The 70,509-nt window shown below is 42.6% G+C and overlaps 3 protein-coding genes across 9 annotated transcripts; all 3 read right to left on the reverse strand.

The window, feature by feature from the left end:
• Window positions 1-474: 474 nt before the first annotated feature.
• Window positions 475-5,248, reverse strand: LOC112230452 (sialic acid-binding Ig-like lectin 5). The gene is made up of 8 exons (XM_042304536.1): window positions 5,097-5,248; window positions 4,553-4,948; window positions 3,849-4,169; window positions 3,487-3,744; window positions 3,105-3,386; window positions 2,788-2,914; window positions 2,507-2,588; window positions 475-2,378 (listed from the first exon to the last, which is right to left on the reverse strand). The coding sequence occupies exons 1-8, from the start codon at window positions 5,155-5,157 to the stop codon at window positions 1,998-2,000; spliced, it is 1,908 nt and encodes a 635-aa protein (XP_042160470.1). The 5' UTR covers window positions 5,158-5,248; the 3' UTR covers window positions 475-1,997.
• A 14,347-nt stretch (window positions 5,249-19,595) lies between these two features.
• Window positions 19,596-45,448, reverse strand: LOC112230421 (myelin-associated glycoprotein). Of its 6 annotated transcripts, none has more exons than XM_024396737.2 (13): window positions 45,364-45,448; window positions 32,361-32,496; window positions 31,155-31,294; window positions 30,800-30,875; window positions 28,266-28,634; window positions 27,689-27,985; window positions 26,973-27,230; window positions 24,969-25,229; window positions 24,535-24,837; window positions 24,141-24,240; window positions 23,367-23,469; window positions 22,920-22,973; window positions 19,596-22,209 (listed from the first exon to the last, which is right to left on the reverse strand). In XM_024396737.2, the coding sequence occupies exons 4-13, from the start codon at window positions 30,843-30,845 to the stop codon at window positions 22,048-22,050; spliced, it is 1,953 nt and encodes a 650-aa protein (XP_024252505.1). In that variant the 5' UTR covers window positions 30,846-30,875; window positions 31,155-31,294; window positions 32,361-32,496; window positions 45,364-45,448; the 3' UTR covers window positions 19,596-22,047. The 6 variants fall into 6 exon arrangements, with proteins under 6 accessions (XP_024252505.1, XP_024252499.1, XP_024252510.1 ...); XM_024396731.2 differs by lacking the exon at window positions 45,364-45,448 and adding an exon at window positions 40,033-40,195; XM_024396742.2 differs by lacking the exons at window positions 32,361-32,496; window positions 45,364-45,448 and adding an exon at window positions 40,033-40,195.
• Window positions 45,449-46,422: 974 nt separating this feature from the next.
• lsr (lipolysis stimulated lipoprotein receptor) lies at window positions 46,423-56,004 on the reverse strand. 2 transcript variants are annotated; one of them, XM_024396707.2, is made up of 11 exons: window positions 55,792-56,004; window positions 54,229-54,558; window positions 53,918-54,037; window positions 53,324-53,380; window positions 51,615-51,761; window positions 50,742-50,945; window positions 50,469-50,528; window positions 50,024-50,152; window positions 49,285-49,624; window positions 48,701-49,166; window positions 46,423-47,454 (listed from the first exon to the last, which is right to left on the reverse strand). In XM_024396707.2, the coding sequence occupies exons 1-11, from the start codon at window positions 55,829-55,831 to the stop codon at window positions 47,419-47,421; spliced, it is 1,929 nt and encodes a 642-aa protein (XP_024252475.1). In that variant the 5' UTR covers window positions 55,832-56,004; the 3' UTR covers window positions 46,423-47,418. The 2 variants fall into 2 exon arrangements, with proteins under 2 accessions (XP_024252475.1, XP_024252485.1); XM_024396717.2 differs by lacking the exon at window positions 53,324-53,380 and having other exon boundaries at window positions 55,792-56,003.
• Between the last annotated feature and the right edge of the window lie 14,505 nt (window positions 56,005-70,509).

The following is a 70,509-nucleotide window of genomic DNA, read 5'->3' on the forward strand; positions in this document are numbered from 1 at the left end:
GAGAGATAGTCTGAGGGCAGGTTCATGTCTCTTTATTCTGTACACAAAAACTATTTAAAACTGTATAACACAATAGTGTCTTTTGAAAACTGGTTCATATATCCCGAAGTCATTCGCGAATGTGACTATGTATATATTTATTTAGCCGTTAATGTATTTAAAGCCTATTTCGGCCAATTAATCAAGTTAGATTTGGGTAAATCATTTTAGGCGAAAATTGAAATGGATCCTTAAGAGGTTTTAAAGAGGGATTACATGATTCAATTCGAATAATCAGGAGAGATCAGCCAATGAATTATACTTGTGAGCGAATAATCAGGAGAGATCAGCCAATGAATTATACTTGTGAGCGAATAATCAGGAGAGATCAGCCAATGAATTATACTTGTGAGCGAATAATCAGGAGAGATCAGCCAATGAATTATACTTGTGAGCAAATATTTCTGCAGGTGGCAGTAAATCACCAACCTTAGCTTTATTCCTGTTCATATAACACACTCTAGGTGGCAGAATGCACCACTGCACCACAAAAATAAAATCATCACAGGGGGCCGCAGTGGCTCACAGGGCTGCATACCCACATGTAGTCAGAGCCCTGACTCTGGCTCTGACTACATCTGACTACATGTGTGGGTATAGATGTGGGTATGCAGACCTGATTTTTTTGGGGGGGGCCTCCACCCCCATCAAAGTTGCCCATTCCTGATTTATTCAATTGGTAGCTTATAATTACTATTGAATGAAATTTGTGGAGATGGTAAGTTAGAAAATGTACCATTTATACATTATTTTAACAGATTTCAGAGAACAAACAAATGAAAATACAAAAAAAGATTGAGGTAGTGCCTCAATATAAAACAATACTGCAATAATGCACACTTATGAATAGAAAAATATGCTCATAAATGGGTTAGCTGACAATGTCATGAAAACGATAGGCATGCTTCAATGGGGCAGAAGACCGCATGTTGTGGTGATTCTGGATGGCCAGATATCTAGCAACAATGACACAAAGCTGCCATCTGGCGAATAGTAGGTGGCTTGTTTCAGCTAGTTTTATGTTCTTGAAATGTCATATTTTTGGGGGGGGTGTTATTTGCTAATATGGCACAAAAAAAATGCTACCTAGCAAACCAAACAACTGTAACACCGTATTTGAGAGACAACAAGTGCTCATTTTGGAAATGTATTTATATTTTCAAACATTGGAGACGAAATATGTGACATGTTGTCAACAATCTAAGCCAACCCATCTGTTTTACCACATAGTTGTGCTCACATCTGTTTTGTTGCTAAACAAACAATCTGTCTAAAGCAAACAACATTTAAAATCATAATGTACTTTTTTTCTTGATTCTTTAATTTGAGCTCTCTGGCTAGCCCAAAATGAGAATTCTGATTTACATTTTGCCAACATTTCCAACAGTGTATCAGTATTCTATTTACAGAAATATATTGATTACATCCACACATACTACCTAATATCCCCACCCACTTGTCAAATCAAAATGCAAAAATGAAAGGAAAGAGGAGAAGAAAAAATAAATGTCTTGACCTCTTTTCCCAACCGCGTATGTGTCAGTCCTTCCCCTTGGTGACAAAACACTGTCATTACAAAAGTAAAATGACTCTTCCTTGAAAGACTTTATAAAAACTTGACCAAAACTTGCTTCTATGTACAACTAGAAAATATTCTTATTGAAAATGTACAACCACCAGATACATACAGTACCATCTGACACAGAGCTGTAAAATAAATCATTTACCAAAACTATTAACTACAGTAGTTTCAGTTATTAAACAACGTCTCTTATCATAAAACATTCAATCTGCATTAAGCACATGAGGAAACAACACCAAAACTACAGTAGTTTCAGTTGAGCAAAAGTCCCAGTATCAACATAAAACATTCAATCTGGATTCAGAAAATGATAAAGGAACACATGGCTATATAATACTGCATGCTATCCCCCATGTTTCTAGTGAAAATTGCTGTGTCACTCACCACCCATAATAGCCTTGACGTTGGAGTAAAGCTCTGTATTCTCATATGTCTCTGCTGCTGGCTTACCATTCTCGTTCTCCTCCTCGTCCATCACTCCACTCCCCTCTCCTCCATCTTCATACCCTTCTTTCTTATTCTCTCGTTTGATTTTGGCGTACTCTGACTCCGAGGTGGTGGTCTTCTTCTCTGCCTCCTCAGGAGTCTTCTTCAGTTGGGAGTAGTTGATAGTGGCATAGTGCACATCTTGAGGTTCTTCCCCTTTGGCAGAGTTTCCTGCAGCTCCACTGGTCTGGGGTCCTGTGTTTTCAGCTCCCTCCATCAGCACCACCTGCAGAGGGGTCTGTTCGCCCCGCACAGCCTGTCCTGCATTCGTCTATGGAGTAGATTACAGAAAGCACTGTGTGAGGAGTCTTGTTAGCTTGGTGGTCCCAGATCTGTTTATGCTGTCAATGCTAACAGAATGTTGGTAAAGCTGAAAAAAGAAGGAAACTGGTACGGCACCTGTTGGTCTTCACATGCCACCATCTCCAGTTTCGTTAAAGGGCTTTTGGAGTCTGAGTCCTTTGGGATCCTCTCTTTGCATCTAGGGAAAATATTATACATAAAATGTCTCAATAACTATATGTTAGAGAGGTTAGCAAGCACCTCCATTACAACTTAGTGGAAAGCATTGCAACTTTTGACAATATATCTGATACTCTTGATAGGAAATGTGAATTTCTAAAGACAATCACCAACACTCATATAACATTAACTGTACTTCAGTAACAGAATGCATGTACCTTTTACATTTCCCTGTCAAACACAGGATGATACAACAGATGGTGGATGAGAAGGCTGCACCAATCACAAATGCAGCAATCGGTGGTGGGTTCAACAGCAGAGCCAAGATGTCTTTATATACTTCCTCTATAAAGAGAACAAAGCATGTATGATTTTAGAAGTTGCTCACCATACTTTGTATCCTGATTTTCTTTTTAAATGAAATAATAACATTATATTTTCTCACTCAAAGCATATAAATCCTCTATGCTGCAGACATATTGGGTGGGATAGGGAAGCTGTTGCTCTCTAACAAAGTAACAACTTATATCTTTACCTCCTTGCTTTCCTTGGCTCTCTTTTAGGCTGACTTGCAGCTTCTCTCTCACTCTGCCCACTTCATTTGTGCTGACACACTCCACAGTAGTGTTGGTGTGGTTTCCGACATGCATCCTGATGGTGGTGTTCACTGAGGACCTCAACACTGATTTAGTGAGGGAGTACTCCTCAGTGTTAAGCCAGCCTATGAGAGGTAAGGGAACCCCCTGGCTGACACACACACAGGTCATGACCTTTGCCTGGATGACACACCCAGAAGCATTGAGAATCACAGGAGGGTCTAACGAGAGACAGAGGGGGAAGATATATCATGGACAATTTAAAGTAAACATGTTTCAAGCTATTTTTAATCAGGTTTGTACAGTGTTGTTTGTACTCACATATCACAGTGACAACAATGGAAGCTGTCCTGTTGAGGTGTTGAGCTTTACACACATACTCCCCAGCATGTTCTCTTGTCATGTTGGAGATGGTGAGAGAGGCCAGTCCAGAGATATTCTGTTCCAAAGCTCTTGTCCCATTCTTACTCCAGGTGATTGCTGGTGGTGGTGGTGGGTAGCTGTCAACAAAGCAAGACAGATTCAGGGTATCACCCTCTCTCACTGTGTTACTACCAGAGATCTTGGGTTCCTTCACATCTAGAAAATAAAGTAAATAATCAGTTAATCATGGAATATAACTGTTGAAGCACAACAAAAGGTTGGGTTGTTCAAAGTAAGGTCAGATTATGTAGGCTACTTACGAGTCACATTCAAAGTCACTGTCTCCTCAGTTGTGATGTTCCCTATGAATGTCACTTGGCACGTGACCTTGGTGGTGTGGTGCTCAGCTGAAGGTGTAAAGTTCAAAGTTGAGAAGTGGGTTGTTGTGACGCGGGTCAGATCCTCTCTCCTTTGTGTAGTGGTGTTGTCTCTGAGCTCAGTGATGTTGTCTCCTGTCCCTCTCCATGTCCATGTGATGTTAGGAGGAGTTCCAGAGCAGATCCCCGGGGCGGTGCAGGTCAGGGTCGCTGGTTCTCCCTCTGTCAGAGGAGGAGTCAACACTGAGGGCTTCTGGGTCAGAGCTGGAGGTAGGAAATAGAAACACAGACTGAGGCCTAAATTCAATCAGGATCGTGGAAGATTCGCACAATAGCATGATTTACATTTAGAGGCAATGCTCATGTATTCATGGTAAATGCACACGTCGGCTCAAAAGGAATTTACCTTTACATTTAAGTCACGCTATAACTTGGATTTTGTATCCGTATAGAAAACAGCAGAAACATATATTCATATAAAGTATGAAATCATAGTACCGGTTTAGAAAAATAAACACTGAAATGGGAGACTTGGGGAAATCTTGGGCTTTGTAAATTGGAGGTACTTATGTTAGTCAGTGTACATGATAAATTACACCAAAGTAATACTCTTGTCACTGTAACTAACGGTAATAGTCATGCTGTACCTTTCACTGCCATTTTCAGTTTCTTCTGGTATGTAAATTGACTTATATTTCCACTGTTCAATGTTCCGGACAGTCTTAATTGATAGTCTCCGTCATCAGTCTTAGTGATGTCGTTGATGATCATACTGCAGTTCTTCTTTGTCAGGTCTGTCTCCAGTAGTGCTACTCGCCTTCTATAACCCTCCTGAGCTATAGAGGAATTCATTGAGTGGAAAATAGAGTCTGTTTCGACTTTAACAGAACATCGTTCATCAGGGCATTTAAGCCACATTGCTATGCTAGCAAGGAAGTCATCAGGGTGAGTGAACGAACATGGAATAACAGCACATAGTCCAGTCTGTGGTGTTATCTCTGCTGGACTGAAGGTGATGTTGTATGCTGCTGGAGGGGCCTTCACTGACAGAGGGAAATTAATAAAGTCATGAGTAATACAAGAAGCACTGATACTACTTCACTTGTTTGTAAAAATAATAATATGACATAGTATCTGTTGGGATGTGTGTCATATTTATATTAACAATAGTAGTGATAAAAGGAACCTTACTTGGGCATGTGGTTCTCTCTGTCAGAGAGAAAAGTAGAGCTGCCCAGATGAGGACCCACATCCTGCTTCTACTGCCTCGATGAATCAACCACAACACTGGGGTCTCTCTCCTCTTTCTCCTCTTTGTCTAATGGTCACTATCTCTGTCTGTGTCTACTGGTATGGAGCAGGAGACAAGTGTGAAATACAATATTAAATGGTGTTGTGATGATAACAACATATAGCATTACACATCGGATATTAATATTTCATTACACCTTTATGAGTGCTACAGTTGCATTCATAACAACCTTCTTAGCACTTTTATTGAACTAAGATGTATTTTTCTGTAATGCCTAGAGGATGTCAAAGAAACATTTATGTTCAAGGTTCATATGAATGCCTTCACAATTGCTCATAAATATATTTAACTGCATTCATAAATATTTATTCCTATGCTATTTGAAGCCTTATGAAGGAATGTGTTGTAATGCCCTAAATGAATAATATTACCATTACATTACATAGTCCTAATTAAGTTTTAACAGTCATTCAATGTAACGAGACAAAAATATATAATGGTTCAATAGCTTGTCTTTTGATCCATGCAGAGAATAAGACTGAATCAGCACATTACCTCTCTCTGTGTGCTCTCTCTTCCTATTGACTGTGAGCCCTGTGTGAGTCTCTGATGGGTGTGAACTGTCACTTCATGTCCCCAGTCTGTTACTTCTCCCTCTAACCTGGTGCTGCAATCCAGGAAGTCCCTCTGTACTGCATACCGCCCAGCCATACTGTACTGCATCTAGACCATAATCAACCCAAACACATCAACCAACCCATCAAACCCCACCAATCCACACATGCCACCCAGCTATACTGTACTGCATCTAGACCATAATCAACCCAAACACATCAACCAACCCATCAAACCCCACCAATCCACACATGCCACCCAGCTATACTGTACTGTATCTAGACCATAATCAACCCAAGCACATCAACCAACTCATCAAACCCCACCAATCCACACATACCACCCAGCTATACTGTACTGTATCTAGACCATAATCAACCCAAGCACATCAACCAACCCATCAAACCCCACCAATCCACACATACCACCCAGCTATACTGTACTGTATCTAGACCATAATCAACCCAAGCACATCAACCAACTCATCAAACCCCACCAATCCACACATACCACCCAGCTATACTGTACTGTATCTAGACCATAATCAACCCAAACACATCAACCAACTCATCAAACCCCACCAATCCACACATACCACCCAGCTATACTGTACTGTATCTAGACCATAATCAACACAAACACATCAACCAACCCATCAAACCCCACCAATCCACACATACCACCCAGCTATACTGTACTGTATCTAGACCATAATCAACCCAAACACATCAACCAACTCATCAAACCCCACCAATCCACACATACCACCCAGCTATACTGTACTGCATCTAGACCATAATCAACCCAAACACATCAACCAACTCATCAAACCCCACCAATCCACACATACCACCCAGCTATACTGTACTGTATCTAGACCATAATCAACACAAACACATCAACCAACTCATCAAACCCCACCAATCCACACATACCACCCAGCTATACTGTACTGTATCTAGACCATAATCAACCCAAGCACATCAACCAACCCATCAAACCCCACCAATCCACACATACCACCCAGCTATACTGTACTGTATCTAGACCATAATCAACCCAAGCACATCAACCAACCCATCAAAACCCACCAATCCACACCTATCAACCAGCCTTGATCAACACTGCAATCCCCTTGCCTTGTATATTCAGATGCAGCTTTATTTCATAAGAAAGTTTCAATAAGATTTCTATCAGAAAATGTGTACATATTTCAAGATTGGCTGTTTGAAACATGTGCATGTGAATTACATGGAGAATGCCTTGCATTGGATAGAGAGAAGCTGGCAATAGTCTCACTGTTATTGATGCCCTCTGTGGTCTGAGAAATGAAGCCCTGTACCCAATATGATAGATCTGCTGCAAAAAGGGTACTGCCATATTCTGTAGTAACTGACATAGTAACTATAGTAAGTATAGTTGCTAAATGCACTTATTATGGGCTGTCACGCCCTGATCTTAGGTATCTTTGTTTTCTTTATTATTTTGGTAAGGTCAGGGTGTGACTAGGGTGGGTATGTTAGTTTTTGTATTGTCTAGGGGTTTTTGTATATCGAGGGTTTTTTGTAAGTCTAGGTATATGTAGGTCTATGGTGGCCTGAATTGGTTCCCAATCAGAGGCAGCTGTTTATTGTTGTCTCTGATTGGGGACCATATTTAGGTAGCCATATTCATTGAGTATTTTGTGGGTTCTTATTCTACGTTTAGTTGCCTGTCTGCACTTTTCATATTACCTTCACGGTTTGTTTTGTTACTTTGTTAGTTTGTTCAGTGTTCTTTCTTCATTAAAAGAAGAATGTATGCTTATCACGCTGCGCCTTGGTCTCCTAATTACAACGACCTTGACATGAGCGGAAGGTAGCCTAGCAGTTAAGAGTGTTGGGCCAGTAACTGAAAGTTTGCTGGTTTGAATCTAAGGGGCCGGCAAAGGGTAAGAATATGCAGGGTAGGGTTAAATGCAGAAGACACATTTCGGTTGAATGCGTTCAGCTGTGCAACTGACTAGGTTATCCCTTTATTATCAACGTTAGAGGCTACTGGGTTGTATTCAAAATATTTTTGTGATGGTTTCAGACCACAATCTTTCAAGTATACAGACATATAAGACCCACGTTTGAAGAGTGATGATTCTTTCACCGTTACATTATGTTGACTTAATAGCAAGAGGACATGGTAATAATGCAACTGATCACAGCGTGAAATGGAAGGAATTTGTTGCAACAATGCCTGATAAAGTATCAGTAATGTGTAAACTGTCAGATGAATTTCAGTTTCAATTTGTGTAGTTGTAATGGAAGTGCATGTAGTCATAAATAGTTTACTTCATTTTCACACTTTGTGACTGTGATATTTGTTAGGTCGGGTGTTACTTCCCCCGAAAACTTACACTTAAACTCTACACCATGTTCCTTGAAATATACAGTGCCTTTGGAAAGTATTCAGACCCCTTAGACTTTTCCACATTTTGTTACATTACAGCCTTATTCTAAAAAAGGATTAAATAAATAAAAAATCTCATACATCTACACACAATACCCCACAATGAGAAAGGCAAAATAAATGTTTTTATCAATGTTTGCTCATGTATTATAAACAAAACAGAAGTACCTTATTTACATAAGTATTCAGACCCTTTGCTATGAGACTTGAAATTGAGATCCGGTGCATCCTGTTTCCATTGATGATCCTTGAGATGTTTCTACAACTTGATTGGAGTCCACCTGTGGTAAATTAAATTGATTGGACATGATTTGGTGGTAAATTAAATTGATTGGACATGATTTGGAAAGGCACACACCTGTCTATATAAGGTCCCACAGTTGATTGCGCATGTCAGAGCAAAACTAAGCCATGAGGTCGAAGGAATTGATTGTAGAGCTCCGAGACAGGATTGTTTCAAGGCACAGATCTGGGGAAGGGTACCAAAAGATGTATGCAGCATTGAAGGTCCCAAAGAACACAGTGGACTAGATCATTCTTAAATGGAAGAAGTTTGGAAACACCATGACTACCTAGAGCTGACCACCCGGCCAAACTGAGCAATCTGGGGAGAAGGGCCTTGGCCAAGATTTAACGTCTGGAGGAAAGCATGGTGGTAAGAGCATCATGCTGTGGGGATGTATTTTAGCGGCAGGGACTGTGAGACTAGTCAGGATGGAGGGAAAGATGAATGGATCAAACTACAGAGAGATCCTTGATGAAAACCTACTTCAGGGCGCTCAGGATGTCAGACTGGGGGGATGGTTCACCTTCAACAGTACAATGACTGGGCACACAGCCAAGACAACGCAGGAGTGGCTTCGTGACAAGTTTCTGAATGTCCCTGAGTGACCCAGCCAGAGCCCTGACTTGAACCTGATCTAACATCTCTGGAGAAACCCTAAAATAGCTGTGCAGCGACGCTCCCCATCCAACCTGACAGAGCTTGTGAGGCTCTACAGAGAAGAACGGGAGAATCTCCCCATTTACAGATGTGTCAACCTTGTAGCTGTAACGGTTTTCTTCTTCCTCTGACGAGGAGTATGAAATATCGGACCGATATGGAGCGTGGTAAGTGTTCGTCATATTTATTACACTGAACACAGAAAACAAACGAACAAGAGAATAAAGGAAAACCGAAACAGTCCCGTATGGTGAAAACACTGAAATGGAAAATAACCACCCACAAACTAAAGTGGGAAAACAGGCTACCTAAGAATGGTTTTCAATCAGAGACAACGATTGACAGCTGCCTCTGATTGGGAACCATACCAGGCCAAACACATAGAAATATAAACACAAGAACAAAACATAGAATGCCCACCCCAACTCACGCCCTGACCAACCTAAAATAGAGACATGAAAAAGGAACTAAGGTCAGGACGTGACAGTAGCTTCATACCCAAGAAGACTAGGCTGTAATCGTTGTAAAAGGTGCTCATCAGATGGCGTCGGAGGGGATGGCTGCCGTTTTATGGGCTCTTAACCAACCATGCTATTTTGTTTGTTTTTTCACATTGTTTGTAACTTATTTTGTACATTATGTTGCTGCTACCATCTCTTATGACCGAAAAGAGCTTCTGGACATCAGAACAGTGATTACTCACCTTGAACTGGACAAATGATTTTTCTTTAATGAGGCGGACGAGATTGATTTACTCCAGACACCCGACAAGGCCCTCATCCCGTCAAGAGACGGAGATATTGCAGAAGGAGGTCGGGGTGCCTTGTAAGTTTCCGGCGATGAGTGGCTAACCTGCCTTTACCATCGGTACTATTGGCCAATGTACAATTGTTGGATAATAAAGTGGACGAACTATAAGCACATATATCCTACCAACAGGACATTAAAAAGCGTAATCTCGTATGTTCCACCGATTTGTGGCTGAACGACGACATGAATAACATACAGCTGGTGGGTTATACACTGTATCGGCAGGAAAGAACAGCAGCTTCTGGTAAGACAAGGGGTGGCGGTCTATGTATATTTGTAAACAACAGCTGGTGCACGATATCTAAGGAAGTTTCAAGGCTTTGCTCGCCCAAGACCACCTTTAGACTGTAGACCACCTTTACTCCTCACACAGAGACGCAAACAAAGCTCTCCCTCGCCCTCCATTTGGTGAATCTGACAATAATTCTATCTTCCTGATTCCTGCTTACAAGTAAAAACTAAAGCACGAAGCACCGGTGACCCAGTCAATAAAAAAGTGGTCAGAATAAGCAGATGCTAAGCTACAGGACTGTTTTGATAGCACAGACTGGAATATGTTGTGGGATTCTTCTGATGGCATTGAGGTGTACACCACATAAGTCACTGGCTTCATCAATAAGTGCATAGATGACATCGTCCCCACAGGACTAAGATCGAATCGTACTACACTGGCTCCAACGCTCTTCAGATGTGGCAGGGCTTGCAAACTATTACAGACTACAAAGGGAAGCAACATCAGCTGTTCCAGACGACTGTGTGATCACGCTCTCCCTAGCCGATGTGAGTAGGACCTTTAAACAGGTCAACATTCACAAGGCCGCAGGGCCAGACGGATTACCAGGACGTGTTGTCTGAGCATGCGCTGACCAACTGGCAAGTGTCTTCTCTGACATTTTCAACCTCTCCCTGTCTGAGTCTGTAATACCAACATGTTTCAAGCAGACCACCATAGTCCCTGTGTCCAATAACACTAAGGTAACCTGCCTAAATGACTACCCACCCGTAGCACTCACGTCTGTAGCCATGAAGTGCTGTGAAAGGCTGGTCATGGCTCACATTAACACCATTATCCCAGAAACCCTAGACCCACTCTAATTTGCATACCGCCCCAACAGATCCACGGATGATGCAATCTCTATTGCACTCCACACTGCCCTTTCACACATTGACAAAAGGAACACCTATGTGAGAATGCTATTCATTGACGACAGCTCAGCGTTTCACACCATAGTGCGCTCAAAGCTCATCACTAAGCTAAGGACCCTGGGACTAAACACCTCCCTCTGCAACTGGATCCTGGACTTCCTGACAGGCTGCCTCCAGGTAGTTAGGGTAGGTAACAACACATCCGCCATACTGATCCTCAACACGGGAGCCCCTCAGGGTGCGTGCTCAGTCCCCTCCTGTACTCCCGTCCACTCATATTTGCATGGCCAGGCACAACTCCAACACCATCATTAAGTTTGCTGATGACACAACAGTGGCAGGCCTCATCACCGACAATGATGTGACAGATTAGAGGCAGGAGGTCAGAGACCTGGCCGTGTGGTGCCAGGACAACAACCTCTCCCTCAACGTGATCAAGACAAAGCAAATCAAATCAAATTTTATTTGTCACATACACATGGTTAGCAGATGTTAATGCGAGTGTAGCGAAATGCTTGTGCTTCTAGTTCCGACAATGCAGATGATTATGGACCACAGGAAAAGGAGGGCCGGCCACGCCCCCATTATGGTTGACGGGGCTGTAGTGGAGCAGGTTTAAATCTTCAAGTTCCTTGGTGTCCACATCACCAACAAACTAACATGGTCCAAGCACACCAAGTCAGTCGTGAAGAGGGCACGACAAAACCTATTTCCCCTCAGGGGACTGAAAAGATTTGGCATGGGTCCTCAGATCCTCAAAATGATATACAGCTGCACCACCAAGAGCATCTTAACTGTTTGCATCACTGCCTGGTATCAAATCAAATCAAATGAGCTCTACAGCAGAGTCTCACAACTCAATCGCTGGTTGAAAACTGTTTTCTGCCCCTCCCAAAAGATAGAATTTGTAGATAATTGGCCCTCTTTCTGGGACTCACCCACAAACAGGACCAAGCCTGACCTGCTGAGGAGTGACGGACTCCATCCTAGCTGGAGGGGTGCTCTCATCTTATCTACCAACATAGACAGGGCTCTAACTCCTCTAGCTCCACAATGAAATAGGGTGCAGGCCAGGCAGCAGGCTGTTAGCCAGCCTGCCAGCATAGTGGAGTCTGCCACTAGCACAGTCAGTGTAGTCAGCTCAGCTATCACCATTGAGACCGTGTCTGTGCCTCGACCTAGGTTGGGCAAAACTAAACATGGCGGTGTTCGCCTTAGCAATCTCACTAGGATAAAGACCACCTCCATTCCTGTCATTACTGAAAGAGATCATGATACCTCACATCTCAAAATAGGGCTACTTAATGTTAGATCCCTTACTTCAAAGGCAATTATAGTCAATGAACTAATCACTGATCATAATCTTGATGTGATTGGCCTGACTGAAACATGGCTTAAGCCTGATGAATTTACTGTTTTAAATGAGGCCTCACCTCCTGGCTACACTAGTGACCATATCCCCGTGCATCCCGCAAAGGCGGAGGGGTTGCTAACATTTACGATAGCAAATTTCAATTTACAAAAAAAAAAAAAAAAAAATTACGTTTTCGTCTTTTGAGCTTCTAGTCATGAAATCTATGCAGCCTACTCATTCACTTTTTATAACTACTGTTTACAGGCCTCCTGGGCCATATACAGCGTTTCTCACTGAGTTCCCTGAATTCCTATCGGACCTTGTAGTCATAGCAGATAATATTCTAATCTTTGGTGACTTTAATATTCACATGGAAAAGTCCACAGACCCACTCCAAAAGGCTTTCGGAGCCATCATCGACTCAGTGGGTTTTGTCCAACATGTCTCTGGACCCACTCACTGTCACAGTCATACGCTGGACCTAGTTTTGTCCCATGGAATAAATGTGGTGGATCTTAATGTTTTTCCTCATAATCCTGGACTATCGGACCACCATTTTATTACGTTTGCAATTGCAACAAATAATCTGCTCAGACCCCAACCAAGGAACATCAAAAGTCGTGCTATAAATTCACAGACAACACAAAGATTCCTTGATGCACTTCCAGACTCCCTCTGCCTACCCAAGGACGCCAGAGGACAAAAATCAGTTAACCACCTAACGGAGGATCTCAATTTAACCTTGCGCAATACCCTAGATGCAGTTGCACCCCTAAAAACTAAAACAAATTCTCATAAGAAACTAGCTCCCTGGTACACAGAAAATACCCGAGCTCTGAAGCAAGCTTCCAGAAAATTGGAACGGAAATGGCGCCACACCAAACTGGAAGTCTTCCGACTAGCTTGGAAGGACGGTACCGTGCAGTACCGAAGAGCCCTTACTGCTGCTCGATCATCCTATTTTTCTAACTTAATTGAGGAAAATAAGAACAATCCGAAATTCCTTTTTGATACTGTCGCAAAGCTAACTAAAAAGCAGCATTCCCCAAGAGAGGATGACTTTCACTTTAGCAGTGATAAATTCATGAACTTCTTTGAGGAAAAGATTATGATTATTAGAAAGCAAATTACGGACTCCTCTTTAAACCTGCGTATTCCTCCAAACCTCAGTTGTCCTGAGTCTGCACAACTCTGCCAGGACCTAGGATCAAGAGAGACGCTCAAGTGTTTTAGTACTATATCTCTTGACACAATGATGAAAATAATCATGGCCTCTAAACCTTCAAGCTGCATACTGGACCCTATTCCAACTAAACTACTGAAAGAGCTGCTTCCTGTGCTTGGCCCTCCTATGTTGAACATAATAAACGGCTCTCTATCCACTGGATGTGTCCCAAACTCACTAAAAGTGGCAGTAATAAAGCCTCTCTTGAAAAAGCCAAACCTTGACCCAGAAAATATAAAAAACTATCGGCCTATATCGAATCTTCCATTCCTCTCAAAAATCTTAGAGAAGGCTGTTGCTCAGCAACTCACTGCCTTCCTGAAGACAAACAATGTATACGAAATGCTTCAGTCTGGTTTTAGACCCCATCATAGCACTGAGATGGCACTTGTGAAGGTGGTAAATGACATTTTAATTGCATCGGACCGAGGCTCTGCATCTGTCCTCGTGCTCCTAGACCTTAGTGCTGCTTTTGATACCATCGATCACCACATTCTTTTGGAGAGATTGGAAACCCAAATTGGTCTACAAGGACATGTTCTGGCCTGGTTTAGATCTTATCTGTCGGAAAGATATCAGTTTGTCTCTGTGAATGGTTTGTCCTCTGACAAATCAACTGTACATTTCGGTGTTCCTCAAGGTTCCGTTTTAGGACCACTATTGTTTTCACTATATATTTTACCTCTTGGGGATGTTATTCGAAAACATAATGTAAACTTTCACTGCTATGCGGATGACACACAGCTGTACATTTCAATGAAACATGGTGAAGCCCCAAAATTGCCCTCGCTAGAAGCATGTGTTTCAGACATAAGGAAGTGGATGGCTGCAAACTTTCTACTATTAAACTCGGACAAAACAGAGATGCTTGTTCTAGGTCCCAAGAAACAAAGAGATCTTCTGTTGAATCTGACAATTAATCTTAATGGTTGTACAGTCGTCTCAAATAAAACTGTGAAGGACCTCGGCGTTACTCTGGACCCTGATCTCTCTTTTGAAGAACATATCAAGACCATTTCAAGGACAGCTTTTTTCCATCTACGTAACATTGCAAAAATCAGAAACTTTCTGTCCAAAAATGATGCAGAAAAATTAATCCATGCTTTTGTCACTTCTAGGTTAGACTACTGCAATGCTCTATTTTCCGGCTACCCGGATAAAGCACTAAATAAACTTCAGTTAGTGCTAAATACGGCTGCTAGAATCCTGACTAGAACCAAAAAATTTGATCATATTACTCCAGTGCTAGCCTCTCTACACTGGCTTCCTGTCAAAGCAAGGGCTGATTTCAAGGTTTTACTGCTAACCTACAAAGCATTACATGGGCTTGCTCCTACCTATCTCTCTGATTTGGTCCTGCCGTACATACCTACACGTACGCTACGGTCACAAGACGCAGGCCTTCTAATTGTCCCTAGAATTTCTAAGCAAACAGCTGGAGGCAGGGCTTTCTCCTATAGAGCTCCATTTTTATGGAACGGTCTGCCTACCCATGTCAGAGACGCAAACTTGGTCTCAACCTTTAAGTCTTTACTGAAGACTCATCTCTTCAGTGGGTCATATGATTGAGTGTAGTCTGGCCGAGGAGTGGGAAGGTGAACGGAAAGGCTCTGGAGCAACGAACCGCCCTTGCTGTCTCTGCCTGGCCGGTTCCCCTCTTTCCACTGGGATTCTCTGCCTCTAACCCTATTACAGGGGCTGAGTCACTGGCTTGCTGGGGCTCTCTCATGCCGTCCCTGGGGGGTGCGTCACCTGAGTGAGTTGATTCACTGTTGTGGTCATCCTGTCTGGGTTGGCGCCCCCCTTGGCTTGTGCCGTGGCGGAGATCTTTGTGGGCTATACTCAGCCTTGTCTCAGGATGGTAAGTTGGTGGTTGAAGATATCCCTCTAGTGGTGTGGGGGCTGTGCTTTGGCAAAGTGGGTGGGGTTATATCCTTCCTGTTTGGCCCTGTCCGGGGTGTCCTCGGATGGGGCCACAGTGTCTCCTGACCCCTCCTGTCTCAGCCTCCAGTATTTATGCTGCAGTAGTTTATGTGTCGGGGGGCTGGGGTCAGTTTGTTATATCTGGAGTACTTCTCCTGTCCTATTCGGTGTCCTGTGTGAATCTAAGTGTGCGTTCTCTAATTCTCTCCTTCTCTCTTTCTTTCTCTCTCTCGGAGGACCTGAGCCCTAGGACCATGCCCCAGGACTACCTGACATGATGACTCCTTGCTGTCCCCAGTCCACCTGGCCATGCTGCTGTTCCAGTTTCAACTGACCTGAGCCCTAGGACCATGCCCCAGGACTACCTGACATGATGACTCCTTGCTGTCCCCAGTCCACCTGGCCATGCTGCTGCTCCAGTTTCAACTTCCACCTGACTGCTGCTGCTCCAGTTTCAACTGTTCTGCATTATTATTATTCGACCATGCTGGTCATTTATGAACATTTGAACATCTTGGCCATGTTCTGTTATAATCTCCACCCGACACAGCCAGAAGAGGACTGGCCACCCCACATAGCCTGGTTCCTCTCTAGGTTTCTTCCTAGGTTTTGGCCTTTCTAGGGAGTTTTTCCTAGCCACCGTGCTTCTACACCTGCATTGCTTGCTGTTTGGGGTTTTAGGCTGGGTTTCTGTACAGCACTTTGAGATATCAGCTGATGTACGAAGGGCTATATAAATAAATTTGATTTGATTTGATAGACTGTTCTCTCTGCTACCGGAGTGCCAAGTCTAGGTCCAAGAGGCTTTTAAACAGCTACTACTCTCTGCTTATTATCTATGCATAGTCACTTTAATAACTCTACCTACATGTACATATTACCTCGACTAACCGGTGCCCCCGCACATTGTCTCTGTACCGGTACCCCCTGTATATAGCCTCGCTATTGTTATTTTACTGCTGCTCTTTAATTATTTTATACATTTATTTCTTATTTTTGTAGGTATTTTTCTTACAACTGCGTTTTTGGTTAAGGGCTTGGAAGCATTTCACTGTAAGGTCGCATGTGACAACTAACATTTGATTTGAACAAAGTACTGAGTAAAGGGTCTGAATGTACATTTAATATTTGTTTTCTTTTTTTTATACATTTCCCAAAATGTCTAAACACCTGTTTTTGTTTTGTCAGTATGGGGTATAGTGTGTAGACTGATGAAAAAAACTATTTTATACATTTTAGAATAAGGCTGTAATGTACAACATGTGGAAAAAGTCAAGGGGTCTGAATACTTTCCGAATGCACTGTATATGTTGTTTATACTCAGTTTATGCAGAGTTGAATAAACTATAGTTTTATAAAAGCACTTCTTTATAAAACACATTGTTTCATGATTCGGACTAGGCACCTTAGTTCCAGTGAAGGGAAATCGTGAGGCTACAGCATACAATGACATTCTAGACGATTCTGTGCTTCCATCTTTGTGGCAACAGTTTGGGGAAGGCCCTTTCCTGTTTCAGCTTGATAATGCCCCCGTGCACAAAGCGAGGTCCAAATAGAAATGATTTGTCGAGATCGGTGTGGAAGAACTTAACAGGCCTGCACAGAGCCCTGACCCTCAACCCCATCAAACACCTTTGGGATGAATTGGAACGCCGACTGTGAAACAGGCCGAATCGCCCAACATCAGTGCCCGTGGCTGAATTGAAGCAATCCCCTTAGCAATGTTCCAACATCTAGTAAAAAGCCTTCCCAGAGGTGGAGGCTGTTGTGGAGGCTGTTACAGCAGCAAAAGGGGGACCAACTCCATAATAATGCCCATGATTTTGGAATGAGACTTTCGATGAGCAGGCGTCCACTTACTTTTGGTCACTTATCCATCCACAATGTTTATGCTGGTAAAGTCATAATAATAATGACAACTGTGATGGAAGCAGGAAGTTTCGATGATACAATTTTCTAAATGCAGAAAGATCATTTGTTCGTTCAACATGGTGGGATATTTTTGTGTCGGTAAAAATGTATTATGCGAGAAATAGCAGTGGAAAATCACACACTGATTATTTCTGCAGCAAGTCAGTTTGGTGGAAACATGCACATTTTATTCTGCATGAAAATCTGTCGCCAATTGGATGGAAACCTGGCTGGTGGGGTAAAGAGTAGAGCTAAAGTAGAATAGTGTTGGACCAATTAAACAAAGTGTTTTCATACCAATTCATTTTTATCACTTCCCATAGAAATCCCTGGGCCAGAGAATAGTGACGTTGCAGTCTATCCGTTGATAATTGTTGGTCTGTTCCTCAGCCTTAATGTGGCCCTCCTTGTCTATCTGACCAGTGCTTGTAAATGGTAATACAACATTCCAATCCCACAGTTTCATTACAGGGGGACATATGGCATAAGGTCAGGTGCCAATGAAATGCTTATCACTGTTATATTTAGATTTTTTTATCAACAAGTTATGCAAGGTAGGACTGTCTGAGCGAGGTAAACTATAATCAAGGACAACTTTAAGTTCCGTTTGGCTAACTGAAATTTGCAACCAGAGAATGTAGCCTAGCGGTTAGAGAGGCAAACCAGCAAACTAATTCCAGATCCGATGAGGAAAAAGTATTTTGTGAAGTGAGCTAGCAACTGGAGGATGGCTGGTATCAAATATTTGATGCCATTTCGTGCCCTTGAGCAACCCCCCACAACAGCACCCAGTGGCAGGTTAGTGTTTTTGGCCTGAATCTCGTTCTCAAGGCAGCTCTGCAGAGTGGTCACTAGCTGAAATGGCCAAAAGCCATAAAATGTGATTTAAACCGACTTAACCCTAACCTTAACCACACAGTTAACCCTAATGCTTAACCTAACCTCAAATTAACACTACACATCTCTGCAGCTGACCCATCTAGCGAAATTCACTCTATTCTGTAAATATCAACCTGCCGCAAATTGTGGCAGCCCCTCCACACCTCTCCAAAATATTTCTGTATGTGTATGTATGTGTCTTTCGGAGGGGTTGGCTTAAAAAAGGAAGTCACATTTTGGTTGGACCTTGTGTGCAACTGACCAATAAAGTGATATAGGCTATCCCCGGGGTGGCATGGTAGCCTAGTGGTTAGCGCGTTGGACTAGTATTCGGAAGGTTGCAAGTTCAAACTCCTGAGCTAACAAGGTACAAATATGTCGTTCTGCCCCTGAACAGGCAGTTAACCCACTGTTCCTAGGCCGTCATTGAAAATAAGAATTTGTTCTTAACTGACTTGCCTGGTTAAATAAAGGTAAAATATCAATCTTAATAAACAGGTTGCAACATACTGTAGCTGCTTCCTTTATTCTACTTCTTTCAGTACTGCACAAATTGGCTCTAAAATCATGTCAGTTAACAGTGTTTCTATGACTTAAATAGCGAAAGGGTGAACCGAAGATAGTACCTACATCTCATTGGACAAAGCAGACTTGTCTCCCGAAAATGACCTCATCACCCCGAATCCACAATGATCCTCTGCTTGTGATAAACTTCTATTTTATTTTAGCATTTGGTTCAGAGGCTTGATTTAACTTTTTTAAATTTCAATTCCAATTATTCTTTATTGCAATACGTAGTTTTTTTGTTTGTTTTTTACCCTGAAAGCTTTTTTATGTTAAATAATTCAACCTCTTTTTTAGAATAATGTCCCAGGATTTTTGCACCAAAAAAAATCTATTATAAACAAATTGTGTAGTATTTTATGTAAAAGCACATTAGGAAGCTACAAGTTTTTTATCTTCCTCATGTTCAACTATGTTGCAAATATTATCAAGTGAAATGGTTTAAAATAAAGCTTTGTGAGATGTAGCTACTGCAAACAATGGGAGGAATAACTGTTACATACTGTATCAATAAAGTCATACTAATACATGGAGATATAGAATGTATTCAGGGTGTATTTTCCATACTGTTTTGGGTATGAGAAAACATATAAACTATATAGATAACAAACTGAACTGGTCACATTCTCTGTTGTTTACTTTATTTATTTGTTGTTTGGACCCAAAGAAAGATGGCTTTGCTTGAGGCGGGACAGACTTGTAAAAGAAAGAGAATGATCAAACATCATCATAGAGCTCTTATTGTCATTAAGTAATAACAGTGCTAATTTGCAGAAGGATTGCAGAATTCTGATCGGAATTATTGTGTCAAAGATATAAAAAAAAATCATCACAATAATAATAATAATGAATACCACAAAGTAAAGAAAGTACAAATCTGCTTTACAACACACTATGTGAAAAACAAATTAGAGAAGACATGAACAACGCTTCTCCATTTTGTTCCCAGGTTTAGAAAGAAATAACCTCCCCATGAGGCGTTCAAGAGAACTGACGACAGTAAGTGTTACTAAACGGATGTCCATATTGGCATGTCTCAATGTTGGGCAACACATCTTGAACGCTCTGCCATTAGGTCTAGTGACCTAACCATGTCAGAACAATGACGTAAAATATGTTATTAACAGTCATGACAGCTGACATAAGCTTGACACTGTCATGGCACAAATCTTTGCTTCAGTCAGGTTATTGGCTTAGCATACCGCTAGCCAACTAATTTACATAAATACCCATTTGTGTCATGACAGTGTAAAGGGTTGTCAGTATTTTGACATCAGTTTTCATGACCGAAAATGACATGTGTTATGTTATGACAGCGTTATGTCACCCTTATGACAGAGAAGTCAGTTAAAGTGTTACTGAACCTGTATCCGACTTGCCTGTGTAAACCATTGTTGCAATAGTGAGCATGTACATACCGTAGTGTATCTACACATATGGCTGACAGCATAATAGTCATGCAGGGTATTTATTTACATAATGTATACTGGTATCCTTTTACCCATCCATATGCAGCGTATTAATATTGTATTAACAGTCATTGTTATCTAGTGTTGCCATTAGTGAGCTTGGAGATTACATTACATGAGTTGATCAAGTATATTTGAATAGCACAACCAACTGGTGTAACAACTTCAATGTTGTGCCACTCAAATGCCTCATCTGATACAACCCTATAGGATTAGGCATTGATTTCACAACCATTGAAGTAGACATTTTGTGAGAAGCGGTCTCAGGTAAAGTGATCTTTTGAAACAGCCACAGTGATCAGTGTTTGCTGATCTTTCAGCACTGTTTACATACACACACACACACATTGTCTCAACGGGATACATTTTGGCCTGCTGTGCGAGTGTTACAGTGGAGTCATGTATGCCAGATTGATCCAAAAATGTATTCTAATCCATTGGTTCCCATTTAAGGATAAGTTAACACTTACCCTTAGCAAAACATCGTCCAAAAATACTAGTAATTAAATCATGGGCAATGGCATAAGTAGAACATTCTGTGTTACCCTGGCATATTTCCTCAAGAGCAAAACACAATGCAATCAGTGCTTATAATGCATAAAAACAAAAAAAAATCAGGCCACTTCTTGCACGAGCAGAACCTTGTGTTCGAGGCTCCACAAACCTCTAAGAGTATCCATTTTCTCTCTTTATATAAAATCAAAGAAATATTCATTTCTCATCATCATCAAAAGCCACGGAGTCACAGCACACATCACTATTGAACTATATGTGGGAACAGAATATGTGAGATGAAGATGACAGGCTTCAATTGGATGTGTACCAGGCCTAACGTTTGTTGAACACTAGTCAGCGTTGACAACCACTGGATCAGGAAGAGAGAAGAGATCCCTCATTTCCTCCAGATCCAGGGTCAGAAATAGAGATAAGAAAAGAAAAAGCACAAAACACACCCCTTTCCCTGACACTTCGACTGGCAGCGGACACAGTGGAGAATAACTATAATGGACGGATCTAGACAGTTAGCCTGGTATCCAAACTGATTGTGCTGCGTTTCACAGGAAAACTGATGAGCGCAGCGTTCAATCTGGTTTAACCAGGCTAGCTATGAGTATGATATAGGGTGACATACAGAAGGGGAGCCCCAGAAAAGCAATGCCAACAATTAATGGTGTAGAGATGGAAATAGCAACATTGAATCTAGAAGATACAGTAACTAACACATTGCACCTGTTGTGAGGGAATTGTTTGACTATGAACAATAGAGTAAGAGCCTAGAGACCGACAGCTGCTGATAATACAAAGATCTGTTTACATTGTCCACTGGGCCGTGTTCTGACCCTGCAAGTAGCTACCAGCAGTCCTGGTTGGCGAGATGTGACTGGGGTTCCCCTTGGAGGCTTGGGGGTCGACTAACGGGGACGTCATTTGAGATGATTCAGGGACTGGCGGAGACGATGGGAGTTCTTGGTGTGACGGTGAAGGTTGGTGATGGTGTCTACGGGGGAGGGGGGAAGACGTTTGAAGAGGGGGCGAATGACGTGAGGAGGGGGGCGACGACATGGCTGCCACTGTGTCCCGCGGTGACGATGGGTCAGGGAAGGATCGCGATTCATTTGGCCTTGATCTCGGTGTAGTCGCTGCCGTCATCCCCCCTCCCTGAGGCCCCTCCATCCCTGGAGCGCCCCCCGAGAAACTGCAGGGCGGCGTAGTTCAGCTCTTGCCTCTCCAGGTCTGCCATAGAGCCCACAGGTTGATAATCCCCGTCTTCTCCCTGTTGAAGGTACGGAAAGAGAGAAGGTCCATTCAGAATCACAGGTTATATCAGGACAGTGCCACCATTGCCATTGACACCTCAGAACATTCAGAGTATAAAGGGATAACATGACAGACATTGAGAGAGGAGAAAGGAGGGTTAGTAGTTACTGGTGAGCAGAGGCGTAAAACAAGGAGATTGAGGCGGTTTAGCATATCCTGTTAGTATCGAGGCAGCCGTGCAACAGTAGTAGTGGAAATCAGAGGCAATAGAGCACATGGAAGCTGATCTCAGACAGCAGACGACTGTGGGCCAGATCTGGTTGTTTTGTGACACATACAATGTGGCTCAGTTCTGGCACCACAATGAGTCATATGGCCCAGATCTGGTCCAAATGTATGAGATGCGAACTGGGGGAGGGTTGGCACTTTGCTTATGGGCCATCTCTGGCTTGAGTGATGTGGCCCTAACAACTTCCCATAGTTACTTTTGGTCTGAATGTGGGCCACATCCACATTGCCAGGCAAGGTCTGGACATTTCATGCTACAGATGCACTTCAGGACCGTAACACCAAGTGGTTAACTGGGTAAAATGGTAAGTCGTAACATTGTAGATTAGAGCCAAATTTGGGCCATCGTATAATTTTGCTGTCTGTGATGTGTGAGGGATGCTGTCTACCACTGAGACTTGGAGTTGGGATTGGGGCTGGGTTGTTTAGGAACCTTACCGTGCTCTCCTCTAGAATGGAGTTAAACTTTGAGCCCAGAAGCTCTGTCTTAAGCTGTGCAAGAGTAAGGGAAGAGAAAACAGAGACAGAAGAACGCAGAGAAGCGATGAAGCAGAAAACAGTGGTCTGGAAAGGCTATGGTGGCAGCTACACCAGTGGTACTGTGATAGAGGGCTATAGTGGTACTGGGATTCTCAGGCTAGTAGTTGACTGGGGAAGTTTATATTTTCTCTTTAACATAAGAGGTCATATAGGTTTTTGATTATTTAAGAATATCTCCATGGAATGAACCTTACTTTACATCAAAAATAGGACATGAATTGAATGGGTATAGTATAGTTTCAGTATCAGCAACGGGTAAGCTATCATTCTCACGTTCTCACGTTTAAGACAGATCTGAGAATGGTCATTATCATCATTATAGTCATCATCATCAACATGTCTCACCACTTTCTTCCTCAGACATTGTTTGTCCTTCTTGACTGTGCTGTAGTACAACGCTGGGTTCTCCAGTTTAGAGACCAGGTCCTGCCCAGGGTTGCCATTCTCTCTGGGGGGTGGAGTCACAAGATCAGACTCGGTCTCATGGCCACTAACTAACTCAGGGCGACACTCCAAGCCTGGGCATCCATTTTAAAACAAGGACCTGCTTCCCAACGCAGTTAATCTACAGGCCTATGGTTCATGGTTGTGGTCGACGTTCATGGTTGTGGGTATTGGTTCATGGGTTTAGTTGCGGTTGAGCCGACACCCTCTCTTGGAGCGACTTTCAGTAAAAGCCTTTGTCGGAATGTGATGTATTGGTATAATGCTGAAGCACCTTAGTTAAGTAGGCTACCGTGGCTGTATTTTTAGCATAGCAGGTCAAGGGTACAAAGCAGTATCAAAGCAGGGAATTGAGCCTGCAAACTATAGGCTACGGTTAGTCTGGCTTGCTAACCCAATCCACCAGGCAGCCATTTTGGATCTCCATCTCAGAGGATTCCAGAAATGGGACTAGGGATGGCAAATTAATTGAACTCGCTCTGGCGTTAGCATAACTTATGACTAATGATTCTCAAGTCCGTTCATCGATCAATCATTCACTCATGAATACACAGAGGTGCTTTAGAATGGATGGCTAGGCTGAAGTGTTTCCTTATCATCAATTCAAACAGGAAATGACCTGTACCTGTAACTCGCATTGACCCCTGTCACAGTTAGTGAAGGGTGGATACTCACTTCTTGTTGTTATGGCCCACATATCTCACTGCTGCGATGATGAAGGCGATGACAGCCACTCCACCGATGGTGCCAACAATCACTGCCATCATGTACTTCTCTAACATCGGACAAGAACATCATATTGAAGACGATATAGAAACATGAAATACTGTTTAGCTAGGTCCTGGTACTATAACGTATTTACATTCAAGATAATGCCATTGCCATATCAAGCCAATGGGGTAGCCAGTTTATGCTCTTACTTATACAGTCAATCTAGATATCATATAAAGGTACTACACTTCTGATTTCAGTTCAATCTCTCATGTATGCTTGGCTATACAACGTATAGCATTTTAATTGTATGCATTTGTTTCTGTGTTTAACCATGAACCTGAACTTGTGTACTCACTCTCCTGCTGTAACTCCAGATGAAAGCTCTCCGACCCGTATATGTTGCTAATGCTGCAGTGCACATTGACAGCACCGTTGCCCAAGCGCTCGCCCTTCTCCCGTAGTTTGATCATGCCCGTGGACGTGTGGCCGTCCGTGTGTGTGTAGTAGTTGTAGCGTCCGTCCGTGTCGTTGATGGTGATGTTCTTGTCGGGGAGGTAGAACTCGATGATGGGCTCAGGGTTACCCGTAGCCATGCAAACACATTGGACTCCCTCCCTCACCACCGTGCACTTGGACTCTTCCAGAAGGACGGGAGCGTCTGAAGAGAGGGTGGAGGTAAGGATATGACTGACATGTAGAGTGGGATGGCATGGTGTAACGTGGTGTAATGTAGGTGGTAAAATACGATATGACATGTTATGATACCACATGACATGATGACCCACTCACATTCCACAGTGATGTTGAGGGAGCTGCTGGCTCGTCCGTGTTCGTTCTCTGCCAGGCAGCGGTACTGTCCATCTCCCTGAGGGGTGAGCTCCAGAAGCTCCAGCACAGACACCTCCTCGGCCGTGATGGTGCCCACCAGCTCCCCGTCCTTCAGCCAGGTGAGGGTGGGTGCGGGATTGCCTTGGGTGCTACATTGCAGGGAGATGGAGGAACCTTCCAAAACGGTCAGGGAGCCGTTTACCACTGGCTCACTGGGAGGGTCTGCAGGGAGGATAGAGAGGGGATGAAAGGTAGAGTTATATGAAAGGAGTTCAAATGTTTTACTGTGTATAAACAAGAGCAAGAAGCTATGGGCCAGGTTTATCACATGACTAATACATCGTTATATATATTATTATATATATTGCGCATCACTACTTCACAGGAGAGGCATTTGACTGCAAACATTTAATTTTTTTAATCAAAACAAGTTTTGGTGCAGAAATGCCTTCTTGATCATGTGAACTTTCATGTGCCTTAATAACAAACGTGTATGCCATCTGTAAATATGAATACAATTGTTAAATTACCAGCCTAGTTGGTTTAGCCACGGAAAAAGTCAGGAACCTTCCCACTAGCCATGATTGGCTGAGATAATGGATGGGCTGGACAGGCTGAGAGATGAGTTCGGATTGGTCTTCCATGTAGCATGCTTCTGTCTATAATGAGCTGCTCAGTATGTCTAGGTAATCTTTTCTTAAGCAGATTTGTTTTGGAAAGATAGTTTTACACTTTCTGGAGGACCGAGTTTTGAAATCAGTGTAATTCCCGGTGGAAGCAGAGTATGATAGCTAAGGAGATGGAGAAAATTCAGGCGTTTGATAGCAAATGCGGAGGGAGTCGAAAAGAAAACAGTCTGTTGTGTAAAACACCTGTCTCTGGATTACATATTCAAAACTAAGGGCAACCATGTCATCCGTGACAGAGAGGGAGAAGCGTTCATCCACTGTATACAGGTAAGAGAGTATAGCTAGCTACATTTTCAGATATTATATATTTCTAATTTTGTCAGGAAGTCATTTTCATTGCAAGTTAAAGCGTACTGTTAGCTGTGTAGTAATATTATTCGTATCTCAGAGCCATTTTCTAGTTTAGCTACCTGTAGATTCATGCAGGGTACTAATGCTACGAGTTGTTTCATTGTTTAGCTAGCTAGTTAGTTATCTACATGTCTAAACAAAATACTCCACTATGCAAGTAACCATTTCTCTGTACAGTTTATTTGTGAATTATTTGTGCATGTGACAAATAAACTTTGATTTTATTTGATATAGTGTGTGTTTACCAGAGACTGTAATGTGAAGAACAGCATGAACTGCACCATAGTCCGATATAACGTTAGACCAACGAGACAGTGTCCAAGTTCTAAAATTCTCTGGTAGAATGCCATGCTTTTACACTCACAACCGTAAGCTATTTTCTGTAACTAGCGAACCGTTAACTTGTAAATAATGATCTTGTTGTGGGTTTATTTTCCTGGAATAATTCATTGATAACTGTTTACAGACATGTTGATAGACCAGCCTTTAGTCTTGAAATCTTGCCTCATGTGTGAATCCTTAAAGAGATGGGTGGGGCTATGTCTTAAGAGGGTGTGAACAATGCTTAATGGGTGTAGACAAAGAAGAGCTCTCCAGTAGGTCTACCAAAATATTTAAGTGTCATTTTCTTAGAAGTGAGGTTATAACTTTATCAACTTTTAAAGCAGAATGACTTTCCCATTGTTCCTCAACTGCAGTGTGTGATATACTATTTTCTAGCTCCGAGTCTTTACTTTTATCCAATGTAAAAAACACCATTTCAAATTTGACTAAATAAGACCGAACCAAGTCGGTCGGTCACATATGTCACTGCAAATGACATAAACTAAAATGTCAGCTTGGTTGACATACTGTATAACTACAATGGTTAAATGTAACTATTTTTGATTATTCCAGAAACACCATGTTGCACAATGACACTTACACAAGACAGCCAGGTACATGGATGTGTTCATGGCGCCGTAGCCATTATCTCCCACGCAGGTGTAGATGCCCTCCTGAGAGGGGGTTAAGTCCTCCAGGGAGAGCGAGGCGTTGGAAGCCGTGTCCCACAGCAGCTCCTGGTCCCCAAAGAGCCAGGAGATCCTGGGAGGAGGGTTACTGTCCACCTCGCAGTGCAGTGTTACCGAGCTGCCCTCCATCACCTCCACGGACACGTTCACCCACACCGAGCGAGGGGCATCTGGGGTGAGAGGAAGGGGAAGGTGGGGTTACACTATTAAAAGTGACAAGTGTATAACCTGATAAAACCTGACCTAACACTGTACTCATCATTGTTTCAAAGGAAAAACAAAAGGTGAAACATAGAAAAACAGGTTTGGATGCCAGGCTAACATACCCAATACATACCATGTCACAATCATGCAATATATTTCTAAATGAAGTTACTATCCTTCTACTTTAGATGTAGAATAATGGATGACTGTAGATATTGACAATGATTCTACAATGTGTATATCAGAAATATGTGTAACACTGCTAATTTACATTTGGCGTAGTCGGCAAGATTAGTTTTTCTATATTAATATAATCCCCCACATTACATAATGTGTCCCCTGTTGTGTCCCAATGACATGCTTCTCACAGAATTTGAGGATTCAAAGCTACAGGTTCGGTGACAACAGTCAGTTGGTCACTTACACTTGACATCCAGAGAGATGAGTCTCTCATAGACCAGGGTGGTGTTGGGGTAGTAGACCCTGCAGCCCAGCAGCTGACCATTGTGTATGGGCCTGGGAGTGAAAATGAGCGTGCTGGACAGCACGGCTGTGTTGCTCTCTTCCACGTAGTCTGAGGTATACTCGGGTTCAGGCAGGTAGTCTGTGTACATCCATTGGATCTCTGGGCTATTCTCTGGACAATTGTCTGGAGCATAGCACGTCAACTCCAGATTCTCGTCAGCGACTATCTCCTCAGGGATGTCAATGTTGGGCTGGTCTGGGGGACAGAGAGGATATAAGCGAATGAGTGAAGATTCACCATTTCACAATATTTACCAATTCTCATTAAAACTATAATCCCAGCTAGGACAATCCTAGCATGGTCCCAGATATATTTGGGTTTGCCAACTCCTACTGTCATTGTCATGCCAAACAGTGTCCACAGTCGTTGGAAAGACAGCACAAACAGATATGGTACGAGGCGAGGGCAATCCAGCCCATAAATGTGACACATTCAATTGTAAACAATTGTAAACATAACCTCTCAGCAGGCTTACCCAGCACCTTGAGCTCAGAGAAATCTGGGTAGGTGTAGATGTTGGCACCGCCCAGGTCGGCACGGAAGTAGTACCTCCCTGAGTGCTCTGTACCTATATTACTGATGAGCAGGGTGCAGTTCCTCTGTTGCAGGTCCCCAATGAGCTTGGTACGCCCTTTGTAACTTTCATGTACGATGTCTGTGCGCGTCTTGATCACCACAGGTGGGAAGAGCTGGGGGTAGGGCTGACCAAAGTACCAGATGCCGTGGGTGCCGCGGTACGGCCGGATACCGGACGGGTACATGAATGTGCAGGGGATGACCACGCAGGAGTTGGTCATGGCCGAGATGTCCCTGGGTATCCATACATTCCACTGGCCACTGACATCTGAGGGAGGGCAGGAGGAATATGGGACAAAGATTGGAAATGGAAATATTGAGAGCGAAATTATATACTGTATCAATGACCCGTCAATCTACAATACATCTACAGTTTCAAATGTAATCACTGAGAAAAGATGAACAGATAGAGAGAACAAAGGATGATATCATGATGTTCTCCCTGGTTGAGATGGTAAGAGCAGGGACCCTATGTGGATGAAGCATATGGCACCACTGGCACCACTGTTTAAGTGACAGGGACAAGGTTGAGTCAAGTTGGGCGCCAGCCAGCCATCAGAAAGCACTGGAACATTAGGCTGATTTCCTGCTACCATGTGTGCCAGGACACTGTATCTACTCTGTACCCGTTTGTTTTAGTGTTGTTTGCTGTTGTTTGCTGTAAGTTTGACACGCTCTAAAAGTCAACTGGGTCAATGCAGTAAAACCACCAAATCAGTTTTACTGTGCAATTGCATACAGTTGAAGTCGAGAGTTTACATACACTCATGTTCTTAATAACAAACTATAGTTTTGGCAAGTCACTTAGGACATCTACCTTGTTCATGACACAAGTCATTTTTCCCAACAATTGTTTACAGACAGATTATTTCACTGTATCACAATTCCAGTGGGTCAGAAGTTTACATACACTAAGTTGACTGTGCCTTTAAACAGCTTGGAAGACTCCATAAAATGATGTCATGGCTTTAGAAGCTTCTGATAGGCTAACTGACATCATTTGAGTCAATTGGAGGTGTACCTGTGGATGTATTTCAATGCCTACCTTCAAACTCAGTGCCTCTTTGCTTGACATCATGGGAAAATCAAAAGAAATCAGCCAAGACCTCAGAAAAAAATTGTACACCTCCACAAGTCTGGTTCATTCTTGGGAGCAATTTCCAAATGCCTGAAGGAACCACGTTCATCTGTACAAACAATAGTACAGAAGTATAAACACCATGGGACCAGGCAGTTGTCATACCGCTCAGGAAGGAGACGCGTTCTATCTCTTAGAGATTAATGTACTTTGGTGCGAAAAGTGCAAATCAATCGCAGGACAACAGCAAAGGACCTTGTGAAGATGCTGGAGGAAAGAGGTACAAAAGTATCTATATTCACAGTAAAATAAGTCCTATATTGACATAACCTGAAAGGCCTCTCAGCAAGGAAGAAGCCACTGCTCCAAAAACACCATAAAAAAGCCAGATTACGGTTTGCAACTGCACATGGGGACAAAGATTGTACTTTTTGGAGAAATGTCCTCTGGTCTGATGAAACAAAAATAGAACTGTTTGGCCGTAATGACCATCATTATGTTTGGAGGAAAAAGGGGGAAGCTTGCAAGCTGAAGAACACCATCCCAACTGTGAAGCACGGGGGTGGCAGCATCATGTTGTGGGGGTGCTTTCCTGTAGGACGGACTGGTGCACTTCACAAAATAGATGGCATCATGGAAAAATTATGTGGATATATTGAAGCAATATCTCAAGACATCAGTCAGGAAGTTAATGCTTGGTCGCAAATGGGGCTTCCAAATGGACAGTGACCCCAAGCATACTTCCAAAGTTGTGGCAAAATGGCTTAAGGACAACAAAGTCAAGGTATTGGAGTGGCCATCACAAAGCCCTGACCTCAATCCTATAGAAAATGTGTGGGCAGAACTGAAAAAGCATGTGCGAGCAAGGAGGACTACAACCGGACTCAGTTACACCAGCTCTGTCAGGAGGAATGGGCCAAAATTCACCTTACTGTGGGAAGCTTGTGGCAGTCTACCCTAAATGTTTGACACAAGTTAGTAAGGCGATGCTACCAAATAGTAATTGAGTGTATGTAAACTTCTGACCCACTGGGAATGTGATGAAAGAAATAAAAGCTGAAATAAATCATTCTCTCTGCTTTTATTCTGACATTTCACATTCTTAAAATAAAGTGGTGATCCTAACTGACCTAAGACAGGGAATTTTTACTAGGATTAAATGTCAGGAATTGTGAAAGACTGAGTTTAAATGCATTTGGCTAAGGTGTATGTAAACTTTGACTTTAACTGTTTCTGGATTACTTCGTTTCTAGTATTACATTTGTAGTCTTGAAATGAATTTCCCCAGTCTGAGTTGTGGTGTAATGGAGTAGTTATTCACACTGAATATGGAATGAGAAACATAAAAGTCTTACCTTTGATGATTAGCAACACTGGCAGAAGCAGCTCCAAACACCACATGGTGTCTATTTAACCCTGAACCGGAGACCTCTGCAACAGACATCGGACCTCAATTACGCAGCCACAACTTCACCCTTTACCATTCTGTTCTGGACCAATGGAGCCCAATGCTAAGTGATTTATTTTGAATATGCCAATATAGTGACATATAACTAATGTCAGTAGTGGTGACATGTAAATGCAATGGTTAAATGATACATTTAAAAATATATATATTATAATTAGCCTATGTTGCTTTTATCTCAGGTAACAATGGCAAAAGTCAATATGATTGTGTGTAAAAAGACAGTAGAGATTACTGACTATTACCTTGAATTGCTCAATGGGCGAAAAGTAGCCAAGACAGAAAATGTCTGATTCCTCAGCTTGGTGGTAGCAGTAGTAGTAATGTTCACTAGAGGGCGCCCAATCACACCCAGACACCTCAACAGCCCTCTCCCTTATCTTCTCTGTAAAAAAAACACAAAAAACACACACAACAATTGACATGAGCATCAGGCGATGTCATCAGCCCTGCTGCCTGAGACAGACTCTTCGGGTTCTTCACAGGCACTGGCACATAGACATGGTGACGCACACTCTCTCTTTCTCTCTCGCGCTCTCACTCAGACGGCATGGTGTGAGTGCCTGTAAAGTCACTCATTAGGCTATTCATACGTAAGTCCCAGGTCTTCGACAGACAGTCACTGTTGGGCCCTGTTCAGAACCATGACTCAATACCCTAGTCCCTAGGCCCCTATCCGCTACATGACATCATGGCGTCAACCATCATCATTTGGTCCGTTGGTTGTTTGGACCATTTAGTCTGTATCTACCAGTCTGTGTCTCCCCCTGTATGTCATCCATGATGCTATGGAGGCAACGACTTGTCTTTAGCCTCCCTCCGAGCAGCCGGTGGCTGCAGATGGTGGGCCTAAGAGTGGATTGTGTTGGAGAGCTCCATGATTAACACATCACTACGTCCCCAGACAGTCTATAGGCTGATAAGCTGTGTTCCTACGGAAAATAAGGGCAAATTCTGTTGGTTTTATGCAGTTTGGCAACAACAGGGAGAGGGTATTCTGGGCTGAGGGACACGAACATCCCGTTCTCGAACAAGCGATTGTACGCACACAAACAGCATGCTCATGCGTATTTCCAAACAGTGTCATAACACTTATACACACACACACACACATTTGAAATCCAAAGTAAAATGTACGGTCCACATACAGATCACTTATAAAGTTGACTTGGACCCCTTTCAACCAAACCATGAGGCTCTAGGTTATGGCAATCATAGCCAATGCCATTAAAACATTTCTAAAACATTGCGTCAAGCTGTACCATCTGCATTAGACAAAACCCCAAGAGAGGGACTGTGTCTGAGCTGAGAGTCAACACATCAGCCATGTCAGGAGGAACATAATAGCCTGGAGAGCAGGGCACTGACACCACCAGCAACAACAACGAGAGCCATTGATTGGCAGACAAACGGCCAGCACAGAGACCAGCCACAGACCACTTGCCTCATACCAGCTTCAGCACCAGGCTCCGGCTCCCTCTCGGTTCCTTCCCTCGGGTTCTGTCGGTTCTACGTTCTCCCCGAGCGTGTGCTTCCCTTGTGGGTCTCCACAGGTGGAAAAATCTTGTCTGTCGGGTTCTATGGATTCTAGGACAGGGGACGAGGAGAGAAAGAGGGACAGTGGCAGAGAGAGAGATGGAAAGAGGGAAAGAGAGACTGTGTGAGCTGAAGGCTGTGGTGAATGTGTGTGGTGGGTAGTTTTGAATGTGAATTCAAACATTTCTCTGCCTTTTCCTAGGCCCACTACACGCATTCCTCTCCTCTATCGCCCGTCTCTCTGTCTCAGACCATGGACCAGGCTTTTGACTCTCACAACCAGGTCAAATGAACCCTGCTAGCATTAGATAACTTCCCTGCTAGGACCTACTGTATCCACAAAGAGCCAGTGACCTCTGGGTGAATGTAAGTTGAGCCATAATATCACTATGACTAGTGAGTGTGACTAGATAAGTATGACTGGGTTCATACCCATACAGATGAGAATGTTCTCCATTTCCAAACAGTTCCATTGGATTCATACATCCCCACAGTTAGAGGCTTTAGTTATTGTACGGTGCCCACGTTGACTACCGTTTGCAAACAAAATGAGTAAATATTTGAAAAACTAAGCCAAAAGATGCAAACCTGGGATTCTGATCTAAAAACAAACAACAATGGTTCTTATTTTATTACAAAAAAATAAGACATTTGGTGTTGTAAAATGTTTTGAGCATTCCGTTGGACCACACACACACACCAAATATTTTCCTGCATAAGGTATGTTTGTGGATGTGGGATGACAACATGGTCCAGCAAGCAACTAGAAGGACCCCCTACATATCAACGCAACAAAGAATACTTCTATTTCATGGTGGAACGGTTATTACAGTTTAAGTGGCGTGAGTCACTGTCTCCAAGAGCCATTAAGCCATAGGCCAAACGATGACATCCACCAAGCCATGGATGTTTTCAAGGGAATCCCTACACAAACACACTTGAGGATGGGCTGAGTAGGCCTGGGTGGCGGAAGGTTGGTAGAGTCAGAGTGAATACCTCATTCACAGACTGGAGCCTGTACAAATGAATGTGCAGCATGCCACAGACCCCTACACACATGAGGCACACGGCGTGCCAACACACTTCGCACTGTGGCCCTTACGGCGACACAACAGCTATGTGGCCTTCCTCTCCGCCTCCTCCTCTCTCCTTCCCCCATCCCCTCATCCTCCTCCACTCGCTGTCGTTCCGTTGGGACAAAGCAGTGTTTCCCTGCGCCATGGTCATTGTGTGTGTGTGTGTGCCTGTGTGTGTGTGTGCCTGTGTGTGTGTGCCTGTGTGCGTGTGTGTGTGTGTGTGTGTGTGTGTGTGTGTGTGTGTGTGTGTGTGTGTGTGTGTGTGTGTGTGTGTGTGTGTGTGTGTGTGTGTGTGTGTGTGTGTGTGTGTGTGTGTGTGTGTGTGTGTGTGTGTGTGTGTGTGTGTGTGTGTGTGTGTGTGTGTGTGTGTGTGTGTGTGTGTGTGTGTGTGTGTGTGTGTGTGTGTGTGTGTGTGTGTGTGTGTGTGTGTGTGTGTGTGCCTGTGTGTGTATGTATGTGCCTGTGTGTGTATGTATGTGTCCACTTGGGGGAGGTTTCGTCCTAAGTCATTTCAAACATTTACAGAGCTTAGAGTGTACAGTCGTGGCCAAACGTTTTGAGAATGACACAAAGTTTGCTGCTTCAGTGTCTTTAGATATTTTGGTCAGATGTTACCATGGAATACTGAAGTATAATTACAAGCATTTCATAAATGTCAAAGGCTTTTATTGACAATTACATGAAGTTGATGCAAAGAGTCAATATTTGCAGTGTTAACCCTTCTTTTTCAAGACCTCTGCAATCCGCCCTGGCATGCTGTCAGTTAACTTCTGGGCCACATCCTGACTGATGGCAGCCCATTCTTGCGTAATCATTGCTTGGAGTTTGTCAGAATTTGTGGGGTTTTGTTTGTCCACCCGCCTCTTGGGGATTGACCACAAATTCTCAATGGGATTAAGGTCTGGGGAGTTTCCTGGCCATGGACCCAAAATATCAATGTTTTGTTCCCCGAGCCAATTAGTTATCACTTTTGCCTTATGGCAAGGTGCTCCATCATGCTGAAAAAGGCATTGTTCGTCACCAAACTGTTCCTGGATGGTTGGGAGAAGGTGCTCCCAGAGGATTTGTTGGTACCATTCTTTATTCATGGCTGTGTTCTTAGGCAAAAATTGTGAGTGAGCCCACTCCCTTGGCTGAGAAGCTACCCCACACATGAATGGTCTCAGGATGCTTTGCTGTTGGCATGACACAGGACTGATGGTAGCGTTCACCTTGTCTTCTCCAGAAAAGCTTTTTTCCCGATGCCCCAAACAATCGGAAAGGGGATTCATCAGAGAAAATGACTTTACCCCAGTCCTCAGCAGTCCAATCCCTGTACCTTTTGCAGAATATCAGTCTGTCCCTGATGTTTTTCCTGGAGAGAAGTGTCTTCTTTGCTGCCCTTCTTGACACCAGGCCATCCTCCAAAAGTCTTTGTCTCACTGTGCGTGCAGATGCACTTCCTAAGCAAGCTCTGTACTGGTGGTGCCCCGATCCCACAGCTGAATCAACTTTAGGAGACGGTCCTGGCGCTTGCTGGACTTTCTTGGGCGCCCTGAAGCCTTCTTCACAATTGAACCGTTCTCCTTGAATTTCTTGATGATCCGATAAATGGTTGATTTAGGTGCAATCTTACTGGCAGCAATATCCTTGCCTGTGAAGCCCTTTTTGTGCAAAGCAATGATGACGGCACTTGTTACCTTGCAGGTAACCATGGTTGACAGAGGAATAACAATGATTTTAAGCACCACCCTCCTTTTGAAACTTCCAGTCTGTTATTCAAACTCAATCAGCATGACAGAGTGATCTCCAGCCTTGTCCTCGTCAACACTCACACCTGTGTTAACGAGAGAATCACTGACATGATGTCAGCTGGTCCTTTGGTGGCAGGGCTGAAATGCAGTGGACATCTTTTTGGGGGATTCAGTTAATTTGCATGGCAAAGAGGGACTTTGCAATTAATTGCAATTCATCTGATCACTCTTCATAACATTCTGGAGTATATGCAAATTGCCATCATACAAAATGAGGTAACAGACTGTGAAAATTAATATTTGTGTCATTCTCAAAGATTTGGCACAACTTTATGTGTTTTGTGTGTTATACAGTAATAACAACATTACACTGCTAGAGGTCACAGGTCTGTATTGTGATAAATACTTAGTGTGTACATTTCACCTAAGGTCATCCACACTAAATGACCTTAGTGTGGACCTTCACTCTTGGAACATTCACATTGTAAAAATGACTGCAACACAAATTCCCCTTTAGGAGTCTATGGGAGAGTTTCAATTGGTTTTGCTCGCCTCCTGCTTCCTCTCCTCTGTTCAGGCAATCTGGAAACAAATGTGCTTTTATGAAATGAGACTCCCCTTTTCCACTTGCGCGTCATCAGGCAAATTATGTTTCTAGGGGTGGAATCCCCAAATAAATGTGTAAAGGGATTTAAAAAACAAACAAAGGTAGCTAGTTGTGCAAGACATTTTAAAGGTTAAAGGATAAGTAGTGTATCGTTTTTAAAAGTGTGCATGCTTTTCTCCTTCGAGAAAACAACAGCTGATTCAAAGGGGGTGTGGCGGACGTTAAAACCCTTCCGTGCTAGGCGCCGTTGGGACGCTCTTGTGCGTCCTCTGCTGAAGTAGATCATCGAGGAGAGGAGGACACTTCTTCATTCGCCAACTAACGAATTGACGCTCTCCTCCACCACTTATCGTTTCCGGGTCACGGAGGAGAGGAGGACAGCTTACTTTTTATCAGTTGAGAATCTCCCTAGGCGTACACTCCACCACTCCTCCTGTTCTTCATAGTGTTTCACATAGCCTGTGGGGGCTGTATTATCCCAGCGCCAACACAGTAGTAAATAGGCAGAATAATCACAGGCATCCTTAGCCCTATAATTTCATTCTAACAATTATTCTTCAAAGAGAAAATCATACTGCACACTGCATATGGCCTAGTGTAGGCTATGTTCAGGACGTCTAGTGCAACAATGAAACTATCGACACAGAATCAGTAAGGTCGAAACAGGCCATGACAGCTTGCCATATTACCATGACTCATATTCCATATTCCAAATGATCAACCAATAACAACTGGCCCCACTGTCCTCAAGAGAAGGAGCCAGCTCAGCCAAGATCATTTGTATTCTTAATATCATATACTGTATGTATGTGAAGCTCGCTGGTGTCTCATATGAATAAAGGAAACACTGTACACGGAACACTGCCCATTGTGAGGCAGAAACTGGAGGAATTTTCCGGAACAGGCCAGCTCACAGCTTGCGTTGCTGTTCGCCTGTGACGCGCACTGGTCCACAAGCTCTGGCCCCCACTAAAATACTCCAAAGAGCAGATGGTCTTAAAGCACACCCGCTCCCCCCACCCACACACACAGCACTCGGAGCTGCCTGTGAGAAGCCCACCCCTCCACCGTCACTCCACATGACACAGTCTGTGTGAGGTAGAGTACTGCTTATAAGGCCACAATTACAACCTGTAAAATGATGACAAAATGTAGGTGTGACATGTACAGTGCCTGTACAGTATCTGTGTGTGTATGTACAGTGCCAGTAAAAAGTTTGGACACACCTACTCATTCCAGGGTTTTTCTTTTTTTTTTCTATTTTCTACATTGTAAAATAATAGTGAAGATATCAAAATGATTAAATAACACATATGGAATCATGTAGTAACCAAAAAAGTGTTAAACAAATCAAAATCTATTTCATATTTGAGAATCGTCAAAGTAGCAACCCTTTGCCTTGATGACAGCTTTGCACATTCTTGGCATTCTCTCAACCAGCTTCATGAGGTAGTCTCCTGGAATGCGGAGCTGGTGGAGAGAATGCCAAGATTGTGCAAAGCTGTCATCAAGGCAAAGGGTGGCTACTTTGACGATTCTCAAATATGAAATAGATTTTGATTTGTTTAACACTTTTTTGGTTACTACAATATTTCCATTTGTTATTTCATAGTTTTGATGTCTTCACTTTTATTCTACAATGTAGAAAATAGTAAAAAATAGAGAAAAACCCTTGAATGAGTAGGTGTGTCCTCTATACCAGGCGGTGTCAGAGGAAGGCCCTAAAAATAGTCAGACTCCAACCATCCTACTCATAGACTTTTCTCTCAGCAAGGGATCCGGAGTGCCAAGTATAGGTCCAAGAGGCACCTAAACAGCTTCTACCCCCAAGCCATAAGACTACTGAACATCTAATTAAATGGCTACCCAGACTATTTGCATTGCCCCCCCCAACCCATCCCCATGCTGCTGCTACTCTCTGTTATTATCTAATCATGGTCACATTAATAACTCTACCTACATGTATATAACCTCAATTACTTCGACTAACCGGTCCCCCCGCACATTGACTGGGTACCGGTACCCCCTGTATACAGCCTTATTATTGTTATTTTACTGCTGCTCTTAATTATTTGTTACTATTATTTATTATTTTTGTAGGTATTTTTCGTAAAACTGCATTGCTGGTTAAGGGCTTGTAAGTAAGCATTTCACTGTAAGATGAAATACCTGTTGTATTTTGCGCATGTGACAAAACATTTGATTTGATTTGCATGCGGGGGTGTATTTTCTGAGTGCATTTGTGTGTGTGTGTTTGTGCACCTGCATGCATTCACGAGTACATTTGTGTGTGTGTTTACTAATGTGTGTGTGTTTACTAATGTGTGTATCCACCTGGCAGCCGTGTGTCTCTGGACCAGTATCCAGTAAAGTGCTGCCAAATGCAGTCCCAGCACAGTGGGCAGATGGTGAGCCACAGGCCTCCTCGCTCATTAGAGTGCTCTCTCTTCCGCCCTGCCCAGTAGGGGGCGACAAACAGAGCAGTCACCTGCATAGCCCCACAGGCAGGAGGCCAAGACCTACTGCGGAAAGATACGTATCGCCATTTTCAATTCTCCCCCGAACCTTCCCAATGTCCGAATCCCAAACCTTCCCAATGCCCTTCCCACACTGCTATTATTTCCTTTTGTACAACATATAGACTGAAGGAGTGTGTCAGTTAATACCATGTTCCTCACTCCTATGAAGTATTTTGTTTGCATCAGCGGTCACGCAGGAGAAGAGCCAAAGAAAGGACACATGGACCTTATGGCACAATAAGCTCAAAACAGTCTGTCCGAATTTAGATTTGGAATCTTCATCTGCTGTTGTATCTGCTTTCAGAATTCTAAGTAATTGTGGTGAGACACTGGCAAAAGCTCTGGTAAAAGTAGGAACTGTTCATTTCTGTGTGGTACTTGGAGGAAAATCTGTCCTGTGATTATTGCATGGCTTTCACTAGCCCCCACTCACGCAAATGCAAACACACACACACACACACACACACACACACACACACGCAGATACACACAAACTCACACAATACTCAATCACTAGATCACTCACTTGCTCATTTGCCACTTCACTTACACACTCACCTTAGAATACAAGGTAAAAGACGCATTCTCGTTTCACTCTCAATGTCCTGAGTATTAAATGAAAAACAACTGAAATCCAACTCATTTGCTGTGTCACTGTATTAATGAGGACACATTAACCATCATACAGACACTGCTCCTCATACCTTCAATATTACTGTAGAAAAGCAAGAGTCGTTCAGGTGTAATAACTCATCTAAAGTCAGCACCTAGACCAGTGGTTCCCAGACTTTTATGAACAGCGGCACACCTCCATGTGATAAACATTTCTACAGAAAACCTAACATTCCCCTATTAATTTATTTAGTGGTAATGACCTCCATCTAATCTGATCCATACTACAAATCTTCTATTTTCTGTGACAATTTTTAAAAATCGATTAAATAGGGTTTATTTGAATTATTATAATAGTTTGCATAGTTCCTTACTCATTATGAATCACTTGAGTGTAGGCTACCCCTTTAAGAGCGTCCAAGAATCCACCGCGGGAAAAGAAATGAAATGTGCTCAGGTAAAATAGGTCTTTCGTTGTGAACGGTTTGCGCTAGAGAGGAGCGGTTTTCTGCATTATAAAGGTTCAACCACGGACACAAAGCCATGGTCGGTTTGTTTCTATGGTAGAGGCTGTGGTACATCTCAGCCTAATCAGACTTGCCTGTGCTAATGGTTCTTGCAGGCAAAGTAAAATTATACAAATTACTTTTCTCTTGATGAGAGGCATGAACACATTGGACTTGAAAAACAATGACAGAGATGTAACCATGTGCCAATGCCAATATTGTATTAATGTATTGTCAATGTATTAGCTGAGCGCACTGGTGCTCCCAAGTCAAAATTCCACGTGCATTCCACAGGTCAGGTCACCCTCAAAAGAATTCTGCACACCGGTTGAAAACCACTGACCTAGACATCTCTAACAAAAGGTATGACACACAGAGAGGCCAAGAAGCACTGAGCAACCAAGTCAATAGCTTTCATTAAATAATCATGGCCATGAAACCAACTAACTCCATGGACCAACTGACTCCAACTATCTCCATGGACCAATTAACTCCAACTCCATGAAAATGATATTGTTCAGAGCTTTTACTCACCTGTGCAGTCAGGTGAGTGTCACAGGCGTTTCTCTCTTGGGCTTCTAGCCTTAGTGCCAACAAGCCTGTCCCCAACAACAAGCACATGTACTACTATACTCTAACCATCACGCCACCGCTCACGCTGCCATCAAGAGACCTCTCGCCCCTCTCTGTACCATGCCCCATCAAGAGGGGAGGAATATACTGCCCTCCCTCCTTCTCTCCCATATGGAAATCAGTCTCCTCAGTGTACCAGCATTGTTCTGTGCCTTCGCCTCGAGGCCCAGCCATTCATAAATGCACACCCCGCACCGCCCTGGCCACAATGACCTCCACTGTTCCCACTCATCCCAACACATGTGGGTGAGGCTTTGAGCTCCAAGACCCTTTCAATCCAACACGGCCATTAGTTTAACATTGGATGGGTCCGAGCATATTCGTTTGTTTTGGATTGATGGAGTGCAATGTCCTTGTTTGAGGTCACTACTACGCCAAAGGGGGTGGAAGAACGGACGCCGGAGAAGGGGGACAAACAGGGTTAAGACAGAGATGGGAATTAAAATAGCAATGTCATTGTATGGAAATGGTTGTTGTTTTGTGGTAGAAGACCTCTCAGAGGCTAATATAGTATATGCCACTCATGTCCATATGTAATCTATAGACCTTTTTGAACTATAGCTACGGTACTTGTAGCTGCCACCTAACCTGACCAATAGAGGGCTTGACCAATACATTTGCCACCACAATCTTCTAAACGGCTGGATATTGAGAATAATGAAAGTCACTAAACTTCTCCTGTGGCTGAACCATACTGAACTGGTTTTGAGGGCACAGTGAGGAGCATGTGACCTCAAACTGCATCACTTCCTTTGTGACCAGATCATAAACCATGAACACATTGTCAAAAGTTCTCAAGAGGCCCTATTCTTTCCTCCAGCCCTATTGTCTATGACCTTGTCCAAGATTGAAGGTTGACTATACTCAAATTTACTATAAAGGAAGGTCAGGCAATATATTTACTGAACAAAAATATAAATGCAAAGTTGTAAAGTTGGTTCCATTTTTCATGAGCTAAAATAAAAGATTTGCCAAGACATTCCATCCACCTGACAGGTGTAGCATATCAAGAAGCTGATTATACAGCATGATCATTACACAGGTGCACCTTGTGCTGACGGCAATAAAAGGTCACTCTAAATGTGCAGTTTTGTCAGACACAATGCCGCAGATTTCTCAAGTTTTGAGAGAGCATGCTGACTGCAGGAATGTCCACTAGAGCTGTTGCCAGATCATTTTATGTTAATTTCTCTACCATCAGCCACCTCCAACATCATTTTAGAGAATTTGGCAGTATGTCCAACCGGTCTCACAACCACAGACAACCTCGCAGGATTGTCAATATGTATGGGTGGCTGGACAACTGACCAGCCACCCGGACAACTGATGAAACTCAGGACTATTTATGTTTGTAATAAAGCCCTTTTGGGGGGAAAACATAGGTCCTGGCTCCCCAGTGGGTGGGCCTATGCCCTCCCAGGCCCACCCATGGCTGCACCCTTGCCTAGAGTCATGGGAAATTCATAGATTAGGGCCTCATTTATTTATTTAAATTGACTGATTTCCTTATATGAACTGTAACTCAGTAAAATAGTTGAAATTGTTGCGTTTATATTGTTGTTCATTATATTTACAAACATTTATTTCACGATAAAAACAATCATAACAATAACGATGTGACGGATGATATGAGCCCTCTGAACATGACCCATTGACTACAGTGACTGTAACTGCAGTATGAGAACATTCACAAGTGTTTTGAGGGCCAGAGGAAAGGTCTAAATATGGTTAAATGCTGAAAACCAATCATACGAACATGGCATATATCCAGATATATCCACATCCTGATAATAATATTAATATTAATTATGATATTGCGATATACACTGAGTGTATACAATATTAGGCACACCTTCCTAATATTGAGTTGTACACAGTTTTGCCTTCAGAACAGCCTCAATTCGTGGGAGAATGGACTTTACGAGGTGACGAAAGCATTCCACAGGGATGCTGGCCAATGTTGACTCCAATGCTTCCCACAGTTGTGTCAAGTTGGCTGATGTCCTGCGGGTGGTGGACCATTCTTGATATACACAAACTGGTGAGGTTGAAAAACCCAGCAGCGTTACAGTTCTTGATATAAACCACAGCGCCTGGCACTTACTACCGTACCCCGTTCAAAGGCACTTACATGTTTTGTTTTGCCCATTCACCCTCTGAATGGCACACAGACACAAACCTGTCTCAATGTGACAAGGCTTAAAAATCCTTCTTTAACCTGTCTCCTCCCCTTCATCTACACTGATTGAAGTGAATTTCACAAGTGACATCAATAAGGGATCATAGCTTTCTCCTGGATTTACCTGGTCAGTCTATGTCAAAGAAAGAGCAGGTGTTCCTGATGCTTTTCAGACTCCGTATACAGTTTATATTGCTCAGGCCTTGGAAAATAGAGCATGAAAACACAATGGTGAGGGGAGCTGCTCCCTGCGCCCCTTGACTGAACCTCTCTCCACCCAAGACTCCTCCACCCCTTCAACCCACCCTGCTACCACCCCCTCCTGTCCTGACACAGTAGCCATTGTCTCCCAGGCCCTGCTGGGTGAAAAGAACAGCACAGCTCGAGCCTGACACCGCACAACACTGGGAAGTCGATGTGCACAGATAATTGTCTTTTAATCACAACAATCCTCTTTTCTCTCTGCTCTTGCTCCTCTCTCTCTCTTGTTGGATTTTTCTCTCTTCTGGTGGCATTAGCTAATTCGACCCATCGCCCTTCTTGTTCTATGATTTCTCACATTAGTCTTCCATTGTTTGGTCATGGCAGCATTCAAGTGAATCATGTTTCTTCTTCTGCTTCTTCTAGTTCACCATCATCCCCACCATCATCCCCACCATCATCCCCACCATCATCACCCACTACCATCACCCACTACCATCACCCACTACCATCCCCACCATCATCACCCACTACCATCACCCACTACCATCACCCACTACCATCACCCACTACCATCACCCACTACCATCCCCACCATCATCACCCACTACCATCACCCACTACCATCACCCCCTACCATCACCCACTACCATCACCCACTACCATCACCCACTACCATCACCAAATACACAAAGACACACTTACTCACTCACTCTCTCACACACACACACACACACACACACACACACACACACACACACACACACACACACACACACTACAATAGGGGGATATTGTGTGTGTATGATTTTGGGGGGTTGGCTCTTGCTGGACAGAGATAGCCAGGCCAGGGAGAAAGGGTGAGAGCAGAGCACACACTGACAAAGGATCCACACCTACCCATCCACCTTTGGTGGACAGGAGAGATGCATGGTTGTCATTTGTGACCTCCCAAGTGGAGCAGCAGTCTAGCGGTGCTCCAGGCGTCACTAAAGACATGGGTTGGATCCCGGGCTGTATCACAACCGGCCGTTATCAGAAGTCCCATAAGGCGGCGCACAATTGGCCCAGCGCCATCTGCGTTAAGGGAGGGTCTGGCCGGGGGGTATTTACAATTAAGCTGTCACTGTAAATAAGAATTGCCTACTTAAATAGAGGTTAAATAAATAAAAAATTAAGTTATTGGTACGCATACAGGGTGTCAGTAGAGAGACATCAATCAAATGTATTTATAAAGCCATTTTTACATCAGCCGATGTCACAAAGTGCTATACAGAAACCCAGCCTAAAACCCCAAACAGCAGACGTAGAAGCACGGTGGCTAGAAAAAACTCCCTAGAAAGGCAGGAGCCTAGGAAGAAACCTAGAGAGGAACCAGGCTCTGAAGGGTGGCCAGTCCTCTTCTGGCTGTGTCGGGTGGAGATTGTAACAGTACAACAATCAAATACTTAAGCTCTGACGGTACTACTCTCACTGATCATTTCTTTTTTTTTTTTAAGATTCGTAAACTCATTATTTTTCTCTCTCATTGATTAACATTTCTCATGATTTTCTGACACTACTAGCTTGCTATCTTGGTACATTCTAGACCTGGGTTCAAATACTGTTTGAAATCAAATACTTTATCTGATGCTTTATTGAAGTTGCCTGGTTTAATGGATCAATAGAATAATCAAAACAATGCAAGCCCCATCTGGCACTTTATGCAGGCTAGAGTAAACACTCAAAGTATTTGAAAGATTTCAAATAGTATTTGAACCCAGGTCTGGAACCTTCTGCTACATTCTGCAATCATGACATTATGACATAGAAATGAACATGTTGTCATTACGTCCATCTGTTCCAGCCATTATTGGGTCCAAAGGAATCAGGTCACTAGATTATTGGATGTGTCTGTTGTACACCCACTGTCACTACTGGCTTGTGTCCCTGTGGAACGGAGGAATTACTCCCCAAGGCACATTTGCTCCCCAATCTGTGCCCCACTTTGCCTCATACCCAATTCTGGCTTTATCTTGGGAATTAAGTAAACTATACTGAGATATAATGCCAAGATCAACTGAATTGTATTTGTTTAAACTGATTGTCCCAATGGACCCTTCTCCTGAGGCACCTCATCTTATTATCTAAAAGCAAAAATGGGATCACCCTCTCGAATAAGAACAGAATAAGAGAACAAAACTTTGTTGGGATATGAAACAGCACTCATACCCATCTAGCTATCCTAGATGTTCTGTTACACTGCTGCAAATAGACCCAAGCCAACATACTGTACACCCCTTAGCATTAATGAATTGGTGTGAGTCATGATGTTGTTTTCAGCCTTAAAAAAAGACCACGGATGAGGAGAGAAGCTCCGTTGCTATATCGAGGCTTCTAAAGCCTTACTGGTACCAAACCTCTACAGCTATCACATGAAAACAACTCTTATGTTATAAAAGGTCACCAACTCACTCTCACAGTGCCACACTCATCCTGTCACCAAAGCCTGAACGTGACTGCCAACAACCATGTGCTAAAACACTTGAGATACGAGGCTGAACTCGCAAACCATACCTTGTGAACTCGTTTGTGATAACCAATGAATTGTAATGGTACCCTGATACAGAGCATGCAATACAGTGTGAGGTATTAAAGGCAAACACAATGGGATACAATGGAAGCGTTTCAGCCGACTATCAAATAAAGTAGGATTACGCAAGAATTACAGCCCTGAAAAGACTGATGCAATTAGCAATAGTAATCAGTCAATAAAAGTCAATTAACATAATTGCAATAAAATCGAGATGAGTAATCTAAAGCTAAAAGCAAACATAAGAACACAAGTCCCATACATTTAGTATAGCTCTTACCTCATCAGTTGATATGCACCCAGTGAAGCACTCAAATGCCCAGCAGATAAGAACCAGCAAGTCCTCCTCTCCTATGGCATCTGCCTTCTCTCCTACTCCCTCCCTCTTTCTCTCTCTCCCTCCCTCTCTCTCGGTGAATCAATCAAAGAAAACTAAGGGAAAACACAATTCTGTATCAGTTGTATTACTTGTAATATGGATTCATACCCATTGGGTAAATCTGTCATAAACCACTTTCTTTATATAGGCAAAACATTACATTGTAGTGTCAAGCAGGTTGTAGTGAGTGAATAACATTGACTAAAAGACGGTTTGGCTTCCTTTGTGAAACACGTTTCAATATATACCACGGCTTTCAGTCAATCCACATAAAGGGCTCGAACCACTCGGTTTATAATTATCTATATAACTCTTGAAGTTTGTATATTTGATTTGATCTAACCAAAAGCAGGGTGACACAGCAACATCTGGTGTGCTGGTGGAGCTGATGTACCAAGCAGGTGGCAGCAGGTTTCTTACCTTGTACAGTACCAATCCTCACAACTTGCCATAACAAAATGTGGCAACAATTCAAAATCCTGAAAATATTTCAATAACAGGTATAAACAGAGGGCACCGTTCAGTCAGACACAGCGTTACACCACATCCATCATGTATACATATTGGCAGATGTTGAACATGGAAATTGGACAAGCAATAGCAAAAGGCCTTAAGATTGCAATCTATGAAAATAGGAGAGACAACGTATGGTAATGACATTCATGTGGTCAAATAGTAGATACCCATAAAGACAGAAACAAATATTGAAATACTATCGAGCCTTCTGTATGTCATACAGTATTCCCTACATGATACTCCCTCAGCGAACAGCTCTTCTTCATGCCACAGAAACAAGACAGTGACATCCGGTGGTACCTCCTAGAACAGCATGTCAGATCGCTTATTATTGAATTTTCACTTAGTTTCCAATTGACATCAATGCATGACTAAGTGAATATTTGACTTAAGTAGAAGTTCACCCTATAGAATGTATTTTAGAGAGAGAAAAAAAGTACTGAGCATTTTGAAAAAGATTTATTGTAAAATGATGCCTGTTGTAAATCACAGTAAACACAGCACGGACAGTGGGTATGACAAGTAGACTGTACAACAATGCAGCAAGTTCATTTTTCATAGCAATGTAAAAAAATATATATAATCTGCCTGTGGCTGACATTATTCATGACAAATACATGCTGGACAGACAGTTAAAACTAATCCAATACTCTAAATACGATGATAAACGCAATGTAAAAATAACATGGCTATTATTCGATTTTAGTCATTTAGTAGACGCTCTTATACAGAGCAATTAAGGTAAAGTGCCTTGCTCAAGGGTACATTAGCAGATTTTTCACTTAGTCGGCACTGCGACTAAGTGAAGAACTCTCTTGACCGCTAGGCTACCTCCCACCCTAATAAAATCTATTCCATTTCAAATGTACAGCATGATCTAATTTTCAATCAAATAAATCCATGACTTCTCACAGTAAGTAATTAAAACTTAATAAAACTTAAAATGAATACTTGCTTTAGAAACTTAAAGCTCCGGGTTACTCACATTCATACTCACATTGACTGTAAGATGACTGTAAAGACTGTAAAGACTGTAAGATGACTGTAAAGTGAAAATGAATGGTTAAAAAGAGTGAATGGAAAAACCCTTTTTGGTTTACTTTGGCTACTGCCATTCCAGTGTAGTCTACTTTAATTAAGCCCTCGGTATATTCAACCACACGCTACACTTAGCACTTCAGTTAGAGCTATTCTGTACATTAAAATGAATTGAGAGGACATAAGGCTGACAATGTTTTCAGTAAATATGAAGCAATCAATTACTAAATTACCCCAATAAGGTCATTTGTACATATATTTGCACCGTCAAATTTTGATATCTTAGTTTAGGCATTGAATATAAAATCATGGTAGCAAGTTTGCAACATTAGTACTATTTACATAGACAATTGGTCATTGTGTTACGGGACAGAACAGTTACGCTGGGGGATACTGAACGTCTCACACCACCAGACTCTCCCGACTCACGGCTCCATTCTGTCAGAAAAGAAAGAGAGTTGAAACAAACAGAACGATGAGTTGGCCTGATACTGTACTATAAAGCATTACTATCAATCTAGAGTCAACAAGCTAAAAACCTGCTAAAACATACCACCACAATTCTGGCAAAACTAGGATCTGGATATTTGTTTGTTTGTTCTGCTGAATATGATTATACTATTTTGTAACTGGCATTAAAGGGATACTTGGGGATTTTGGCAATGAATCCCTTTATCTACCTCCCCAGAGTCAGAGGAACTCGTTGTAGCCTCTACAAATCCGAGAGTGGAAGACTCTTCTCTCGTCTCTAACATATAGACTCCCTTTTGTGAACAGTCCCATCCCAAGTAAGAATGCTGAATAAACTTTATTTGAATGTACTTTACCTTAATCTGACACAAAATACCCAGAGTATTGTTATTAACCCGACTTTCACTATGCTGGTCTGTATATCGGTTTGTAATTTCAATTATGATGCAATTCGCACGCTACTTGCACAATATGTCAACAATGGCCGAGCTTAACCGAAGCAGAGACCGAACGTTATCGCACGCAATCAGCTACCAGATTTCACAAGCACTTCCAAATGATTGTGAGGGAATGGACTTCAGTCGACAACGTTCGGTTACATTCGACTATTCTTTACATATTGTGCATCACGTGAACTGCATCAGGAAATGGAAAATACATGCGACATAAACCGCAAAAAGTTGGGGAAACAATGCTTTACTGTGGACATTTGATCTCCACTACCTTCCGGCAAAAGGACCAAAAGCACAGACAACCAATTTAGTCAACATTCTGGCTTGTAGAGACTATTGCGTCTTTTCACAGTGACTTCTTTGACTGATTATCTATGGAATAACCATGGTGACAGTCTGATGTTTAGGTAAAACTCGTGGATAACATTTTTATGTCTCGACATCCTGTATGAACGAAGTTTGTGGTATTTTTGAGATCAAATGCTAACTAGCGTTAGTGCAATGACTGAAATGCTATGGGAACAGCATGCTATCTTTCCCTTCAAGCTGCACGCAGAGACACAAAAAAAGGGCATCCACTAGTTCATCTGAATCTGGGGAAGTAGATAAAGGGCTTCATTGCCAAAATCCCGAAGTATCCCTTTAACTATGTTGATGAAAGTAGTTCTATGAATGAAACAATGAATGAGGCATTTTGGCAATGGCCTTGAGTGGCACCCTGAATGCTCAATGTCCATATGCAAAACTCTGTGATGACTGACCTTGCGCAGGTTGCTCTTCTTGCAGGACGTCAAGCTCTCGTCATCACTAATATAGGGGGGCGGGGGAGGGGCTGGGTAGTTGTCATCGTAGCGACGGACGGGGTAGGCGGAGGGCGGGGACATGGGGAGTGGAGGGGGTCCGCGGGGGGCCCTGCCTCGGTCCGAGCGCTCGCTGTCGCTGTCCAGGCGCTCGCGGCTCCTCGCCCTCTGCTGCTCGCCTAGACGCTTCTTCTCCATGGCTTCCCGCAGAAAGCTATCATCGTAGGCGTCCCACCCACCGCCGCCACCACCACGCTCCCGATCACGTTCGATGGCCATCAGGTCATCACGGCTACGTCTCCCCTGGAGACCGCTGACCGGGCTGCTTCCGCGGCGACGGTCGTCAGGGGAGGGCTCGCGCCGTCTGCGGTCGTCAAAGTTACGGCCGCGGTCGTAGCCTCCGCGGCTGCTAAAGTCATCATCCGAGCTGAGAGGAGAAAAAACAGTGGGTCGAATCATTATCTTCCCCAGATTTGACCTCTGAGAGGTAAGGCTCATGCACTAGAAGGAGAAAGAGTGAGAGAGGCGCCAAATACGAGCCTCACCCTCTGCGATCTCTGGCTCCTCCTCCTCCGTCACGGCGTTGGGGAGGGTAGTCGTCACGGGGATCCCGGGGGTCTCTGGGGTAGCGGTCTCGGCGGGCGATGTCATCCAGATTGTCCATGGAGCGAGCGCGTCCCTGGGCCCCCATGTGGGGGGAGGGCCCACCTCCTCGCCGCTGGTAGTCGTCACGCCCCCGCTGGCCGTGCGCGGACACGCTGCTGATGGTGCTCATGGCCTCGTCCTGGTCGTACACGGTGGCGAGGAGCGGGGCCTGGGAGCGGCCGCCGCCACGGCCCCGGGGGTCATCGTGTAGGGAGCTCACCTCGCTCATCCCCCCATCCACTGAGAGAGAGCGACAGAGAGAGAAAGATGGGTGGAGAAAGAAAAAGGAAGAGGATGGGGAAACGCTCAAGAAAGACAGACATAGATCAAGCACGAGTCAGAGTTAAAAAGCCCTATCAAAGGACATTACAACACATTAAAGTTGATGAAGCCTGTTGAAGGCTCCATGTGAAATGAATGAAAACTTGTCCCTTTCAATTGAACAACAACCACAAAACATAACATTGATTAAGAGACGAGCCTAGGGACCATATTCAAAAAGCGTCTCCTATGATCTAAATGTTTCAACTGATCCTAGAACAGCACTCCTACGCTGAGGCTCTTTGTGATTACAGGCCCAGAACTCCGCAGTACAGTACAGTTGACATGGGTGTGTTTATGTGTAGATGTAAGACTCACAGCGGTTGTACTTCCCACCGGCATCACCAGACCGTGTGGGGTCCAGGTTGGCTAGCTGTCTCTCCATGTAGTAGATGGCCCGCGTTGCGTTCCCATCTGGGTCCACCTGGATACGGTAGCCACTCCGAGCTGAGGAGGAGGGAGTAAATCATGAGACATTGTGACAAGCAGGGTTGGTCTCAATTCCATTTCAATTCAGGAAGTAAACTAAAATTCCTTTGAAAAGCAATGAGGAAAATTGGAATGGGAATTTCAGTTTACTTTGTGAATTGACTGAATGGAAATGGTACTGAGCCCAACCCTAGTGACAAGATGAAATATGCTGACATTTCTCAGCCCCCCCAAGATGCTTTGGGGGCTGAGCTATAGGTCTGGTTAGACTTATGTATTATCACAAATAATCAAACAGACTGAGGATTTTGTAGTAACCATTTTGACTACTCACTTTGGTCTCCTGCGCCACTGTCCGGGTCATGCAGCAAAGGCACCTGGGAGCCTTGTCCAACTACAAACAGAAAACAAAAACAGAGATTTATCAACAAAAATGTTCCTCACACCAGCGTTGAAAACCACATTGCTGCGAAAACGTGCAGTAGTGAGATCTGAGAGCAAGAGGAGCATCAGTCCAAACAAAACTGAGAAACGAAAGTCACACATCAAGTCCTTGCTTTTATCTAGCTAATTGTCACGTTAAAACTGGAGAAGGGCTGTAAGTCACCTGAGCTGGCTCTGTCGTACTCCCGTCCGTAGCCGTTGGGGTGCAGTGGGGGGCCGCCCATTCCCTGGGGCAGGGGCAGCATGGGTATGCTGGGCTGTTGCATGCCCCCTCCGTAGGGTGGCTGGGGGTACATGCTGGGAGCATAGAGTGTGGGGGCGTAGTGGCTGGGGATGCCCGACTTCACCGCCTTGCCTGCTTCGTACACTGAATTGAGAGGAGTCAGTTCAGTGTTACGACACATTAATGCTGTAGTTAGGTCGCATACTGTAAATGCATATTCTGGAGGCCTCATTTGCCGGGGTTTACTTTATTGGTCTGTTAAAATGTGTTTAATTGTAAGTCATGATGAAATTCAATACAACTAGTGTGTTGTGAGCAAAACCTTATGTCTTTCTATGAACTGTATTGTATTTATTTAATTAAGCAAGTCAGTTCTGAACTAATTCTTATTTACAATGACGGCCTACCATGGCCAAACCCTAACACTAATTGTGCGCCGCCCTACGGGACTCCCAATCACAGCCGGTTGTGATACAGCCTGGAATCAAACAAGGGTCCGTAGTGATGCCTTTAGAGCACTGAGATGCAGTGCCTTAGACTGCTGTGCCACTTGGGAGCCCCGAGAAGATAAGAGTAGCAGCACATACTGTATAAATAACATGTATATGAGAATGGCAAATGAAAGGTAAACAGTGCCAGGGTCACAAACTGGCAAAGTGAAACTGAATGAGAAAAGGGAGTTTGGTTGAATGGAATGGGCATACTAATGTGAAGGTGGCATGGAAGCAGGATACTCTGTGCCTAGTGGAAGAGGAACATGTAGGGCTGGTGGTGGCGGGGGTTTTCTACTGAGTGGTGGAGAGTGGTACTTACGTGCCCGTGGGCAGCAGCATTTCTCAGGGCAGCAGGGGCAGCTGATGTAGCAGCAGCAGGTGTGGGGGCAGCACTGGCACCAGCAGATCGCTATGAGGAGCAACAGCAGCAGGAAGCCAAACACTACCAGTACCACCAACAACCAGTCTGTAGACAGAGAACGAGTAGAGAGAGCAAGACAGAGAGCGAGATATTATAATTATGTATGTATGTATGGGCAAGCTAATGTGTGTGCCATTCAGTCAAAATGAAACATCTCTGTGTTCTCTGCGTGACTATCAGCGTGGTTGAATATTAATGTTTCTGTATTCACATAGCACTTGTTCAGGCAGTTCTAGGTTTCCCTTGGCTCTGTTTAAACCAGAGAAGTGGAACACTTCTACTGTTCAAATAGCCAACTTGACAAACGCTAATTTCTTCAAAAATGTGGACCAGAAAATGACAATTTACAAGTCTATCAAGAACACTTGAGAACAGAGCCCTAGTATAGAAAAATAAATATTTGTATTATAACCTGTAGCTTGGCTAGTCCAATGGTCAGTCTAGTATGCAAAGGCTACAGTATGTATTGGGTGAAAAGTCACAATGACAAGCAGTAAACATTGGAGCATCTACACGAGAGGTTCATTTCAGACATCAGAGAAACCAGATTTCACGTGAGTCATTCTGTCAGAATGACTGGGGTATGCCCTGGGGCGGCAGGGTAGCCTAGTGGTTAGAGCGTTGGACTAGTAACCGGAAGGTTGCAAGTTCAAACCCACGAGCTGACAAGGTACAAATATGGCGTTCTGCCCCTGAACAGGCAGTTAACCCACTGTTCCTAGGCCGTCATTGAAAATAAGAATTTTTCTTAACTGACTTGCCTGGTTAAATAAAGGTAAAAAATAAAAATAAAAGATGAGGGAGCTAGCTGCATGGGAAAGAAAAACAATATATGCCAATATAGTGAAAGAGGACATACTCACTTCAAACACACATCGCCTATAAATGTCATAGGCTGCAGTCTGACTGAAAAAGAGTTCATTTGCTGTTTGAGCCGACACAAAACAGACCAGAGCTATGTGCTGAGTGGCCTAATATTGCAACAATGTCACAGCCTTTAGGGCTATAGTTATGTTCTGCTGAGAGTTTTGCAGTCTCGACCATGAAGGAGAGAAAAAGCAAGTTAGAGTTGAATATCACTTTTTAATCAACGCAACCAACTAATTGTATATTTCAAGGGTTAACAATCAGTTTTTTAAGTTGTTGTGAGGAGACTTTCTATGCAAGGACAAGTCAAAACAAGATAATTGTAAAGAGGTGGGGGGGGGGAGATGTTAAGCAATGTGGCTCCTCATACTAAAAGGTAGACATTGAAGGTGTTGTAATGTTTAAAAATTGACCAAGGCTTGATTCAGTACAGCCAAAATCGTTGCACGAACTACCTTGATAAAAACATCAACAAGCTTGTTAAAGTAAACCAGGCTTGATAAAGTAAACCAGCAAAACTTTAGTTTTTGTCAGCCTTTCTCAAGGGAGGCCTGATTCTCAGACTACATTTTCTAACCACCCTGACCATATGTTGTCCCATTCAAAGCTGTGGGTTCAGGCCAAATGTTATTCACCGGAAACTGAACATAAAACAGTGGCATAGTTGACATATCTTAAAAAACAGGGCTCTTAGACTAGGGTTAGGCTCTACTGATTATAGGGGGCAAATTGGAAAGTACCTTCCATAACCAGTAAGTCAATCTCAGGCAGGAGATCAGTGGTATTTGACTTTCTCTCTGTGAAAGAAAGAAAGCCACAATTATTTTAAAAGCCCCAACTATCTTTCTAATAAATGACTACACCTTTGCCCTCTTGAGTCTCCCTCACAACAACTTGTCCTTCTTGGAAGTCCCTGCTAAGTGGTCCATGATTCACGAATCACTTCAAAATAGAAGCCATGGATCCTTCCGAAGAGACGTCACTGAGCAGTCTCATTAAGCACAACCAGGAATCAAATAGCAAATTTGGAAATTGTGGAACTGCCTGAAAATTGGACTTGGCTTTTCAAGATCTTTTACATTTGATTGCTACTGCTATCAGATGTTGTGTTGCTCCACACGGTGTCCAGCTAACTCAACAAATAAACCCAAGCGAACTAAGGGGAAACTAGCACAGAGAAAATGAGTGATTGTTCCTCAAAAGGACAGCAGTTCTGTGAGGAGCAGTAGAACAGGACTTGGTAGAGAGATGGAGGGGTGGTGGTGGAAGGGTGGATAGATGACAACAGGTCAGGGGAGCTCTAAAAATGGTCTAGGAGGATAGGAGCCACTCACCCAGCACTATGAGCTCTGTGTAGTCCTCGCTGTTTCCTGTCAGATCCTGAGAAGACACCACAGAGCACACGTACACGCCACTATCTCCCCACGCCGTCTGGGCAAGGTTCAGGTCTGCATCTAAAGAGACAAGTAGGGTGGGTTTGATGAGGGGACACTGGCAACAGACAAGACTCACTCTGATATAGGAGCCTTGTAATGGAAGTTACACGCAGACAGAGAGAGACAGGCACATATACACACACACCGGTGCGCTTGCCCGCCCGCCCCCCACACACATCACATTTGAAATCACTAAAAGCTAAACTCACTGTTCAAGATGCTGACTTTGCGCCCCTGGTACTCCAGGCCCAGAGTAACAGCACTGCCCTGCTTGGAGGCCACGATGCGCACCGTCCGCAGGTTGTCGGCACACTCAATGTTGGCGTTGTAGTTAGGGTTGTTCTGGGACAGGATGTTGTCAGCACTGCTGGGGTTCAGGGCTGCCTGGATGGGGTCCCTGCAGTAGGACTTGTACCTCCAGGTGATGACGGGCGGCTGCGTTGAAGACGTCTGGAAGTTGCAGGTGAGCGTGACCGGCTGGAATAGGATGACCACATACCTCTTGACAGGACACTGGACAGAGATGGCCATAGTGGAGCCTGGAGAGAGAATAGGGGGTCTTTAAAGAGGATAGTTTGTCTCAATGCATGCAGGTAGAGATCGATATCTTCACCACCCATAACAGTGCGCAAGAAAGTGTTTGTTGTTAACTGAAGGCAGCTAACTTTTCTTGTGAGTACATTAATTGTTACATTTTCTAACTTAGTTTGTAATTCAGCAGCTCTGTTTGAGTGAGATTTAAGGCACTCTGGGTGTGGCAGGAAGTTGACCAGTCTGTATGTGACATTCACAAAGGTCTTTCATAACTAAAGACTGGTATCATAGAGAGTAGATGCAATGAGTCACCAAGACCTTCAGCTGGGCATGTTTCATCAACAAAACTCCACATTTGAGTAATAGCCTAGCCCTAGACTCAGTGAGATGATGTCATAGTTTAGCTTTGACTGAATTCTACATTTCATAGGGGGTAAAATTGTATCAAATGTATAAGGCAGACATGGGCTTTTGGCATGAACATATTAGATGCTGTTACTTGGCTCCATCAGAAACTTCAACTTGCTAAGATTGCTTCACCGTTCTTCAATTGTCAAAAAGGTAGCATCCCTGTGGAATTACACCCCTTCATCTTATTCCAGGCCATGTTTGAGTACAAAAAAATGTCAGGAGACAAAAAAAATAGCAATGATATGATGAATACTTGATCTGAAAGTAATGCCTTTTTTTAAAGGCTTTGACTATGATTCCGGCTTAAAAATGAAAGTCTCTAGTAATCCTTAATGTATTATATTCTGACATGTAAATATACTGGAAATCTGTGAGTTAACTAATAAATCACAAAATCACTCATTATCTGAATACATAGGGCTATTTTCTTTCTTTAGGAAAAACACTCAATATTTCTTATAGGTGATGATTCTACAAAGCCTACACAAAACTGTAAAAATACATAAACATAGTATTTCGGGCACGTCATGAAGCCAACAGATGATTAGCATTTATAAACGTTCAAATGAATACAGATTTAACCATTTGGTGGCCAACACCTGATAAAACAACGAAGTCCAGAGATCCAGGTTACCTCTTACGATAACAAAAACAATCGAGGCCAAGGCTACTTTAGCCTACAAATTCGACATCAAAATAAGTCAACATTAGATCATATAAACTGTTTAAAATAAGGAGTATTAATAAATACGCACATCAGTAACACACTTATTGATTAAATTGGGCCCTGACCCTGCCTTGAAAAACATTCAATTTCCTCTCCCTACCTGTTGCCATAAGGACGGTCACCACGAAAGTCAGGAACATTTTTTCGATCCGAAGTGAATATATTTTAGTTTCAATTTAAAAGCCTCAATTTAAAAACTATGTATAGTAATGAATTCAAGGCCTGCATAAAAGCCATGTTTTTTTTTTTTTAACTAGATAGGCCTACTTCCGACATTTTGTCTCGCGGTGTAGGTATGCGAGTAGGAGGCGGACCTGACAGGTGAGACTGCCAAGCCTCTGGCACAACAGGGGGACGTTCGATGTGAATCCTAGGGGTGGCCGTTGTAAACTAGTTTACATTGGCCACCCCTAAGATTTGAATGTGAATTGTGTTGAGAAAAAAAAACATGAATACTTTTTTTCCCAATTACAGTTTATCGCCCTCTGCATTGATAATGTACATTTGAACGTGACCTGGGATACACCCGTTCCACTTCAAACTACCGGGAGTGATAGTTGGTATTGCCCAGCTCGAAACTAGTTCTTATTCCCCCTCAATAATAAGCATTAGAAATGTTGCGATCTCAAGCTTCTGGCCTAGTAAAACACTGTTTTAAGGGAAAGGGGGATACCTAGTCAGTGTACAACTGAATGCGTATATCTGAAATGTGTCTTCCGCATTTAACCCAACCCCTCTGAATCAGAGAGGTGCGGGGGCTGCCATAATCAACATCTCCGTCTTCGGCGCCCGGGAACAGTGGGATAGGTAAAATCTGTTAAAACACCGATGTAAGAATCTGTATGAAGTGGTTTCAGGAATCCCAATCAAAACTATGTGAAACTTGTAGGATACCATCGCTAAGGACATTCAGAGTGAAAACTATGTAAAACAAACTTTCTTCAAGGAAAATGAAATACTTGGAAGTCCACAAATCAAACTCAAACAGAAACCAACTCAAATAGAAATAAACTGGGTGGTTCGAGCCCTGAATGCTGATTGGCTGACAACCATGGTATATCAGACCATATACCATGGGTGTGACAAAATATGTATTTTTACTGCTCTACAGTTTATAATAGCAATAAGTTGGTATATGGCTAATATACCACGGCTAAAGGCTGGGTCCAGGCATTCCGCGTTGCATTGTGACTAAGAACAGCCCTTAGCTGCGGAATATTGGTCACCCTCCTCGGGCATTATGGCTTAATAATTGAAGCCCACAAATGCTTTTACTGGCATTTCACGCATAGGGTAAATTGCTTATCAACAAACCATACTCATATCGAATCCCCAAGCTGACAGTTAATCAGCAAGGCAGTTATTTTTATTTTTTAATAACAACAAATCAATACAGAAAGTACATGAGGGAACACGAGTATATATAGATTATATACAATGGACAATCGAGCTAGGGGGTACAATATCACATTACAATTACACAAGGATCTTAAGGGACATACATACACTTTTAAGGGACATACATACAGCTTTTTTGTTAGTAGGAGTATTTCACTGTCTTAAAATACAGTACAATTTATTTTTGTAGGGTAAGAAAATCTGTTTTTTTGTAAATTTACATTTGTGTATATGAAATTTGGCCAAAAGAATAATAAACTTAATTACATAAAAATGTTTCAGCTTATTTCTATCGTATGTAAAGAATCCAAGCAGGTACATCTCTCCACAATAGTGTAAAATCTTCATAAATGTGTTCAATTATAAATCTACTTGTCTTGCCACAGTTTTCTTACATGAATACAATGCCAAAAAAGATTCAACACTGTTTCTGGGTGGTCATTACAAAAGGAGCAATTTTAGTTGATGTTTTCCTTAAACTTCTTCATATAGTGGTTGGCAGGATAATATTTAGGAATAATTTTAAAGGAAACTTCCTTCATTTTGTTAACAAGTAGGTATGTGTGTGGCAACATCCAAACTTTTTCCAACAGATATTATCAATAAATCCATTCCAATAAGGCATGACATAAGTTATAGATACAACATCCTGCTGAAACAAGGTTCGTATCGCTCTGTTGTTGAATGGACCAAAAGAGAAACAATTCTTTCCTACTGATGTGTCAACAGGGTCAATAGAAGGTAGGCTCTGAGAGTCAGGTCTTCACACGTTCCTGAATAACAGAGCAACACCTGAGGGAATGGCGTCTAAAACAATTGCAACATCTTTAGGTGTTACAGGGACCTTGTAAAGTGATAGGAATTCCTTATAACTGAGTAAAAGACCCTTTGCATTTACCAGTTGGCTCACCAATAGGATATTATTTCAGAACCAATATTCTAAAAAAAAGAAGTATTTTTATACAATATATCCCGATCATTCCATATATAATATCTGTGTGGAGAAAAATTGTGTTTATAAATTAAGGACCATGACAAGAAAACCTGCTGATGGAAAGCAGAAAGTTTCACTGGAATTTTGTCAATATTATAATTGCAAAACAACATGAAGTTAAGGCCACCAAAAGTAGAGAAGACATGATGAGGAATAAAATTCCAGATAGAAGACCAGCAAGGCAGTTACCTATTGTACGAGGGACAGTCTTCATGGCAGGGCAGTCTGTCATTAAAACAGTTCATGATTATAAATATCAATCGAGGGAAGGGTATTTGAATTACTTATTTATAGAATAACAAATCACCTTTTAAAAACAAAAGACAATATACAACTTTGAAGATAGATTTCCCATCCTGACGGTTGAATGGTATATCAAAATCTGTTTTGTCAAATTGCTTTAATTCACTATTAAGTCCTATTTCAGCCATATGTTATACTTCCCAACAATAGAGATGTTTTTCAATCGGACGCCATCAACCTCCCAGTCGAGTGGCCCAGCTGCTTCCCCGCTGTCTGAGCACAAGAGGACCATAGCTCTGGTATCAACAAGACACACAATGCATCTCTGACTCCTGAGGAGGTGGTGCAGAGGTGGTGGGACAACTTGTGAGGTTTTCCATGGGGTTACTTCTCTGATACAATAGGGTGTCATTCGATCCATATATTGTCTGTACTTTTGCACATCCGTCGTCATTGCAGGCTGAACAACTTCCTGAGATAACACAAAAAGGAGGCATGGATGAACACAAAGGCAGCAAGTAGGAAAATTCAAATGAACACATTTGGAATATTATATTTTCCTGAGCAGCTTGATCATATCAACTCAGCAAAAAAAAGATATGTCCCTTTTTCAGGACCCTGTATTTCAAAGATAATTCGTAAAAATCCAAATAATTACACAGATCTTCATTAAGCCATAAACAATTAATGAACATGCACCTGTGGAACGGTCGTTAAGATACTAACAGCTTACAGACGGTAGGCAATTAAGGTCACAGTTATGAAAACTTAGGACATTAAATAGGCCTTTCTACTGACTCTGAAAAACACCAAAAGAAAGATGCCCAGGGTCCCTGCTCATCTGCGTGAACGTGCCTTAGGCATGCTGCAAGGAGGCATGCGGACTGCAAATGTGGCCAGGGCAATAAATTGCAATGTCCGTACTGTGAGACGCCTAAGACAGGGCTACAGGGAGTTACACCAAGACGCACAATCCCTCCATCAGTGCTCAGACTGTTCGCAATAGGCTGAGAGAGGGTGGACTGAGGGCTTGTAGGCCTGTTGTAAGGCAGGTCCTCACCAGACATCACCGGCAACAATGTCGCCTATGAGCACAAACCCACCGTCGCTGGACCAGACAGGACTGGCAAAAACGTATCTTCCCTGACGAGTCACGGTTTTGTCTCACCAGGGGTGATGGTCGGATTCGCGTTTATCGTCGAAGGAATGAGCATTACACAAGGCCTGTACTCTGGAGTGGGATCAATTTGGAGGTGGAGGGTCCGTCATGGTCTGGGGCGGTGTGTCAAAGCATCATCTTGAATCTTGTTATGTTCATACAAATATTTACACATGTTACATTTGCTGAATGTAGTTGTTGCAGTTGTCAGTGAGAGGACGTTTCTTTTTTTTACTGAGTTTAGATGGATTTAACTTTTTTTAATCTCCATGACATTTTTATTGGTTGATCCAAAAATAATAGTTAAAAGCCACACAACTAAACATCCGTGGTTGATTAGTTGTTTAAAGCAATACACATCTCACACAGCGTGGGAGAGAGAGAGAAGGAAAGAGACATAGGGAGAGAGAAAATCCCTCTACTGGTTTAAACTGATCACACAGCCTCACTTACAGGAGTGTTCCTGAGAGTGTTCCACTTCCTGCATGTGTGTCAGTCAAGTAGAGCTCTTTACATGACTGTAAAGACATGACTCTATCAATTTAAACACACATCAGAACGTATCAATCTTTTCATTGCAAAAAAATTCTCAAAATGTTTAAAGAGCAAACATAGACAAAAAGGCAGAGCTCACCAGCAGAGTCTTGAATTAGTGCACTGATGATTAAGAACTGGAGAAACAGTGGAAACACAGGAAATTGAGGTTAGTTTGTGTTGTAATTGTTTTAACAAGTACCAAAAGCACCTATTTTGTTCAAAGTTATTGATTTCAGAAGTACTGCAAACACAGTGTACTGTGTATGACAGAGTGATACTGTTCCAACATGAAAGAGAGGAGGATGGCATTGGTGTTTCTCTACATATAGGGTGAGTCAACATGTATTTTTCTACTTGCACGAACGCGCACCTTCGGACACACACACACACACACACACACAGAAATCAGAACCATGGACAGCCACATGATATTTAGCTTATATTGATTGGACTAAATCGTTTTTGGTATCTTTTTGTTGTCACTGTATTAGACTAAGCATAGGTGGTTTGATGAGGTTGAAGTTGAAATAGTGCTGGAAGAGTGGAGGCAGCTCCTGTTTTCTTTGCAATTTGCAGTAACTCCTCGTGGTTCTAAATCAATAGTTGTTTTAGTGGTCAGAAATTTTTGGAAACGTTCATTTGCTTTACCATGCTGTAGGTCATGTAACTGTTTGTTACATGCAGTATGCTTTGTGGACTTCACCGGACAAAGGTTGCTCTCTGGTTTTGTGACGAAACAAAGGTGTGGTTGAATTTATTCTGCCACTGTCTTCTAATTGTCTCGGCCTTAGGACTATATATCACTGTCGCAAGGCATATGAACTAACAGGTTATAGAGCAAACAACACAATTATCACAATACATGGCTTGGCTTCCCCAGTGATTTTACCCCACGCACCCCCAATGGTGGAAAAAGTACCCAATTGTCATACTTGAGTAAAAGTAAAGATACCTTAATAGAAAATGACTCAAGTGAAAGTCAACCAGTAAAATACTACTTGAGTAAAAGTATTTGGTTTTAAACATACTTAAGTATCAAAAGTAAAAGCACAAATTATTTCAAATTCCTTACATTAAGCAAACCAGACAGCACAATTTTCTTGCTTTTTATTTATTTACAGATTGCCAGGGACACACTTCAACACTCAGACGTAATTTACAATTGAAGCATTTGTGTTTAGTGAGTCTGTCAGATCAGAGGCAATAGGGATGACCAGGGATGTTTGATTGATAAGTGCGTGAATTACATAATTTTCCTGTCCTGCTAAGCATTCAAAATGTAGCAAGTACTTTTGGGTGTCCGGGAAAATGTATGTAGTAAAATGTAGATTATTTTCTTTAGAAATGTAGTAAAGTAAAAGTTGTCAGAAATATAAATAGTAAAGAACAGATACCATAAAAAATGACTTTAGTAGTACTTTAACATATTTTTACATAAGTACTTTACACCACTGCACACTGCTACAGCAAACACATAACAATGCAAGTTAAAAGAAAAATAAATACCAGTATATTTCACATGCTCCATCCCAGCCCCTCTTCTTCTGTAAAATGTTGTTTTATTTTTGTTTGACGAGGAGCTTGTTCACTCACACCCTGCGTGACAGGAAGTGGGGGGCCTTTGGGTTCCTCCAGACCTTGAGCCATGTTAGATTTAAGATTTGGAGACTCTTCATCTCTTCTGTTGGTAACAATGGTCCATTTTGCATCTCTTGTACCCTGTTGCACCATCCATTATTGCTGGGTTTTTCTTTGGTACCAGAGCTAGATCCAGAGCCTCATTGTATGATGGTCGGGATGGACTACCTCAGCATCTTTTCCAGGGTTGGTCTCTGGTTCAATGGCGGACATGGGTTTGCTAATGTGAGGTGCCATCAGAAAGGTATCAAGGGGGGGTGCTGCTAACACCCCCATTTCGGATTTGTGATCCCCTGAGACTCATACATTTTCTTCACCACTATAGAGACACCAACTGGGTCGGTGGATCTCTGATCAGTCTCGTGAGTGGATAACTCAATGATCCTCAGGGCTCTCAGACACTTGCACGAGTAGATTAGCACAAGTAACAGGCACTCCTGGTGTCCTGTAGCTGAGTTATTTTATTCTCTGTTTTGCCAGGGATAGGCCTTACAAAGCTGTTGCTCTCAACTTGTTAAGTGATGTTTTCTCAGGGTAATGATCAGTCCAGATGCTGTGCTGCATATCTGCTAAGAAACCAGCACACCTATACAAAGACATTTAATAAATGTATCTTCCGGGTTAACCTGCCATGGTCAATGCCAATCCATGATCTAAGCAAACGTGCGCGCGCATATATACACACACACACACACACACACACACACACACACACACACAAGATTGGGTAAGTCTACAACTAACTACTATCCTGAACATGCTGCAATGATCCACCTGCGGGGTAAATAAAAACTGTAATTCTGAATCATTATCTGGACATTGGGAAAACGTAAATAGGGGCCTGGAGAATATGATGTAGGCCTAGTTAAATTCATCAGCCGTTAAATGCTACCACGTTAATAATCTACTGCCAAATAACCGCAAGCAAAATAAAACGCTACGTTTTTATAGGGTATGAATTGCGTTATGGACCTTGTGATGTCTGGGGACAAGGCTTTTTTATATAGGCTACTAACTATCGGGATTGTAAAAGTCTATGTCACGCGTTATTGGAATTACACGTGCCTTATCTGATTTATTTTTATTTTTAAGAACAGGTCAAGAGAAATAGCACAGGATAATATAAATACAAAAGTCCTACTATAATAGCTTATATTTAAACAATTACACACACTAAATAGGAGAACGATTAAGCTAAATTAATCATTAATCTTATTAAATTTGATAGAATCAAACTTTAAGTCGTATTAAAACTACGAGTTTAAGGCTTGTTAAAATTAATATAGGCATATCCCACGAAATACAGGCTATTCTGCACGGGCTAAAAAAATGTATGTTCCGTTTTGGCTTTGCAAACTATTCATCATTTATTCAAGATTTCGCTTAGCTACCAAATGGTTTCAGAATGGAATGATATCTCCCCAATATTGGATTCCGTAATTGATTAATCTATCAGGCTATTGATTTTTTTTCAGGCTTTCTGGGAGCCCCAGGCTATACCATTATTGATACACCCTAATTAGCATAATATTATTCATTGCAATTCTGACTGGCATCCAAGTTCATAGACCATTTTTTAAATGAAAGACACCCTAAACGTATTATTTTATGACCTCGGTTTATCATGCGAAGCCTAAAAAAAATAAACCTGTTTAGGCTATTCGATGGAGACCGAGACCTCCGCTTTGAAAAGGTCTAAACTTCAATTCAATTTTGTAGGCTAGAATAGGCTACTCTAGATAGCATTATCAAAGACTATGCTAATTTTATGGGGTTAGTTTTCACCTTTCCTCTTTGACAGTATTATCGGAGAAAAATTATCGGGCTTCTGCGTGCAACATGTCTACAAAGTTCAGAAATAGCTTAGCAGGCCGTATAGGCTATTCCGAGCACTATAATCAACATTAAAATCATACAAGTTAAGTTAGATGACATATTTGAATGTAGACTTAGTCAGCTTTGTGATAATAATAATAATAATAATAATAATAATAATAAGCATTGTTGCGAAGTTTGAGTGAGCCCAGTACGTGTCAGTTGTCAGGTACAGCCTACAGTATACTTTAACCTACGTTCAAGGAAATAGACATGCGGGACCGGACAATACAGATGTTGTGCCGAAAATCTCCCCCCTGCCAGAATTTCTGCTCTTCACTCCGTTGTCAGTTTAGCCTACATTTCACTGATCTTAGTTTGGCTATTTGTTCCAAGTGTATGTGACGGTTCTGGCTTGTATGGCGCCCTGGGCGAACCCCCCCTTCCGCGCCCGCACCAGGGGGCGCCCCGCGCCTCCGCTGGCAAGATGACGCCCTGGGTGGCTTCCCATGTCGCCCGTACCTAAATCCGCTACTGATTTTGTATTAGTCTATAAATAAATCTCTTTGCCAAAATTCGTCATCTCTCCCATGTCTTATTCGACTAGTATTTTTGAAAGTGTATGGATAATAATTCAGCTATAGTGTTCTGAAATGTTTATTTTTTGCCAAAATTTTTCTCCCTCCTATATGTTTAATATGACATACCAGAACATGCATACATTAATTATTAATTTCGGTTGCCTATCCTGACATGAAGTTTGTTCTGCAGAAAGTATTTGACTCTGATGTGTGTCACAGAAAATATTTGACTCTGATGTGTGTCACAGAAAGTATTTGACTCTAGCCCCCATATTATGGAAATTGGTGGTGGTGGTGGTGGTGGTGGGGCGGGGGTGGAGGGGGGGTTCTGTCAGGGGGGAGATCGTTTGATCCTTATATAAAGAGTTATTTAACTTGATTGAAATTTGATAAACATCTCCTCCTGGTGTTTCAAATGTACATGGGCATAATAGGTCTATTCATATTAGCCTACAAATACAGCTGTATATCATATAGAAAAGCAGTTGTAAAGGGCTCTTCTACAGGGGCAAGGAATAAAGGCTGCTAAACTTTGTTAGGTGAAAAGGTTCTACCTGGAACCATAAAGGGTTCTTCTACATGGACAAGCTCAATGACCCTTGGACCCTTGGTTTTCCTCTGACACCACCTGGTATAGAGGCCCTGGATGGCAGGAAGCTTGGCCCCAGTGATGTACTGGGCCGTACACACTACCCTCTGTAGTACCTTGCAGCTGGAGGCCGAGCAGTTCCCATACCATACCATACCAGGCAGTGATGCAACCAATGCTCTCGATGGTGCAGCTGTAAAAAAAAATGTTAGGAGCTGAGGACCCATGACAAGTCTTTTCAGTCTCCTGAGGGGGAATAGGCTTTGTGCCCTCTTCACAACTGTCTTGGTGTGTTTGGACCATGATAGTTTGTTGGTGATGTGGACCAAGGAACTTGAAGCTCTCAACCTGCTCCACTACAGCCCTGTCGATGAGAATGGGGGTGTGCTCGGTCATCCTTTTCCTGTAGTTCACAATCATCTCCTTTGTCTTAATCACGTTGAGGTTGTTATCCTGGTACCACACAGCCAGGTCTCTGACCTCCTCCCTATAGGCTGTGTCATCGTTGTCGGTGATCAGGCCTACCACTGTTGTGTCATTGGCAAACGTAATGATGGTGTTGGAGTCGTGCCTGGCCTGCTGAAATGTGAATTAATCTTCCAGTGTCTGTCTGGTGGAAAGCAGACTGAACCAGGTTTTCCTCTAGGATTTTACCTGTGTTTAGCTCTATTCTGTTTATTTTTTATCCTGAAAAAATCCCCAGTCCTTAACAATTACCAGCATACCCATAACATGACACAGCCACCAATATGCTTGAACATATTGAGAGTTTCGATTTGCCCCAATCATAACATGTATTCAGGACAAAATTAAATGCTTTGCAATTTGTTTTTGCAGTATTACTTTAGTGCCTTGTTGCAAACAGGATGCATGTTTTGGAATATTTGTATTATACAGGCTATCTGCCTTCACTCTGGTTAGGTTAGTAATGTGGAGTTAATACAATGTTGTTGATCCATCCTCAGGAGAAAACTATCACAGCAATTAAACTCTGTAACTGTTTTAAAGTCACCATTTTCCTCATTGTGAAATCCCTGAGCAGTTTCCTTCCTCTCCAGCAAGTTAGGAAGGACTCCTGTATCTTTGTAGTGACTGGGTGTATTGATACACCATTCAAAGTGTAATTAATAACTTAATGCTTAAAGGGATATATTCAATGTCTGCTTTTTTTATTTTTACCCATAGGTGCCCTTCTTTGCGAAGCTTTGGAAACCCTCCCTGGTCTTTGTGGTTGAATCTGTGTTTCAAATTCACTACTCAAATGAGTCACCATAAAGTTAATTGTATGTGTGGGGTACAGAGATGAGGCAGTCATTCTAAAATAATGTAAAACACTGTTATTACGCACAAGAGTGCGTCCATGCAACTTATTATGTGACTTGTTAAGCACATTTTTACTCCTGAACTTATTTCGGCTTGCCATAACAAAGGGGTCGAATACTTATTGACCCAAGACAATTCAGCTTTTCTTTTAAAAAAAAATCAATTTGAAGAAAGAAAACATCGAAAACATAATTCCACTTTGACATGATGGGTTATTATGTATAGGCCAGTGGCAAAAACATCTAAATTGAATCATTTTACAATTCAGCCTGTAACACAACAAAATGTGGGAAAAAATCAAGCGGTCTGTATACTTTCTGATGGCACTGATTATTAGTCACTCTTCAAGTTAGGCTGTCCGTTAGGCTGCACATAACAATAAAGGCTCATTGCAGTCATAAAGTGTTGTCATGTGCACTAATGAAGGGATACCAAGAGATGCCCCTAATTGGGTGAAGAACAGAACCCAGCAGTGTATATATTATAGAGCAGCAGCATTAGGATGGTCAATAACTGAATCATGTAACATTTTTGTCCCTTAAAAACATTCAGCTGATCATGTCGCATTTGAATCCATGGCTCAACTCCTGGCACACTTTCTCTATGTATTATAATAAATCTGGTGGACCACCCGAGAGGTGGGACAAGAACTGGATTGAGTAGCTTAGTGCTACAACCAACGTTTTGTTTTAATCAGTACAGTCAGTTGTCCGAGGCTTGGACACTCAACACAGTTATAACAAACAAACAACACAGTTATAACAAATGATCTTTATTAGAAAATACCAATTCGTAGGACAGCGTGGACCCAAGATGAGCGCCCTAATCATATTAAGCAGCTGTGTCACTGAAATGGACCAAGAGTAGGAAAGCGAAACACGCTGTAGAATGTGACAAGCGCACAAAGGTGAAACATGCAGTTACACGGGGAAACTGACTATCAAACACTCTGGAAGCATGCAACTTCAATGCAAACAGGGGTTTAGCTCAATACACGGTCAAAAGACCCACTCGATAGTGATAGCGTCAAATAGAACTCTACAAATGAGAGCTGAATGCACACGGTCCAAAAGTCCCACACGTGATCGTAAATCTATGTAGAACCCAGCCCACTTTAAGCCACACAGTCTGCAGTACTGTTCTGCCCGCCCCTCGTAACCCACGCTGTAATTTTAAATGGCTATGAACAAACTGGGACATAGATATAACATTGAACATTTAAATGTTGCATTTAAAAACACTTTGCTTCTCCAGCTGACGGACCCCCTCTTCCCTCACCCATGGGGTCTGGGTGTGTTTTCAACATCTTTGGTCCCTGCAGTAGATGCACATCTGTGGTGCACTGAATAAGCTACAACAGAAAAACTGGACAGAAGCAACAGGCTAGGCTATACTCGGTTTCAGGTTAATCACTGTGAATCCAGGAAACCAAGATGGGGAAGACAAATGCAGCAACCTATGACCGGGTTTAGCTTGATTAAGTTAAATAGAGGAGTGCAATACAACTGGCAGCACGCTCTGTTTAGCCAAAAATCACTGATACAGCTTCAAGCTAATTCATTTGCATGTCAAATAACACGTTAGGTGCAGCGTGATCCATTTACAGAAGCAGTAGAGAGGGCTAGCACTCCTAGAAACCCCACTATCCAACCTGGACTATCTGGTGTAATTCTCTGTCTCTCTGTCTGAGGACTTGAGCCCTAGGACCATGTCTCGAAGGGCCTGACGACTCATGGCTATTCCCATCCCCAGTCCACCTGGTCATGCTGCTGATCCAGTTGTTCTGCCTGCTGCTATGGAACCCTGACCTGCTCACTGAACGTGCTACCTTGTCCCGGACCAGGTGTTTCGAGTGTCTCTCTCCCAACCTTGACCTCTGAATGCTCGACTATGAAAGTCCAACTGACATTTGCTCCTTAGGCGCTGTCTTGTTCCACCCTCTACTATTATTTGACCCAGCTGGTCATCTATGAACATCTTAAAAAAACGATCTGGCATTAATGGCCTTGTACTCTTAGCTCCACCCGGCACAGCCAGAAGAGGAATGGCCATCCTTCAGAGCCTGGTTCCTCTCTAGACTTCTTCCTTGGTTCCTACCTTTTCTAGGGAGTTTTTCCTAGCACCGTGCTTCTACATCTGCATTGCTTGCTCTTTTTCGGTTTTAGGCTGGGTTTCTGTATATACACTCAGTGGCAACTCCTGAAGTAAAAAGGCCTTTATAAATCAATTTGATTAAACATAAATCCAGGACACTCCAATTAGTATGATATGTTACGTTTCGTATGGGATGATTTACATCCACAAAGTAATACATATATTTTGTATGACATGTTACGAATGTCAGTTCGTATGATATGTTCCAAATTTAGAATTTGTTTCGGCTAACGTTAGTTAGGTGGCTAACGCTAACATTAGCTAGGTGGCTAACATTAGCTAGGCTAGAGTTAAAGGTTAGGTTTAGGAGTTAGGTTAAAGGGTTAGGGAAAGGGTTATCTAACATGCTAAATAGTTGCAAAGTAGCTAAAAAGTAGTAAGTATTTTCTAAAATGCTAACGGGCATCAATTGGGTTTCTAGACATTCGCATTATACGCCCACTCATCTTGCCTTAAAGGGAAACTATGGGATTTTGGCAATGAAGCCCATTATCTACTTCCCCAGAGTCAGATGAACTCAAGGATACCATTTTTATGTCTCTGCATCCCGTATGAAGGAATTTGGAGGTAGTTTCGTGAGCCAATGCTAACTAGCATCAGCACAATGACTGGAAGTCTATGGTATCTACTAGCATACTATAAAAATGTATCCACAGTTCATCTGACTCTCGGTAAGTAGATAAAGGGCTTTATTGCCAAAATCTTGAAGTATCCCTTTCAGTAACCTTCTGTTTTATGCAGGTGTTGGAACCAAAAATTATTTTCCAATCATTTTGTTCTGAACAGAACCATTTCAAACCTTTGAAATCGGATTTTTACATTTAACTCGAACATTAAATTACTTCACCAATCATGCAGTGCGGATAGAGCAGCTTGCTATGAAGCGGGCAAGCGCTAGGTATCTAGTGATGACATGCATTATCTGAATTAGGCTCAAATAATTATCTGGGATCCTTGGGACATTCCTACCCCATTTGAAGTTGAAATTTAAAAAGATTAAGGGTTATGGTTAAGGTGAGGGTTTAGGGTAGGGACGTTCCAAGGACGTTGGATAGCACTGACCTTTGGCAAATCCGATTGTGACTCGCTCCGTTGAGAAATGGTAATCAGAAACAGAGATTATGGACTGCTTTGCTGGCGCTGATTGGAATATGTTCTGAGACTCCTCAGATAACAACGACAAGTTAACCACCTCTGTCACCGGCTTCATAAGTAAATGCATCAGCGACGTTGTCCCCACAGTGAAGGTTCGCTGCTCCTCCAATAAAATACTGCATCTACCAACATGCACACACTCACATACAATCCTAATTTACGCTGCTGCTACTCTGTTTTAGTATATATCCTGATGCCTAGTCACCTTACCCCTATACATATCTACCTCTATCACTCCAGTATCCCTGCACGTCGTAAGTATGGTATAGAAACTACCCATGCATAGTTGAAGTCTGAAGTTTACATACACCTTAGCCAAATACATTTAAACTCAGTTTTTCACAATTCCTGACATTTAATCCTAGTAAAAACTCCCTGTTTTAGGTCAGTTAAGATCAACACTTTATTTTAAGAATGTGAAAGTTCTATTTTCGTTCTATTTTTGTTTCATCAGACCAGAGGACATTTCTACAAAAAAGTATGATCTTTGTCCCTATGTGCAGTTGTAAACCGTAGTCTGGCTTTTTTGGCGGTTTTGGAGCAGTGGTTTCTTCCTTGCTGAGCAGCCTTTCAGGTTATGTCAATTTTGGACTCGTTTTTACTGTGGATACAGATACTTCTGTACCTGTTTCATCCAGCATCTTCACAAGGTCCTTTGCTGTTGTTCTGGGATAGATTTGCAGTTTTCGCACCAAAGTATGTTCATCTCTAGGAGACCGACTGCGTCTCCTCCCTGAGCGGTATGACGGCTGTGTGGTCCCATGGTGTTTATACTTGCGTAATATTGTTTGTACAGATGAACGTGGTACCTTCAGGCGTGTGGAAATTGCTCCCAAGGATGAACCAGACTTGTGGTGGTCTACAAATTTTTTGCTGATTTCTTTTGATTTTCCCATGATGTCAAGCAAAGAGGCAAGTTTGAAGGTAGGCCTTGAAATACATCCACAGGTACACCTCCAATTGACTTAAATGATGTCAGAAGCTTCTAAAGCCATGACATCATTTTCTGGAATTTTCTAAGCTGTTTAAAGGCACAGTCAATTTAAGAGTATGTAAACTTCTGACCCACTGGAAATGTGATACAGTGAATGATAAGTGAAATAATCTTTCTGTAAACAATTGTTGGAAAAATGACTTGTGTCATGTACAAAGTAGATGTCCTAACTGACTTGCCAAAACTATAGCTTGTTAACAAGAAATTTGTGGAGTGGTTGAAAAACAAGTTTTAATGA

This window comes from Oncorhynchus tshawytscha, linkage group LG23 (genome assembly GCF_018296145.1).
Source record: "Oncorhynchus tshawytscha isolate Ot180627B linkage group LG23, Otsh_v2.0, whole genome shotgun sequence".
In the NCBI taxonomy this organism is placed as follows: Eukaryota; Metazoa; Chordata; class Actinopteri; order Salmoniformes; family Salmonidae; genus Oncorhynchus; species Oncorhynchus tshawytscha.

Excerpts from the sequence above, each read along its gene's own strand:
- LOC112230421 (XM_024396737.2), bottom strand. The coding sequence starts at position 30,845 with ATGTGGTGTTTGGAGCTGCTTCTGCCAGTGTTGCTAATCATCAAAG. Across the intron at positions 27,986-28,265 it reads CTCTGAGCTCAAGGTGCTGG|ACCAGCCCAACATTGACATC; the intron begins GTAAGCCTGCTG and ends TCTGTCCCCCAG. Across the intron at positions 25,230-26,972 it reads CATGTACCTGGCTGTCTTGT|ACCCTCCCAGTGAGCCAGTG; the intron begins GTAAGTGTCATT and ends TCCTCCCTGCAG.
- lsr (XM_024396707.2), bottom strand. The coding sequence starts at position 55,831 with ATGTTCCTGACTTTCGTGGTGACCGTCCTTATGGCAACAG. Across the intron at positions 54,559-55,791 it reads GACCGTCCTTATGGCAACAG|GCTCCACTATGGCCATCTCT; the intron begins GTAGGGAGAGGA and ends TTCTCTCTCCAG. Across the intron at positions 50,946-51,614 it reads ATGCTGCTGCCCACGGGCAC|TGTACGAAGCAGGCAAGGCG; the intron begins GTAAGTACCACT and ends CTCTCAATTCAG.
- LOC112230452 (XM_042304536.1), bottom strand. The coding sequence starts at position 5,157 with ATGTGGGTCCTCATCTGGGCAGCTCTACTTTTCTCTCTGACAGAGAGA. Across the intron at positions 3,745-3,848 it reads AGTGACTTTGAATGTGACTC|ATGTGAAGGAACCCAAGATC; the intron begins GTAAGTAGCCTA and ends TTTATTTTCTAG. Across the intron at positions 3,387-3,486 it reads CATTGTTGTCACTGTGATAT|ACCCTCCTGTGATTCTCAAT; the intron begins GTGAGTACAAAC and ends GTCTCTCGTTAG.